At 39.0% G+C, this 72,089-nt stretch overlaps 3 pseudogenes across 1 annotated transcript; all 3 read left to right on the top strand.

Moving 5' to 3' along the window:
* Positions 1-12,825: 12,825 nt before the first annotated feature.
* LOC145486285 (uncharacterized) lies at positions 12,826-17,710 on the top strand (annotated as a pseudogene). The gene is made up of 2 exons (XR_014049262.1): positions 12,826-14,455; positions 16,835-17,710. The product of XR_014049262.1 is annotated as an uncharacterized LOC145486285 (transcript).
* Positions 17,711-20,742: 3,032 nt separating this feature from the next.
* Positions 20,743-56,723, top strand: LOC145486796 (uncharacterized; annotated as a pseudogene).
* Positions 56,724-60,751: 4,028 nt separating this feature from the next.
* Positions 60,752-63,175, top strand: LOC145486287 (uncharacterized; annotated as a pseudogene).
* The last annotated feature ends 8,914 nt before the right edge of the window (positions 63,176-72,089 follow it).

Here is a 72,089-nt window from a genome sequence, read left to right as displayed (position 1 = left end):
AACAATGGAACAATAGGAGGATCGAAATGCACCAATCACAGCCGACCTTTGTGATATAAATGATACCGTGCAATCCGTCGACCTTATCGCCTAGATGCCGGTCTAGATGGGAAAATCTAGACCGCGGTCAATATCGATTTCAGCCAATCAAATTCGTGAATTCGGTAGTTCCCAGTCCTTGTGAGACACAGCCATATAAAAAATTTTATTATTGCATCTACCACGATGAATAACAACACCCTTTTCTTCGACAAATTTATTACAAGTTCTCGCGTCACTGAATAACTGATTGTTATTGATTAACAGAGGTGAAACTGAAATCAAGTAATTGGCCGTAAAATATCATTATACATAACCTTGAGTTTTTTGCATCATTTGTTGAATAAAGCGAATAAAGCAACTGACTTGTGTGAAGCACCTCGTATTACTTCGCTGCGTACGCTGTACGCGGTAAGCTTGTGAAAAAACCAGTAGAAATGACGTTACTGTCAGTATGGCACACGCTACCACCAGGAACCATGGATGAGTGGTTTCATTGCAAAGTTTTGGATATTTTATGGAAAATGTGATTCATTTGCTTTTAATACTAACAACGAACATTTCACCAATGAGTTAGTGGCGAAATCAGCGCAAAATTGCGAGTGCGCACGCGACAGCACGTAGATAGCTTTTCTGCTTGAAGCCCATGTTTACGTCGGAAATTTCGCCCAGATGTCTTAATCCTTTTTTCGCAACTCACAGGCTTCAGTTTATCGAAAAAGTTGTGACAGTTTCTCATGTTACCTCCAAAGGTTGTCTTACGTTGTACTACTGGTTATGTCATTTTTATCGTCTATACTCTCGTCAGCCATAGCTCTCGACTAATGAGGGCGCGTGGATTGTCATAGTTATTGCTGCCGCAGTGAGTAAACGTGAAGCGAACGAACGAGCCAGCAGATCTAATTGATGTTTATAGCGAAAATTAAACACTTTTCTAGCAAAACGCAAGAAACTGTGGTCGGTGGTAAGATCGAAGACCAAAGGAATTGTGGTTATGCGCGAATGAAAATATTAACATGCGTTATTTTCCATGTGCTCTCTCGCGATGAAGCCGAAGCAAAAGAGGAGAAAAACAACAGCCCGACCACCCCTAACGGCCAATTTTCTATAATGTACACCTCACTATAACTATCACACACTTCCTTAAGTATCATTTTAAATTTTTTAACCGTTTTATCTATATCTACTTAGCTTCAGTGTAGCCCCTGAAGAAGGTTAGTCCTGTCTAGCCGAATAATGGGCATTAAATTTACCCTTTTCAGCAGTCCGGTCAGCCTTTCGATTGGTTTTTTTGCTTTACAATTTTTCGTACCAACAGTAAACCGACCTATTACTTTTACTCTTATTGAAATCCACACCTCCAACGGCCGCCTTTGTAGAACGGCTAGAGTGGTCGTTGTAGAGGTTCATCTCTATAGACTCAAATGCACTTGTAAAAAGTCACATTTCTACAAAATTGCCTTGCACGTCTAATCATTTAATTAGACTGAGGGAATTTCCTCTAACCGGACAAGGGCTTTAAATCGACGGATGCTTTTCACCTTGAACATATACTCATGTAGGCACAACTCATCGCAGAGAACGACCCCACCCACTGCAGGGTTGTTAATTTGCAGGGTTTAATAACTCCTTTAATTAAACTGTTCAAGTTTATTTTTATCATGAAGCCACCTCCAGTGAAAACGGATGGCTATTTTCCTGACCCATATTTTTGGAATACCAACGCTAAGGGTCAAAAAATTATAACACTGCTGCATGCACGAGTAAAACTGAAGGAAACACCCGTTTGCTTGTGGCGTCATGTTACTACAACTACCAGGACTCGCTAAAATTTTAGTCCAACTGAGAGTTTCAGGACAATTTAACAATTTTTAACACTTTTAATTCATTGGAAAATCTTAAACACATAAAAGGAACTATTAAAATTATGGAAAACTACAGCTTGTGAGACTGATAAATTATATCAGTTGCTTACACAGAGTTGTTAAACTTAGTTTTGAAGTGTATTCTATGTTGTGTTATGAGCCACACTATAGGAACAGGAACGGTGAACGTCTGTGAGATATACACGCGAGCCTTCGCACTTTGATTAAATTTTGCTGAACTCACGGTATGACTAAAAGAACATAACATGAATTTGGAAGGGTGCAATAGCTTGTTTAGCATTTCTTTTTGCTTCCTTTCATGTTATGTTCCAAAATTTCATCTTTATTATCCATTGTTAATGTCATAATGAATTAATAAAAAATGTACGGCACAATATCTTTGTCTTTCCTGATTTTATCAATTTCTATCTCCTTATTAAAGCCAGTTTCATTTATGCTGAATGTAACTGACTTATAACCCATGCCCTACACACTTCCAAATGTCAGAGTTGTGAACCCAAAGGGAGTACTCCTTATGATCAACTACGTATGAAGCTGCAGTACCTTTTTCAAGCCAGACGTAAGGAGGAAAGTGGAGAATTCGCGACTTCTGGTATATGAAAAGGTTCTGACGTAACAAAATCGTAGCAAAAACTGCCATATTTAAACTGAACGAGCACATACGTACAACTTCCCTAAGGCCCGGACACAGCGAAACTTTATGCGCAACATAATTTGTGCGCAGCAAGTTGCAGCGTGTCCAACTTTGCAATGTTTTGGGCAATGGTGCAGAGAACATATATGTTATGCACTCGACAATACTTTGCAATTAAACTAAGACTCCGATACTCTTTTTGTGCAATTGTGATTATTCACTCTCCATGCAGTAACCACCATCCAGTTGAGGGCTTTCGTTTTTCTATGAAAATTACGCTATCATGCGGCCTACTGGGACAAATGATTTACGTCGCGCGCGCTAAAATACATTTAGCAGAAACGGTTTTGTTATTTAAAATAGCTCATAAATGCGATTAAGCAAATTGTCGTATCGCACATATTCAGGATTTATTCTGTGTTCAGCTCTATCGTTCTCGTAGAATTCCTGAAAGTCGTGCTTGTCTTGGTTTTCTCTATTAGCCTAGCTTCATTTTATTTACTATTGTTGTACTCATTTTATCTTTGGTTGTTATTTTAGTCTTTGTCAAACTCGCATTCTTGCAATCATAAATAAGATCCTACGATGTTTGGGATACTGAGCCAGCTTGACTTCTACTCCATGACTACTATGGCAACCTGGCAGTAACACTATCCTTTTGAAAAAATAAAATTTGTAAGACTGATATGTCAGTTGCTAACAGATGGCCTCAACTATTTAGGTTTGTACTGTGCATTACACAAAGTTCTTTTAATATTAAAATCTTTGTTTTCTAGTGTATTCCATGATGGGTCAACAGCCACATTATAGCAACAGGAATGATCATCTTAAAAAAGATAAAAAGGGGAGCCTTTACAACTGCGATTAACTGTCACTGAAGTCACGGGATAGTTAAGGCAACAAAACATTAACACTTTTCAGAAACCATCGTTAAGTTGTCAGCGGTACCAGCAAACATTGATTGCACGCGCGAGCTTTTAGCAGGCATAGGCTTGAAATGGGGGAGTGGTAATGTAGGGGTCTTACTGATGTTTTAGAATATACTTTCATCAGATAAGTCTAACAGGTTGAGCAAAACTAATTATACTCATGTCAAAGCAACAAAAAGCAAAACCCAAAGAGGGGGAAAAAAATACTACAGCTCAACCACACCTAACGGCCATGCCACCTCTCTGTAGCCGCCAACTCACTAAAATGAACAGGAATTTTCGTTACCACCGTAAAATGACCCATTATTTTCCCCCTTCATTGAAACCTACCTTCAACGGCTAACTCATACAACAGCTACAGTGGCCGTTGTAGAGAGATTTAACTGTAAAAACTCAAATGCATTTGTCAAATTCACATTTCTGAAAAATGCTTTGCACGTGTAGTCAAGTTTAATTAGGTTGAAGGAATTTATTCCAACCAGACAGTTACTTGTAGCTAGTCAGGCTGTAGACAAGCCACAAGTGCTCGCAAAGGACTTCCCAACAACAACAACAACAACAACAACAACAACAACAACAATAATAACAAGACACTAAATTTACTTGCACCTAATGTAGGGTTGTTTAATTTTCAGGGTTTAATAACTCTTTTAATTCAAATTTCTACAAAATTGCCTTGCACGTCTAATCATCTTAATTAGGCTGAAGGAATTTCCTCTAACCGGACAAGGGCTTTGAATCGACGGGTCCTTTTCACCTTGAATATCCACTCACGCAGGCACAACTCATCGCGGAAAACGACCCCACCCACTGCTGGGTTGTTTAATTTGCAGGGTTTAATCAAAGCTTATTTTTATCACGAAGCCACCTCCAGTGAAAACGGATGTGTTATTTTCTTGAGCCATATTTTTGGAATACCAACGCTAAGAGTCAAAAAATTATAACACTGCCGTATGCACGAGTGAAACTGAAAGAAACGTCCGTCTGTTTTTGGCGTCATTTTACTACAACTACCAGGACTCGATAAAATTTTAGTCCCAGTGAGAGTTTCAGGACAATTTTTCAATTTGAATAGACCCAGAAACCAGAGAGGGATGCCGTACTCTGTGTTAGAATGTTAACACCACGATTGTTTGCTAAAGCGAGGTTTTGACATTCAGCGCTAGAAACGCCGATTTTTAGAAGGTAAAAACTAAAGTCTACGTTCCAACCTAGTCGCCCATCAGGCCAGTGCTTGTCTCCGGTTTCCGTTAACCTGCGATCATACCCTCCCTCCCTAAAAAAAACGTCTGATCGCGGGTTAGCTTCCTTAAGCGAGTAAGGAGTTCTTCTGGCCCCTCCCCCACGATCCCGCTTTGTACCGTTATCCCACAAGATGTAGGAAGCGTTGCCTGGTATGTACGCTATTTCACGGAAAATGTAATAACAAACCTGGCATAACTGGCTCTAGCATCAAGAGCTTCAACGCCAATTATTACGGCAATTACCATGACAAAGAGATATGATATCGATTAATATTTACACCAAAAATTATTTAATTCTGAATTGTTTAAATAGGTATCCCCTAGCGCTGGAATTCTAGCAAAATGTAATGAGTTGTGGCACTATTGTAACCTGCCTTGGCCGTTAAATGGGATCTGATAAAACGCCCGTTAAAATAAAAACCTTGCAAGCTAGAGGAGTAAAACGCGGCCAAAACAATGCTAGATGACTGGTTTATTATATGCTCTATTTTGGTAGTCATAGCTTAAATTACAAAGACGCAGGCAACTTCGCAAGTTGATAATTCAGTTGCATTTGAGGCCTAAAACTAAAACGCCAAACTTTAACTTCGGATAAATTTCATACGACTTTACTCGATCTTTTCGGAAGTTTGATAAAATGGCATCTAAAAGTTGAAGGGTAAGTGAGTGAACCTACCAGCGTTTGTTTGACATCCATCTATTTATTGATCGCCGACAAAATGGGAGTTTACCCTTTTAAATTTGCTCTTACCCTCGAAGTGTGCCACAAAGGTTCATTTTGGTCTTTAAAATACTATGAATTCACGAGGAAGTTGTTGATTGAACCAGTATTCGCAAGGACCGTTTAACAGGCTGCAAATGACTGATCTATAGCTTACTGACTACCGACAAAACGAGGGAACAATAACCGACTAGCAACTAAAAAATTAGCTGGGATTTACCGACAACCGACAAAGTAATGAAATTTTAACCGACAACCGACATGTGGACCCCCATTCAGACCCTCTAAATTTGTTTGTGATATTTTTATTTTTATTATTATTATTATTATTTTTTTTTTAATTGGACGGGCATACCCATATCACTAAGGGTTTGGGTATCCCCTCACTTTTTTGCCGATCTAACGCGATTTCGGCGAGTTATCGCTGCCTGAGAAGCTAGCAAACAACAAAGAAAAGCAACAGGGTAAGTAGATTTTATTCACAAAATATAAAAATAATTGAATTTTAAAGCAAAACCGTCGCGTTCCCATGCAAACCCTTATAAATCGAATTATAACACAACACTGTGATACGGGTTATAAGAAAGAGTTACGTCCAAGGTAATCCGATAGAGACCTCGCGCTGCCTGTGGTTTCGTATATCGTTTTAAATGCGGACTCGGATCAGACAGTCTGTTATAAATTGCGACTATTTTCAGAGACGTGATGTGTTTATATCAAGCAAAAGAACGCTTTAATTTATTGAGACAAAGCTCCAAAAGAATACAAACGGTTTTGAGTAGATTAACTTGCCCCAGTTTTACGCTTTCAGTGTTTTGGGTATCCCCAGGTATCCCAAATGGGGATATACCCAAAACACAGGGAGACCCAAATCACAGTAAGTAGCGACACGGGGCCTAAACGCCAGACGTAATCAATGGATGAAACCGATAATCAATTGCAATCGATGGAAATTAATGAATTGCATCGGAAATCGATAAAAATCAATAAAGGGATACGTTGTGAGTAATCAATAATTTTTTTAATTAATGATATCGATTTTATCGAACTTATCGATTTTATCAGCAAAACGTCTCCACTTTAATATTATAGGGCAGCGAAACATTACAAAATAAACAGAGTTTATACTACGGGTAGGTTCCTTCAGGATTGTCCGAGATCACTGACTCGGATCATAGTGAATCAGGGGAACTGATGAATCCTTGTCCAGAGTGTATAAAATAAACTCTTCAAACTCATTTGCTTAATTCTGATGATCTTGTTATTTGCGCTAACTTACTCCGGGCTATGAGCGGGATAGGAGGTCTTAAAGACGGATGTATGACCAGGTTGTAAGGGTAACTCAATATGTCCCAACAGGCTTAACACTGAAGTACATGACAAAGCGAAGAAAAATAGATGATAGGTTGAACGTTGGCAAAAATCGAGGCAAAACACAGCTAGTTTTTGAAACGGTTCCTCTGAAGAAGTAGATTTTTGGATTTACTAGTGTCAAAAATACATGGTCCTTGCTGAGGGCGATAAAATCGACAAATCGATAAATTCGATATCATAAAAAACAGCGACGGTTGTGAGTATCGGTTTCTATCGATTGATCGTTAAAATCGATATCGTTTAAATGAGAGTTATCGATCGTTGTCGATTTATCGAACGGTTTTCCGATATCGATTTTTATCGATTGAACACTAATCACTGAAAATATGTGATGTGAAACATGAAACAAGATAAACAAATACAGATTACCTGGTTTATAAAAATTCCGTCAGGTTTCAATTTCATGCTATGGCGAGTGAGGCTACAACTGAGGGGCTGATGTAAAATCTCTGAGTGACTTAGAACGCATGTGTCTGACATGTGAACAGCATCAGTTACCTTCGAACAATAAAACCTTAGTGATAGTGTTATTTTTGGCAGCTTGTGTTTACAATAAATAAGTGTATAAATCCTAAAAATTACAATTTCCTCGATTGTGATTGATTTAAAAAATTCCTATTTTCCACTAATTCACTTGCCAAGTTGTTATCGGACAGTTTGTTATTGGACTGTTTGTTATCGGACAGTTCAATGAGCCAATCACATTCAAAGTTGTAGTTACGAGCGTGCCTGCGTGCGCTTTTGTGTTTTTGGCGCCTAGGGTGCCTATAGGAGGCGCGGTGGCCTTAGAATGTTTACATCTCCTTACTAGGTATTTCAATCAATCAATCAATCAATCAATCAATCAATCAATCAATCAATCAATTAATTTTTAATGCAAATTTTCCCTTTCCTCCATAACTTGGCTACCCTTCTTTTCTCGGAAATTATAATTTTTATGATTAATTGGCAATAAGACTTCGTGTCGTCCAATCCAGTCTGTAATCATACTCGCGATGAGCAAATCGGACTCCCGCTGCGCGGTCGTCCGATTTTGTATGATAACAGACCGAATTGACACTTATGATAACAAACCGAATTGGACTCCACCCAGTCTATTTCCATGACAATCGCTGTCATTGTTTCTTTTATAGTGAATGATTTGAACCCAGGAGTATCCGTAGTTCGTATGGTGTGATCGTCCGGGTGAGTGTAGTTCTGAAAAGAACTGTTGTTGATGACTGACGTTTCGACAATCTGAGCGGAAGTCATCTTCAGAGTCAAGTGAATAGTGTTTCTCAGTCGATGATGTTATAAGTCTGGTCCGTTGAAAGTGATTGGTCAATATAGCCATGATGGTATTGGCTGAAAGACTCGTGTAAAGTTTGTCGTCAGTCATTGGTGGGTTTCGATCCGTCTATTGTTAGTCAAATAGGTCGACCAAGTCTACTGTATCTAGTGTTGAGGCGGTTCTGCCTCGTCAGCGAGACTTATCACAGTTATCAGAATCTCCCAAGGATAACATCAGCAGCAGAATTGCTTCCACGGTACAATCAGCCTCTATACCTGACAATAACTTGACAAAAAACGAACAACAAGCACTGAAACGACTGCAAGACGACAACAACATTGTTATACTACCAGCCGACAAAGGACGTGTCACTGTTGTCACTGTTGTTATGGACAAGACTGACTACTATGACAAAATGGACGCACTTGTTAACGACAAACAAACTTACGAAGAACTTAAACGCGACCCGACGCCAGCACTTCAACGTAAACTTAACAGCAAAATCCTTACGCTTAAAAAGACTGACGCTATTGACACTCAACGCTACTATCGACTGAGGTGCTCAGCACCACAACCACCGAAACTTTACGGACTACCGAAACTGCACAAACCTGGTATACCGATGCGACCTATAGTGTCATTCTGTGGATCCCCTACGTATCAACTGTCTAAGTACTTGACGACCATACTGCAACCCCTTACTGACAAATCAAGACGCAAACTACAATCTACGAGAACTTTATTGACGCTATTTATTTAATTTAAGACAGTACAGATACCTGACGACTACAAACTTGTGTCTTTTGATGTGAAATCACTGTTCACCAGTATTCCACTTCAAATGGCATTACAGTGTACCGAGACCGCTATACCACAATCTACTGTTAAACTACCGTTACCGACAGAAGACATCATGGACTTACTGAACCTTTGCCTTACATCGACTTACTTTCAGTACAACGGTAAACACTAGAAACGATTGCATGGAACAGCCATGGGGTCGCCTGTTTCTGTTGTTGTCGCAGAAATTGTGATGCAACACGTGGAGGAACGCGTCCTTGCAACTTGCCGGCAAACGATACGGCTTTGGTTACGCTGCGTTGACGACACCTTTACTGCCGTTCACAAAGACGAAATTGACGATTTTCACGACCACCTAAACGAACGGAACGCCGACATCCAGTTTACTAAAGAAATCGAAGAAAATGGAAAACTTCCTTTCCTAGACTGTTTGGTAAGCCGCGACAACAACGAACCACGAACGACAGTGTACAGAAAACCGACGCATACCGACAGATTACTTGACGAATCATCCTACAAGCCGACTTCACACAAAACCACGACTATAAAGACTTTGACCAGACGAGCGCAACTAGTTTATGACACACCGGACAGCTTACGTGACGAAAACAGATACCTTGAACGTGTTTTTCACAAAAACAACTACAACGCTGACTTTATTAGACGAAACATTTACCGACCTACTGAAGCTGACGCTACGAACAGGAACCCTACACCTGTTACTACAGTGACTATACCTTACGTTAAGGGCACTTCTGAGACCATCTCACGGATCCTACGGCCCTACAACATTCGTGTAGCCCACAAACCTACAACTACGCTACGACACTTACTGACCAACGTGAAAGACAGAGACGAACCTAACAAAAGACAGGGAGCACTTTGCAAGATCAAATGCTCCGACTGCCAGGCTTCCTATATTGGTGAGACTGGCAGAAACCTTAACACGAGACTGACTGAACACAAACGAGCCACAAGAAATGGTGATGCCAACAATTACATTGCTGTACATCATCAACTGACAAACCACAACTTTGAGTGGGACTCTGCTCAGTGCTTAACCTACAGTACAAACTATTTTCAACGACTGTCTCTGGAAAGCTGGTACACTAACCTAGAACAAACGCCTCTAAACAGATGTCAACAACTACCGGCGCCTTACAAAAGACTCATCCATGACGGAAACGAAACCGACAAACGGACTTCTAACAGACCGACTTAACAATACACGGACCAAAAATCGACCTGTTTGACTAACAATAGGCGGATCAAAACCCACCAATGACTGATGACAAACTTTACACGAGTCTTTCAGCCAATACCATCATGGCTATATTGACCAATCACTTTCAACGGACCAGACTTATAACATTATCGACTGACAAACACTATTCACTTGATTCTGAAGATGACTTCCGCTCAGGTTGTCGAAACGTCAGTCACCAACAATAGTTCTTTTCGGAACTACACTCACCCGGACGATCACACTATACGAACTATTGTTTGTTTTGGCGATAATCAAAAGCTCTGTGAACTTTGACCTCTGAAAAGCTGTGAAACGTGTCACTTCTCAGTAAATACGTGAAGGAACCCAAGGAATGAAAACATTCATTACTGAACTATGAGTGAACAGTTTGTGTTTATTTGTAACTTCTTTCATATCGTGGATAAACACAAATTGTCTAGTCATCATTAAAGATCTGGACGCCAAAAATGAGCAGGTTTTAAAAGATCTGGATACATTTTTTGATGTTTTGTTAGATGCGCAATTCAAATCTTGTAGCTTCGTTTATTTCAGTTATGATTTATGTTGTCACGAGAGCAAATCCATGCATGGCGCGCTACAAAAGTGCAACTGATATTATTGGCATGTTGTCAATTTCAGCTATCTTGATCTCTAGAATTTAAAACAAAAAACGAGGGACAGAACAGAAACAACACGAAACGTCGGAGTATGGAATTCGTTGGTATCTTGCTATCTTCTTCAGAGAGGTGTTCTCATTAAAGAGAGCACAGGCACAGAGAAACAACTGAAATTCAGCTGGGACCAGCAAGACAGCCGTGTCAGCCTTAGAGATGTGTCTGCATTACAGCGATGTCCGATTAGAGAGGTGACATTTCCCTATCATCATATTTCCTGTTTATTGACTCAAACAGTGATACCCAACGCCCCCCTGTCAATCATCACTTGAACACAGATTGGTCTTTGCGACATGTGACGAACGCGGTGCAAAGAAGAGAACTGGACAGGACTGAACTGCACAAAATGTGGACTGCATTCAACGCTATCCAATCAAACTGGAAGGCATGGACAAGAATCCATTTTAACTTTAATACTAATGTTGAAAACGAATTTTGAAAAATGTCAAAACATCAGATAAAACCTCGTGCAATAAGATAGTGGTTGTAAGATAAACTCATTAGTAGATTACTGATGACTTTAGGCTGTCCAAATAATTGTTAAGAGCAGGATGTTTTGTACCAGAATGCAATGAAATAATCTTTCGCTTCTATAAATATAATGACTGTGCTGTGAGGCTACCCAACGCATAGCTTTCTAATAAAAAAAAGAGACGTACAATCAAACATTCGTTATGTCGTTAAAAAGCCAATGTCATGCGGTACAGTGTGGGGCCCAGTTCTCGTTCTCGGCCACTTTTTGTTCAGCGTTTATTTTTCGCGCCACAAATGAATCTGAATAAAAAGCAATTGTTTCCAAAGGTAGCTTGATTCCTTGTCTTCCGTTCTGCCAAGTTTTGTTTCGTCCTGCCGACTTTTTCTGTGAGCACGTCGAGGTGACGCGAAGGTAGGTGAATTTGGTTTCCCAGAAAACGTGTTTGTTTACGGCTACTCGAATTACATGGTTTAATTCAAGTTTATATTTTGTCCGTCTAGAAAGCCCAAATCAGCCAATTCTTGGCATAAAGAATGTAGAGTGATAAAGCTATCTGTTAAATATAAACTTTTCCTGGCGTGTTTAATTCTTTGACCTAAATTCACTCCTCAATATTTCCTTAGTACTTTTGCGTATTTGCCTATTCTCGGCCACCCTGCTCGCCTTCAACACTAAAAGCGCTCATATTTTTGTGTGGAGTATTCGTGTCAAGTCAGTTGTAAAAATAAAGCTGTAATGGGGTGGCATGCTGAAAACTATGAGCTCTGACTTAATCCCGTTTTAAATACCCAACTCTTTTTAGCCTCGCTTGACTGCACTTAAGAGAAAAACTAGGTGTGCAAAAAAACTTCCTTTTCTAACATGACTGACAGTGCTCTTTAAGGATAATTTGTGATCGAAATATCAAAACACAAGCCTTATAAGTGATTTAACAACAAAAAAATGGTAATAAAGCGTTCTTTATTCTGAGGAATCGCATGCACTCTTTTGTGGCCGAGAACTGGGCCCGCTGGTCGATAACTGGGCCCACGAACGAAGCCTCCATTTTCGTTATTATTCGGGAGAAAACAGCGTTGAGCAGTCGATAGCTCTACATGTGTAGACGGAATGCTGAAGCTAGTTATCCGTGAAATTTTAAGTCCTTACAGCTATTCCAAGGTAAGAAATACAAGTTTACGTTTTTTGTGGCCGAGAACTGGGCCCCATACTGTAGAGTTAAAATGGAATAAAAATGTTTGAAATTTCTATTCTAACTTCTCTTAACTGGCTTTTACTGGACTGTTGCTTTCGATGAATATTAGGATTTTTTAAACAAGCAAACAAACAAATAAACAAACAAGCCATGAGCTCTTCAGTCCACATTATGTGGAGTCCAGTCTGTATCGAGTACAGTAGATATTTTATTTCCCGGCACCGATGCTGACCCGCAGTTTTTGGAATCATATTTGCTAATAATTGCGACGCGACGTCATAACAAGATCATTTTTACTGAAAACGCAACAGTTTCTGAGATCTTTACTTCAAACTTTAACATGTCTTCGATCGTTACAGCGGTATTCAAGGCCACTGTTGGTTTGCTTGTAAATAAAGGCAGAGATAAGGCAGCGGAGAAACTGAAAGATGGCGATATAACGGATCAAAAATTTCGTGGATTGATCGTCCGTGAAATCGACGATATCAAGTCTAAGTTGGATGGATTATCAAGAAAAGATTTGGGAGCAAGTATTAGCTCCTTTAAAGAAGGAATTGTGCTACTCTATGAAGTGTTTAATAAGGCAAGAATCAGGAACGAAGACAGGGCGGCAACTGCACAAGCAGCTTGTGCTGAAGCATTTACTCTCGCTGAAGAGATGACAATGTTGAAGCTTACTGGCTTAGATGAATCAGCTAAAAGAAAGCTCTCCAGTGCAAAGAAAAGATTCGAACACGCCCGAGAAAAAGCATCAGAAGCCTTTAACAATGAAGCTCTTGAAATACCAGATCGCATTCTAGCAATGCAGTATCGAGTTATGGCGACAATACTAGAGACAATAGACAACCCCGAGGACGCACTAGCACCATGTAGAGTGTGCGTTGAAGAACTAAACTCTTTGTCAGCAGTTCAGAATAGTTTTGATGTTCAGCTCAAGAAAGGCATTCAGGCAGTATGGGGTTTGGTTGGTAAAGATGAACGCGGAAAGATCATTTCCAGTGTCTGTCACGTGAATCGTGTCATCTACGATGTAACGCAAACAGTCGGGAAAGACATATCTCTCTGGATGTGCCCTGCTGTTGATATCGGAGAAGGCAAAGTTGATCCATTGCGTGACAGACGATTAGCTAAAGTTCTGCGTAAACAAGACATGGAGCACTGTTATGTACCATGGTCATTTGGTCAGGAGGGGGAAAAGGAGCACAAGCTGAAGCGCCCGCTTGGAATCGCTACAAACTCCAGCGGACAATTCATTGTTGGAGAGTGTGGCTATAATGAGGTAAAGATGTTTGACCCTAGTGGTCAGTTCATAAAACATTTCAGCGTCCCTAATGATGACGCTGAAACAAAGTTATATATTCATGATGTGGCCACAGACAACCAGGACAACATCTATGTACTGGTCAGATACGTGAAGAGGACTGGATCTGAGGGATTGGTTGTTTATGTATTTAGCAACACCGCTGACCTGCATCACAAGTTTCCCGTGAGGGGAGAGTACTGGGACAGACTGACAGTCACCAACAGTCAAGTACTGGTACTGAGCGACTATCGTGTGTCTGTGTACGATACTGATGGCTTGTTTGTTCGTTCTTTTGGAGAAGGAACATTGAAGGGTGCATGGGATATCACTGCTGCTAATGATGGCCGTGTTATGGTAGTGGAGCAGGGTGATTCCTGTGTTCACATATTCAGTGAAGACGGCGTCCATTTGAACAAGTTTAAACTCCAAGGACGTTATTGGTATCCAGGAATTGCATTTCACCGGGGGAGTGAACATTGTCGTCATCGCTGGTAAGGAAGGAGTGCTACTCGCCCCTGGTCTCCTCCATGTGGAAATATTCAACAAAGATGGCGACTTTGTGCGCAGCACTCAAATCCGTGAAGGAATTCGCTCCATTGGAGGAATGACAGTGACCATGGATAGACGAATTACTGTACTTCTGAAAGATCTCGATGACAAACACAAGGTACTTGTTATATAGAACATTAAAAGTAATATGATGTTATGAGGCTGTAACTGAACATTTCCTTGTGTATTAAAAGAAAGGAAATTAGCTACAGAACGCAGGGCCACTTTGGACCACCTCGTTTACACGTGTCAGAAAGAAGCATAATACAATAGGCACTTTTATGATTCAATGAGATGTAAATAAGTGGCCCTGTATTTTGTAGTTTCCCTAAATTGGATCTAAAATATAACCATTAGCTAGGGAAAGTGATCCTAATGAATTTTAGCAGCAGTTCAATTTACTTTAGAGGCATCACAACCAGCGTTTTTCTGTCATGCAATTAAAACTGAAGTAAATTTATAGATTAACAATCGATCATTCAATTACAGCAGTGTCTATCTTCCTCCTGGGCAATAGCCAGGCATTCTGCTCGTGTCTTAATCCTAGTCATTCAAAGTTTTATCTAAATCCTCTTCACAGACACATAAAAAAATGTAAAAAAGCACCCGCCAGTTTGTTAACAACCTTACACTGCTAGGCTACTCACTATCTACAACAGACAGATTTACACCAAAACTCAATAAAAACACAGAAAACATCTTTTCTATTTCTTATGGAAAATTCTGTGACAAAAAAAGAAAACAACTTGTCTACTTTGATCATCAAAATGTAAATTTTCTTTGCTTGCGATATCATTCTGTCAACAGCTTGTGCTAGTTCTGTCTCTATAGAGTTCCAGAAACACAGTGTTAAGGTGGCTGAACACAGTTTTTGATACCTATGTTTCATTCACCTTTTCTCTAAAACCCTTGATCCCTCGGTCGTCAAAAATGGCAGCAAGCTAGTTAACAACACAAACTTAATTGGTTTTTTGATGGTTAAGCTGACGTATGTGCCATTGCCATGGCAACATGAATAAATATAAACAGACCTTTAAAATCGGTTTTGTTTATTTGCAGAAAATCTAGTCATTAGATTTTCTTTATAATTTGCATGCAACAAGTTTGTAATGATTCTCACAAGTTAACCCCATTTTGCTAATAATTTAACAGAGAGATCTTTAATAATTATTATCCCTTGTTGATTGTTCACTGGAATATCTAGAATTTCCTTTGTTAAAGTTCAGTTATTTTCAATACTCCAGTTACTTATTTCCTAAAGTATTTTCCTGCCAAATTTCATGAAATTCTAATGAGTGGTTCTCGAGAAATAGGGGTATTTCCGAGAGTGCAATTTTCATTCAATCGCAATTTTTTGACTTATTACACATGCACTGCATTTAACTGGGTTCTTTTGGTAAGAAAGAAAAAGCTGAAAATTGCTGGGTTCTTTGCATCGTTACCTTTTCTAACATATCTTTGTAATGAAAGACTAAAGCCATCAATACATTGCGTTCAATTATAGAGAAAAATAGCACAGATACTGCGGGTGTTGAGTAAATAAAATGATCGCTCTATTGATGGCATGTTTGTTTTTTGCAATCCTTGTGCGTGCGCTGAATGGCATCAGCAAAAGCGCAAGTGAAAACTGTGTTCAACCACCTTAAACCAATCAGTGTGTGTACTTTCTTTGTGCTATTTTCTAACTAAAAAAAAACAAACAAACAAACCCAAATCTTCTCACCCAATGTTCTGACCAGTGGAAGAATAAACACACATGTGAACAGAACCGTTTGATATGATTTATCAAATTTTGAGCAGTGTTATTTTCCAGATGAGCCTGGGTGCAGGGTATTTACCTTTGTTCTTGCTCTCCCCCTTATCCTAGGACATTTGACCCACTTATTAATTGTCCCCAACCTGGAGAATTTGCCTTTTTTTAATTTTTTTTTCTTTTTTGCAAATAATACCACTAGTGGAATTGACTGATGCATAAGAAAAGTTATGTTATAACACAATTATGCCAGTATGATTTATGTTATATACTGTGCAACTTAAAGGGCACCTAACCCCAAAAATGGCTATTTGCTTAAATGAAACTACTTGTCATTCGAAGCATTTCTGCAAAAAGCATTTTGCATTGGGTTGAATCATGGAACTGCTGTGCCTTTTGGAAATCATGCTTGAATTGTTACATGACGGCATGTAGGAAGTCTGGGGTGGGGTATACTGATGAGCTATATCCAGGAACCAAACAGGATAGCACCTCAGTCAATCCTCTGACTATTTGCTTAGGAAAATGGAAAACAAATTAGGCATTCCAACATATTTAGGGACTAAACGTCCAAAGTTTGTTGCAAAAAAAAAATGTTTTTTTGTTGTTGGAGTCAGGGTTATTTTTTGATTGGGAAGACTCTTAACTTTCGTCAATCATGACAAGCTTCTTTTATAGCAATTTAAAAGGCTTTGAGAGCAATTTGCAATGCTTCAAGCAACGATGGGAAAGACTTCTTTGCAGATGAGCTGTGAATCAGGAATGGAGAGCTAGATGTGAGGTGGAGGTACAGGCAAACTAAAAGTTGTAAAGAAAACTCAAGGGCTGCATTGATCTTGTGGCATATATATATATATTTTTTGGAGTGGCGCTTTGTTCTAAAATTTGACCCTTTTGTAGAAGTGAGCTTTTAGGTAGCATTTAGTTTATCAAATCAAGGGATATATGGCTAATGTTATGATTATAACAAGCTCAACCAAAAGACTGGTCTTGATCGATTGAAATTCGTATTGTTTGGACCTGTACTTTTTAAGCCGCATGAAGCAACTGGGGGCTAGGTGCACTTTAAACTTCGTCTAAACTGTAGAGTGTATGAAGTACTTTCCTGGATTGGTTTCTAAAGACCCATTTGAAAGGTTTCAACATTTGCCTCAACACGCAGTCAACACTTTGTTGAACCAAATGTCGGGCGCGTTTGAACAGGCCGTCCAACATTGTTGAAAGCATAAAAAATGTTGAAAGCTTGTCAGAAGCGTTTTGAATCAAACTTAAAGCGATTTAAACTTTTATTCAACATCGACTCAACTTTTTCTTTGTTCTCGAAAATGTTGAATGATGTTGAAGCGGTTTGAACATTCCATTCAACAATTGTAGAGCACATGCATGCTGACATCAGGCCACAAAAGTTTTGTTTAATCTGGAAGAGAAAGTCTGGTTTCTAGTCCTTAGTTCCTCACAATCGAATTTCTCAAAGTGTTGGTTCCTTTGTTGGCGCAATGTTGACATTGTAGAACGGCCTCCAAATGATTTTGTTTTTGCATCCAACATTAGCCCAACATCTGTTCAACTTTTGTTGAATGAATGTTGGTTAAATGTTGAAACCGTTTGAAGGGGCGTGAATAATACCCTTTTAGACACTCTTACGATTCTTACCTTTACCATAAACAAAGTAACAATTGGCCAGTCACTTGTCTTGTGTGCCTTCCTGATATCCTGTGATATTAATTATCCAGGTGTCCAGGAACTCAGAATAGATGCTATTTTTTTATTATTATTATTCCATAAAATTTGAAAACCAAAGAACACTGTTTTTTGGTCTTAACTGTAACTGGTTCAAAGTTAAGAAACTTTTTGCTCATTTATTAAGTCAAATGTCTGCCAGTAATGGTTAAACACAGGAAGAACAACAGTGTTGAACATGTCATGCTATTATGCCACCTTATAACTTATAAAAACTCACTTCCCTGTAGAAGGGTCACTTGTTTTAACAGGGTATGATGAGGACATAATCATGACTAAAGGAAATATGCAGTGCACAGATAATCAGCGTCTGTAGAGCAGGGCTAACATTTGAATGAGAGCTTTTCTCTCAAATTGCAGAATGGTGAGAGTTGTCAGACAATTAACGGGTGTGTGAATTGCTGTTTAGCAGAATACAGCCAAGAGTTGTGTCAGTATGCATTACACACATGCAGAAAACTGCTCATTTAACTTCTTGTCAAGCTTATGGTTTGCAAAACCTCCTAAATTTAGAGTGTGCCACCTGTTTTATAAGTACAGTATATTTGTAAATATGATATGTTTCTGTGAGACTTCATTTTCTCATTGTATTAAAAGAACAGTTCAATTATTCATGTAGTGCAGCTGACTTGTAAGCACTCATAAATTACATTCCTGAGATTCTGTCTAATTTAGCTAACTACATCATGTAAAGAAATGAGATTTTTTTGAGATATACTGTAACCTGAAGATAGGCATTACTCATTTTTACTGGAACGAATATTTTTATATACTATAGATAATCATATTACCAGTAATTAGTAAAGAGACTGCGTAAAACAAGGTACTGAATTATCTAGAATACATGTATGTAGTTTAGTTATCCAATCAGAGAACACTTAATATTATAATATAATGCTTGTATAATGCTAGAGGGTGTACAATATAACACACACTGTGACTGGATAATAGTTGGGGCCAGATTTTCTTATTAGGCTAAGGGCATTATGAGCAATGTTCGCTAATGCCCTGCCACCTGCCAAAAAATAAACTGCAAATATTATCATGAGCCATATTGTTTCTCACTCTCTGAGGATTTTACTTGGAAAATATGGCCCTTGTGCAGCCCAGAAATAGACTATGAGCAATCAGTCCTTCGCTTAGTCCCTGGTGTGTGATGTGAAAAAAAACCTTCAGGAAAGAATTGATGCACAAAATTGTGGGGGCGAGAAGTTTGTGAAAGGAGCACATCTCTCTGTCAGGATTTTGCGCGGCCACTTTTTCCTCAAGGGTTTTGTTACAGTCACGCATGATGGACTAAGTGAAAGAGAGAATGCCCGTAGTCTAGTCCAGAAAGGCCTCCAGTAATTTTCTCCCAATAATGCCCTTGTGCTTGGAGGAGTAATTATTAACTAGTAATGTGCATAGCAAGTCAATGACAGTAAGCCATTGTAGATCTAGGAGAGGGGGCCTGGGCTCCCCTTTGCATCATCCTCAGAATCGGAGCAAGGATTGACCTATCCTAATTCTGTTTGTGCCCCTGCCTCCCCTCCCCCATCTTTTGAGCTCCTCAAGATTTTCCAATGACAAGTATAGGGAACTGTGAGATTGTGTGATTACAGTTCCCCTATTTTGTTAATCAGTTTGACCATCAATTGTAAATATTTCATTTGTATTGTTGTGTATCATGCAAGTTTCTTGTATTTTTGTTGCTGCAATAAAATGTAATGTTTAGTTATCCCCTAAGTTTCAAGTCTTCACTATTGTTATAAATTATTTTATCATAGCTACAGTATAATAAAGCTCATAGCTACCCCCCCCCCCCCACCCCCTTAACTCCCTTCTGTCCTCTGCATGGGCAAGTGATTCACACATCCTTCATTCAGGACTCATTTTGGCTCATAGTAGCTAGCTGTGCTTTTACCTGATTGAGATTTTCATTGCTGGAAGGAATTGAAAGAGTAGACAGCTTTGTCTGATATATGAACGCAAGTGTGTTTGAGTTTTAAAATTAATGTGTAAATTCACTCCTGGGGGTGGAGGTAACACAATCCTGTGGGTTTTTTTTTCACCAATGTTTTTGAACCTCTTTAAAGAAGATGGAAAACTGATACTGCAAAGCTTTAGAAGTGAGGCCATCCCCACAAAATGTTTTGTTTTCCGTCTCATTTCCTTTTGTTAAAGTGGGTTGGTCGGTTGGGCAAAAAATAAAAAAATAAAAAAAAGGAAAACAAAATTGGTCAAGGGAGCCTGAGTCAGTGACACAATGCTATTAAATAAAACCTTTGTTTCCAAGTATGCAATGCTGAGAGATATATGGAACGACGTTCACAAACATTTCCGATTTAATGTACAGGCAGAGCAAATTAGTTATAAAAGATTCCTATTCAAAATAAAGTCTTGAACACATGTTTTTTTTGTATTCAAAACAGAGAATGTAAATTAAGTTAAAAGTAAAATTATGCTTGTCACACATTGTATCTGGAATATGTTTTCTTTCACTTTTGCAAAAAAATGGGTCAGATGGACGACGGGAAAGGAAACATTTTATGGGGAAGGCCTGATCCCGAAATCGGACCTGAAATGATCCCCAGTCCCGAATTGATCCCCAAATTTGCTCAGCCTGAACCCAAAACAATTTTCAGAACATCTTGGAATCAGTTCAGAGCACTGAAAATAAAAGAGGGTACTTAAATTTTTTAACAATTTTTCCAACAAATAATCTTTTTTTACTTTGCCCCGCAAATGTCCTATCCTAGGGGCAGGGGGGGGGGGGGGGGGCATTGTTAAAGGTAATGTTAAAGGCAATGTTATCTTTCAGTTTTTATGAAACATTCATCTTTCCATGACTATTTTAAATTTCCTAATTGCGTTTAACACAAAACGTATGAACAATGAGTTGATAAAACTCGTTTGAGTTCTGTACTTTCCAAATGAATCCACTCTCACCACCACATTTGGAAGGTTGCTTCCTCGTGCGAAACAAGGATGGCGGAAAGAGGCCTAGACAGCTTTTTGGAGCAGGACGTCCAATTTGTAAGCGCTTGGTTACTGTTGTTATTCAATGGAAATGTTTAATAGAGATCGGATTCAAAGGTGACTTATAGCTTATCACTGGTAGTGAAACATAAAAATACGGGTATAAAGTCAGAAATACGGGTGTGAAGTCCCGCGGGCATAAAATCCCGCGACGAGACGGAATGTCAATTGTTGCATTATTGGCCAAATTTTTGTCAATTTCGAGGAGAACAGTGTGTTGTTGCCTTCAAAAACCATGACAATGGTTACGAGTATGTTTTAATTAACGAGTGACAACGGCTCTTGTCGCCCTAAACTCTAAATGGGGAAAATGGGCTTCGAGAAAACCTAACTGGCTGGAAACTACTGTGTTTGACCCTAGGAAGTGAGGGAGGACAGGGGGGTCAGAACCTCCCCATCCCGTTCCTCTATCTCCCGACTCCCGGCCTCGTCCGCCTTGCGTCCGTCCCCTGTAGATAAGGAGACTCACAACACATCCTAGTCATTTAGCTGCGCAATCCTTAGGGGTTTTCTTTTCCTTTTTTCCTTTGTTTTCAGCCTTGCTCCTCTTACTCACGTCTTTTGACAGCTTAAGCAACAACATTTCATGACCTATGACGTAACCACTGTAAAAGGGTTTCCAATTTTACCGGAAGTAGGCCTCAGTTGTTTTAGCCCAAGGGCCCATTCTCGTTTTTCCGTCGGCCCAGAAGTCTCAAAATAGGTTAAATGTAAGTGAAATAACATTTTGAGCTCTTGTTTTTTTAAAGTATTTTTAAACTTAATAAATGATTCCCGCCTTCTTTGAACTCCCACTTCCCGCCCCTTTCTCTCGTTTCCGGCCCCATCCTCTCCCGCCTCCGCCCCCTATTCTCCCGGGTTTCCACCCCCTGGCCCCCATCCAACTAAGAAATTAACTGGACTCGGGAATCAGCCCGAGCAACCCCACGCGCTTGCTGCTAGAGAGGGACTTGTCACGGGTTCCAAAGTACCGTCGAATCTGCTCCAAATGGAAATAAAGACACTTAGAGAACTTGGACTTCACAAGTTTATTCTTCGTAACTTCAACTTCGATTTAAATCGAACTACACTGAAGAGTACTTTACTTACAGTAGCGAGGAACAAGATTGGATCAACTTAGGCACAATTGACTGGAGGCTGAATAAAGCTAGCTTGAAACCTGAAAGTAGCCTGATTAAATTCAGCTGCATATTGAGTAGAGCCAGCTTGAAGCCTAAATAAATTCAGCTGACGAATGGCGATCTCAACAAAACTAGTTTCTAATATACATCTGCAGAATGTATGTGCAGCCTAGATAGCTGTGTAAAGTCAGTTGAGCTTTTTTCGCTGAATCAGCGGCAAATACATTCATTCTATTCAACCCGCATACAAATTGTTATTTATGCAGGTGTAAGATCTAAAGTTTGCAGAAAGTACATTATTTAATGCACTATTTGTAAAGGTTTCCAGGCAAAAGATAACTTCCAGAACATCAAAAATCCTCTTCCTCGCGCAGAGTAATTTCATCAGGTTCACAAAGACATTTTTCCTCGTAGTCTTGCAAATTTCGGTGATTTACATACATACATACTTTACTGGAACTCCCTTTAAATATATTTTGTAACGTTTCGCTAATTACACTGGAGTATGTTCATTATGTATGGTTCGTGTTAACTGTAGAAGTATTCTAGGCCTGAATCCCTAAGGGGCTAGTAGGCTATTTAAGAATTTGTAAGTTATGCAAGAGCCACTCGGAGGCATCTCTTTCAACTTTGCTTTTGCTGTTATATCGTGGGATATTGAACGAGCGAGCGTTCCCGCTTCGATCGCGCAATCCTTCACTGAGGGAGATCCTTTTCATGAGACTGCTTCACGAACATTGTTTCCTCGTCTTTTGGACGTTAAGTTTGATCAGAAGTTCTCTGCATTCAAACGCGATCTCGACGAGAAACAAGCTGCCACTCAGTCTGAATTGTAGAGGCTAAAAACGGTATCCAAGGCTTCGAGTTCTTTTAACTCTAAAGTACAATACGAGTTCAGCAACTCTCTGCTGGATGCAACAGACGGGACCAGCAAGACCATCTCAAAAGGAAACCTTTCAGAAGCCAAGTTATTTCGTTCCGCGGACAAGAACCCCGCTGTTTGGGCAGCAGTGCAAGTACGAATCGACGAACTCGCCGAAGATTCAGAGGAAGAGAAAAAGCTCTGATCAGCCGAAATACGAACGTCAGCTAAGATCCGGGAGAAAAAGCGGAAAAATGCGTCTAGCTGGCCAACTCTACAGCTACCCGCTCTACATCCAGTGAAGCTCCATCCACTCATGGCCTGTCCACTGGCAATTATTTTTCTTCTAATCAGCCTTTTTGTTTTTTTCGCATGCAGTCCTTTCGTGGACGTCAGCCTCAACTAGCAGACAAGTGTTTCAGATGCGGCCAAAGAAGCGACTGAGCAAATCCATCTTCCTGCCCAAGCCGTTTTAGAGGAGCCGCTGCAGCCCCTCCAAGCAGTAAAAATACATACTTATGGCAAATACCAAGCTGCATTGAAGAGAATGGGATAAGCTGAGTATATAATTTTTTCAATTTAATCAAATGATTGGGAGACTTTGACCCAGTTGAACTTATTGATAATTTTGTTGAACCATGTGATTCAAGGTTTTTTGGAAGTCTTGAAAAGACAATTTACTCTAAGGGGCTGAAAAATTTCCGTAGCTGTTCATTCATCGTTCGCGTAAATTTTGGTTATGTAAATTGTGCCCATTACTTTTGACTTTGTCATGGCAACCGCAAACTTCGTATAGGTTTGGACAAAAATCAACTTTTTCGACATACTTCTGTATTTTTTTCCAGCTTTGTTCATCATTTTGCTGAATTTCACTAAATTGTACATTTCATAAGCATTCTGGCTTCATAAGCATTCTAGATTATTTTTTGACTTTTTAAGAAAATAGTAATATCCAAGATGGTGGGTCAAATGACGTCATGCGACGTCACAGCCAAAAACTATGTCATTATTTTATAGAACAAGCTCAGGGCTTCTTGTACCTTAATAGAACGAAAACCCAAGGAGGGGGTTTCATCCCCCTTGTGCCACGATGGGAGTGTTAGTCCGAGGGTTAACAGTTGTACTAACCCTGATGACTGAATGAATGAATGAATAAAAGACTGATTATCAGGACAGAACGCATTATATTTAAGTTAAAGGCAACCTTATGGTTAATGTAGATTTTTTAAATCATATAGGCGCTTCTTGCTTTATTCGCGATACTATTTTTGATGGGTATTAGATTCTCTTTATTTACATTCCACCCTCAGCTCAGTTTTGTAATACTGAATCACTCAGCCATCCAGTCCAGTATAGTGATTTGTCGAGCAGGCTATTTCTGATCTTCTGACCACAGGTTCAGTGGTCGAGTGTGCGTGTGCTCCTGCTGTTGTTAACCCGTTGTCAGTTTCCATACAGTTGGAGTTCTGGAAGAATAATGTTTCGTATCTCAATTCCAGTGTTTTGCAGACGTTGCTCGCAAACTATCTTGTATTGTATGCTCGGATGTTAGCGCTATTGGATTGGCTGCTTTTATTGCCATTGGTAACATTGCCTGTTTTCGCACAAAAACTGAGATCCTATGTAGACGAATACCAGATCGAGTACCACGTGGAGAGAACTCCTCTGTGTTTGTTTTGCTTTGAAAAGTTTGCACATCTTCTTTCAGGGTGCTCTGTTAAGTGGTTTACTGACAACCAATCTGTACCTTTGATCGTCGATTCTGGTAGTATGAAACTGTGTTCGCTTCAACTCGCCGGTGGTATATTTCATACCGCCAAAGAAAGTAATACCAAAATCGAGGCCGAGTTGATACCTCGTTCATTTAACGAGAAAGCTGATTACTTATGCAAGATCGTCGATTGATGACTGGTCAGTTAAAGATAGCTATTTTCATGAAGTAACCTCTCATCGGGGTCCCTGTTCAATTGATTACTTTCCCAGTTAAAAAAAAAAAAAATTCAAGTTTTTCCCAGTTTCTATTCGAAGATTCTCTAGCATTTAGTTGCGTAGGAGAAACCTGTTGGCTGGTGCCACCTGTTTCGTTAGTTAAAAATGTCATCCGCCACATATGTTTTTGTCAATAGAACTGGTTACTCTTTATTGGCCTTTCAGCTCCCTTTTGGCCTTTTTGGTGGATCGTAGGTGGAGTTTCAGATCTTTTGTTATTGATTTTCTCTTCGTTGAGAACGGTAAAGATGTTTATCTCCATGGGGCAAATAACAGTTCCCTTTTGACTCGGAGAATTTTAGTTGCTTGTCGGCGCTGTACAGTCCAGTATCCAGTAGAACCTGTCTAGGGAGAAGTCATGCCGCGCGGTCACGATTACGCTGTTTTAGGCCGTTGGGCCATGTCACCTTTGTGCGGGACTGCCCGTTTATCATGTGTTGATCTTAGGTGATTGCACTGTTTTAGGCCATTGGGCCATGTCATCTTTGTGCGGGACTGCCCGTTTATCATGTGTTGATCTTAGGTGATTGCACTGTTTTAGGCCATTGGGCCATGTCATTTTTGTGCGGGACTGCCCGTTTATCATGTGTTGATCTTAGGTGATTGCACTGTTTTAGGCCGTTGGACCATGTCATCTTTGTGCGGGATTGCCCGTTTATCATGTGTTGATCTTAGGTGATTACACTGTTTTAGACCGTTAGGCCATGTCATTTTTGTGCGGGACTACCCGTTTATCACATGTTGATCTTAGGTGATTACACTGTTTTAGGCCGTTGAGCCATGCCATTTTTGTGCAGGACTGCCAGTATATAGTGTGCTGAATGCAAGATTTAGGCCTCTGGGCCTTCCTTATGTTCTGATCTGCGTGTTGTTGCATTTTTTTTCTAATTGTTCTCACATTTCTTTTGTTATCTTTCAAGTATACAAAGTGGCTGTGTGTTTACTTCAAAGGTTGCCCACTCAAGAGATCCAGACGACTTCGCAAGTCAGCGGAAGGTCTTCCCTTGCGTGCCTGTAAAGCAAAGGCCCCTTCAACAACAGAGCGTTATTCAAGTGACTTTCAAACATTTAGAGAATGGTCTTCGCGCTTTGAGGAAGTCGCTTGTTTGTCGTCTGATGAGACGTCTTTTGCTCCTTATTTGGAGTATTTTGCTGCAGCAGAGTTCCCTCTACTCCACACTTGGTTCTGCCTGTTATGGCATAAATTGGGCACACCATCGGTATGGCTTTCCGACTTGTGATTTGACTTGTGATAGAAGTGTTCTCGAGGCGGCTAAAATTGAACTTGCAAAACCTGTTTCCATAAAAAGGGGGGCGCTGTTACTCCCGAGATGATCTTGAGGATATATAATAGGTTTGCGGGCGTCAAGGCTAATCCTGCTAATCTTCGCTTAGCTGCAATTTGCGTGACTGCCTAGTCGGCTTTTCTCCGCGGCAACGAGTTAGCTTGCCTTCGTTGCTGTAACGTTAGTTTTTGCGATGCATTTGTCAAGATTTATATATGCATGTAAGAGCAAAACAGATGTTTATTATATGAAATTTTTAGTTTTAATTTTATGAATTTATTTTCTCCGGAGATGTAGCATATTTTGCTGTCAAAAAATTCGTATTGAAATAAAGTTTTAGACTTGGCATGCGTTTGCGGAACTAGGATATCTTATACACTTGTTTAATCTACATAGCTTAAGAACAGGGGCCGCTAAGGAGCAGGCATCAGCAATCTACACTTTTTATGTCACGGCAGATAGAAGACTGATCGAGCCAAGGACGGCTAGCCACGGCTATATTACGATAGGTTAGAATCTTTACTTTCAGTGTCTAGAAGTTTGCACACTTAGATTCCTTTGTTCTCTTTCTTTATTTTCGAAAGCGGGCATCAATAAACGAGATGCCCGCCCCTGATGCTGTATTTGTGTTTCTTAAGATTAGTTACAAAATATTTTATAATCGTTTCAGGGTGATTAGAGTATAAATATATTTTGTAACATTTCGCTAATTACACTGGAGTATGTTCATTATGTATGGTTCGTGTTAACTGTAGAAGTATTTTAGGCCTGAATCCCTAAGGGGCTAGTAGGCTATTTAAGAATTTGTAAGTTATGCAAGAGCCACTCGGAGGCATCTCTTTCAACTTTGCTTTTTAATTTTCTCTTTATTTACTGCTGTATTTTCTTTATGATGATGTAACGCTCACTGTACCCTGCATCAATAAACGAGATGCCCGCCCCTGATGCTGTATTTGTGTTTCTTAAGATTAGTTACAAAATATTTTATAATCGTTTCAGGGTGATTAGAGTATAACAAGGCTTTTCAGTCACAATGAACTAACTATTAAAAAATACTAGAAATTAAAAAACTTATTTACAATAATAATTTAAATGATTTGAGCGATTTGCAGACGCTTACCACGTTCAATGAACCGAAAAAAAAAAAAAAACATGTTACACAGAGAAAAAGATATCATGCATACACGCGTCCTGAGAAAAACATTTCCTAGTGCATGTTAGGGTTAAACAAATTCAAAAGTCAAATAGTTCACCGCTAAGTGGCTGTGATAAAACCTGAAAAAAAAAAAAAAAACAACAACAACAAAGCAAACAAACAAAAAAAGAAAGGAACAAAACAAATCAGGCCTGAACGGTTTGTTTGTTTCTTCGAAGTCTTTATGACGTAGATCAAATGTATGAATTTCATGTATTCCATTTCATGGAATGTTTAGTTGTCCATTGAGGATCACAACGGATATCATTAAGTTATACGATTCCTGTTATCCAGTCTTATTTAGCTCAATTTCGTCATTTATGAATACAATTAATGCAAATTCTATTTCATGGAATGTTTATTTGTCCATTGAGGATCTCAAAGGATATCATTAAGTCACATTCCTGTTATCCAGTCTTACTTAGCTCAATTTCCTCATTTATGAATACAATTAATGCAAATTCTATTTCATGGAATGTTTATTTGTCCATTGAGGATGTCAACGGATATCATTAAGTCACATTCCTGTTATCCAGTCTTATTTAGCTCAATTTCCTCATTTATGAATACAATTAATGCAAATTCTATTTCATGGAATGTTTATTTGTCCATTGAGGATGTCAACGGATATCATTAAGTCACATTCCTGTTATCAAGTCTTACTTAGCTCAATTTCCTCATTTATGAATACAATTAATGCAAATTCTGGTTGAGTTGTTTGCTTTCAGAGTAAGGCTGAAGGGTCAGGAACATGAATTCTTTAAGTTTCTGTGAAAACAAATATTACACCAATACAGCGAATAGCATCCGATTCTTAGAAAAGTGTTCACAGTTTCCCGGAATCTACAATACTACGCGAGGAAAAGGTCGCGGGCAGCAAACGCATAAATCAAGTAGTCTGTCTGACAACTGTTCGTGATTTCCGGCCATATATATGCAGTTGACCGTCTATAGTTCAACATATCAGGTCATTCAAGTGAAGTTATTTTTATGGCAATTTTGCAGTGCGAGCTAATTTAAGAAGGTTTCCCATGATAGGGAACACATCCTTTGCTGGCGATACGCTCAGCAGACAAACTGACTTGTCATGTGATTTTTACGTCACCCGAGTGAATGAGGGGAATCCCCGTGTCAAATGAGCTCAAGTAATTCAATGGCGCCTTTTGAAATGTAAATTTCTGGTGTTAGAGGAACGTGTCGCGTGAACTCTATGTGACACAGGCCTCATGTGAGGCAATGAGTCGTTCAAGATAATTAATCTAAACACGGCAGACCTGGATTTGTGAAGGACTATTACGTGCACTGCTCTGCCAACATGTCAGTCACCCTTTTTGTATTTCATGTTTTCATGCAAACCTTAAATATATTTAAACTTTTGTTCTAGTGGAGTTATTCTGGAAGTGAAGCGCCAATTGCAAGATTAACAAGTGTAGCCTGATCTCTGTTATTATAAGGGCCGGGAGAAAGGTAGCTGCGGAGGGGTTATGGCGAGCACATATTTGGTCGTTAATGTTGTAGTTTTGATCACTCAACCGATGCGCCTTTTTGAGAAATAATTGTCAATGCGCTGAGAAGAAACTAATGAGGACAAACTTGAACCAGTTAAAAAGTTACACTGAACCCTGCTGAATGAAAGCTTCACGGCTTCAACAAATTGAGGCTACATTACTGGAAATGCAGTCTTGGCTGAAAATCTGATTAAAAAAAAAATAGATAAGTAAGGACTAAGTGGAGTCCAATTCGGTCTGTTATCATAAGAGTGATACCGTAAATCCTCGAATCGGCGCCCCCCTCGAATAAGCGCCCTCTTCGAATAAGTGCCCCTCCTGTCGGCCAAAATTTAAAATATGTGCCCCTGACGAGTACTGAGACAGCAAAGGACGTATAGTTTTCGTCGTGTAGTATTAGATTTGTACATTGTTTCAGTTTGTGAACACGTTCAACACGTTAAGTACTAACGGTGCCGCGATTTTAACTTAGGGATCAGCTTTTTACATCGATAAACAGCTTATGTTGTTGTTTACGTGCAGAGGATGTATTAAAAAAAAAATGGTCATGTCAGGCCACAATTTGGGAAAAATTAAATAAGCGCCCCCCCCTGGATTAAGCGCCCCCATCGAATAAGCGCTCCCCATGTTCTCCTAAATATGAAATAAGCATTTACATTAACAAAATCGGACGACTGCGCAGCAGGAGTCCGATTTGTTCATCACGAGTATGATTACAGACCGAATTGGACGACACGAAGTCTTACCAATTACCAATTAATCATAAAAATTACAATTTCTGAGAAAAGAAGAACAGCCAAGTTATGAAAGAAAGGGAAAATTTGCATTAAAATACCTACAAAGGAGATGTAAACATTCTAAAGCCACCGCACCTCCTACCGGCAATTAGACGCGAAAAACACAAAAGCAAGCGCGCACGCGCAAGCACGTAACTACAACTTTGAATGCGATTGGTTTATTTAAAATACAACTTTGAATGTGATTGGCTTATTGAAGTGTCCGACAACACACTGTCCAATAACAAACTGTCCAATGACAAACTGTCCGATAACAACTGGTAATTTTTATGATTAAGCATTAAATTGTTTACCATTGATAGGTGTAGATACAACATCACCAATTGACATTTTATCTCGCGTCTCAATGTATGCTAGTTATGTTTACTTTAGCTAGTTTAATCGCATACGGGAAGTTTTGTTAATAACCCGCTATCAATAAAACACACTTTTCGCGACAGTCCTTTTCACGCTCGCTGAATAAGAGACGGAGATATGTGACCGTGCTTGAGTGAGTAGGAAGTGCAAAAGGATTGGGTAAGGGAGGGAGGGAGGGGTAAAACAGAAGTGTGGCGGCGTAAGGAGACAAACGGAGAGATAACATGTCAAGACTGCCAGCAGCTGAAGGATTCTAACGCGAACTGAACGGAAATTAGATACGAAGTTCTTATTTATACTCACAGTGCAAGGGACTGGTGCGAATAGCATACTATTCGCGACAGTTCCTTTCACCCTCGCTGAATAAGAGATAGAGATATGCGACCTCACCAGGAGGTAAGAGGCTTTATATGTCCATTTGACAAAACTTAAAACCAGGCCCTTAAACGTAAAGTAGCAAAAACTCCCGATACTCCAACACTTAAGGTGAAGAGCTTGCGGGGAAAACGACTGTAAAGTTGGTCCGACTATATTGGCGGGGGTACACATGAAAATTCTGTAAAAGATCCAATTTTTGTTTTTGCCGGAATTTGAATCTTAAGGTATTAAAGTTTGTCGGATTTTGAGAAATATTTCTGTCACTGTAAGTTCAAAGCTCGTTTTCTCAAAACAAGGAAAGATATCTTTTTAATTGAGCTGAAATTTCAGAATTTATTGTTCTAAGTAGCTAGGTTTTGTGTTTTAAGCATAAAACTTTTCCATCCAGTGCATTTTGTCGAAGGTATGCATTGAAATGTATGCTGGTCTATGCCGGATTTTCTGTATCAGATTTGACTGGTCGTTGTTTCATGTGCCTTCAACTATTCAAAAATTTCTATGCTCAAACCAGTAAGCTATTTGTCTTCTTTTCAAGAATGTAAAAATCATTCATTTTGATCAATTTTTGTGCGAGTTATGTTTTCTCAAGTAAGCCCTAGCATTCTTCAGCAGGTGGCAGGTTTACTCAGCCGGTGTCAGGGTGCAATACAGTTGTAGGGTACAAAATATAAGTTTTAATGATCTTTGGTCCTTAATCTTTCTATAAATGTATACCTTGCCACGGTTTGGAATTAAATCGTAGCCATGGAAAAAGTTTGAAAAAATGGTGTGTTTTCATGTGTAACCCCACCTTAAAGTCAGAATAAAACGCAACAAGGGTCGTGGCAGAAGAGACATTGCGAAACAGCAATCCGGAAGGACCTCCAGGACGAAGGACCTGCACAACCTTTAAGTAGTGGGATGCTGTAGGAGCGTGACGACAACCAGTATGTTCCATGATGTCTGACAGCTGGCTACCAGAAAGGGCAAGAGTGATGGCAACCCCGGCTCTAAAACTGTGCATTCTTTCACCGTCGTAAATCTTAGCCTCTTGCAACCAGTGGCGGAGGCGGGACCGCAACATAGAGTTGGCACCACCAAGTGTAACACTAAATTGTAAAGAACAAGAGTCTTTCACAACCGCCTTTTTAAAATCGGAAAAGCCCAGCAGACTAGCTTATCAAAAACTGGTGGAAGTAAAATGTAACTATAAAATTTCTAGTCAGGAGAAATGGAACAAGGTTTTCCCAGAAGCTCGTGATTTAATCTGGCATAACGCATACACGACTGCTATTAAATGTACCAAAAGCACCAAACTGGTTGAATTTCAATTCAGATTCCTTCAAACTTTGGCAGCAAACGTATCTTTAGTCAAAATGGGATACAAAGATGACATTAGGTGTACATTTTGCCACGAGGAAGCTGGAAATTTCACGCATCTTCTCTGGTTCTGCAGCAAAATAGAACTTTTTTGGAAACACCTTATTGCTTCTCTAAAGAATCGTAACTTTTTATCCAACGACTATCCTCTAAACAATCTTGTCGTCTTGGGTCTGAAGCCTGATACTTCCAAAAACAAAGCTGCAAATAACTTTGTTCTGTTACTTGCGAGATTCTACATTTGGCTTTGTAGAAGCAAAGGAAATATTCCAACCATTAAAAATTTTAAGCCTTTTTTAGAACAATATAAGAAAGAAATTGAACCTTTCTCTCTTTAGTAACCTTTTACCAGTTTGAAGTCTCTCGCTCTTTTTACACTTTCCTTCCTACCAGACATTCCCTTCCTATTTTCCTCGCTTCAATATTCAAAGTATATAAAGCTAAATTTCAGTGAATCAGCAGGGAAAATATCTTTAATCGTTTTTCTCCTTTGAGTTAGAAGTACAGTTAACTAAAATTTACCATACATCCCCGCCCCCTTTTATTTTCCGGATTTTGTAACGTATTTAATCCGTATTGTAGGTAACGCAAGTAGCTGTATGTTTTTTTTCTAATTAAGTAAAGCCTAGAGTATAGCATTGTTAGTAGCTTAAGTATCTCACATTGTAAGTAAGTACTGTTTTGTAAGTAGAGTATAGTATTAAAGTGAAGAATGATCATCGCAGTAAATTTTCCAATTTAAGCAATTGGAAAGAAGAAGCCTGCAAAAAATCAGGGCTTCAACGGGATTCGAACCCGTGACCTCCGCGATACCGGTGCGATGCTCTACCAACTGAGCTATGAAGCCACACATTGGAAGCGAGGCCACTTAATTGAGTTCACATCTTCCCGTGAGGAGTGAAATGATGTGAAGTTTATATGAAATAATTCATATATGAACTGCGGTTGTAGATGAAAGTGAAGAATGATCATGGCAGTAAATTTTCCAATTTAAGCAATTGGAAAGAAGAAGCCTGAAAAAAATCAGGGCTTCAATTTACTGCGATGATCATTCTTCACTTTCATCTACAACCGCAGTTCATATATGAATTATTTCATATAAACTTCACATCATTTCACTCCTCACGGGAAGATGTGAACTCAATTAAGTGGCCTCGCTTCCAATGTGTGGCTTCATAGCTCAGTTGGTAGAGCATCGCACCGGTATCGCGGAGGTCACGGGTTCGAATCCCGTTGAAGCCCTGATTTTTTTTTCAGGCTTCTTCTTTCCAATTGCTTAAATTGGAAAATTTACTGCGATGAGAGTTGGCAATCTGCCTATTTATGATCGTCCTGGCAAAGCTGAGGGGAAGGAACAAGTAACCGGCAGACAGGTCCGCAGAAAGGACGGAGAATAATAATAATAATAATAATAATAATAATAATAATAATAATAATAAAGACTTTATTTAAGGAGGGTTAAACACTAATAAACTTGTGGCCCTAAGAAAATAAAACTATGAACACAAATATATAATATAATAAAAGTTAAAAACTGAAAATTATAACAGACGCGAGTAGATTAATTGCAATAAGATTTAAAACTTAAATTTAAAAAGTTAAATCCTAGAATGGTCCAAATATTGCTGCGCTGCGAAGATCGTTTGAACTAAATTAGTTTTTAAGGACTTAACGGAGCCTAATTTTCTGGTATTTAGAGGCACATTATTACTAAGTCTTACTGCTGATACAGCAAAAGAACGGCCTTCTTCAGTCTCACGCTTATAATAAGGGCAGATAGAATTATAGCTGGCATACCGCGTGCTTGGAGTTAACATTTTTTCCTGAATGTAAAGGGACAGATGAAAGCGCTTAGAAAGGAAGAGCGGTGTTGCTTGGTTAGGGTTGACTGAAGCCTCTAGCTGCTCGGACGTAAATGTCTTGAGATAGGACTTAACTTCAGACGAAGCTGCAGGATTTCCCAAAACAAGAGCGGTGTTCCAGTCGCCCTCTCTTCCCGCGTCTTTGAAAACTACCCGCAGTTTTCCAATGTAGGAGACCACGGTAGCATAAGAGAAGCGAGTAAGGCAACCACAGGCATGAACTTTATGCCTCCTCAAGTGAGGACAAGAGGTTACATGAACTTGCGTCTTTCTACGGGAGTGTTTCCAGGCCAGGAAGCGACAGACATCTTTAGGCGTGGCAGAGAACAACGTCTTATCTCACGGCAGCCGAAGAGAGGAAGGCGGAGAATTCTTTCTTTCTTGTAGCCGCCTCCGGCAATCATTAGATAGATGAGAATCCTTTAGGGAGAGAGGCCATGAAGGTCGATCGGCAATATTTAGTACAGATGGAGCATGGAATAGGCGAAGGCTACAGTTAGAGGCCATTAAAGCTTCAAAAATGGTTTTCAGGGCGTCCGAGAAGGCATGGGACCCATTGGCTTGGTTGTTGCAGGCATGAAGTAACGCAGAACTGTCGACGTAAACGTCGACTCTGGAGTTCTTAATAGTGTCAGCAAAAGACGTTAGCGCATTGGCGAGGGCAACAGCTTCTTTGACAGTAATGTCAGATGACAAGGCTTCGTCAGACCAATAATGAGAAGCTAAAAAACGTACTCAAGACGTTGCCCCAGGCATAAGAAGAGGCATCGTTCTACAGAGAGAGAGAGAGAGAGAGAGAGAGAGAGAGAGAGAGAGATGTATGTATGTCACACCAATCAGATTGGATCTACTATAAACAGCCAATCAAATTTCTTGTTGTAAAGGTAAAAGGTATGTGAGAAGATTTGATCCTGATAGAGTTCAGAACGGCCATATTTATTCTTCTCTAAAAGAGGAGAAAGTATTCATATATTGGGTTTACTTCGACATTTTCTGTGGGTTAGGCTGAGGATTTTCGTTAAATGAACGAGATGAGCCTTGAGGTTTGAAACAGTTCGTGAGTTAGTAGTATGCAAATGCAACGAGATATTTTTATTGTTAGTTACAAAGGTAACTTGATACTTTTGTTTTTCACAAGGGGTAAATTCAATTAGAGGTCACGAATCGTCGCGTCTAGTTCTTAGCACATGTTTTAGAGGGGACGAGACTTTAGATTTGAAACAGTTCTAACGTTTACAATAGTAAGTGCGGGTAACGATTATTTTGCTCTTGTTGCATGCAAATATAACGAGATATTTTTGTTGTTTAGTTACAAAGGGTAATTTGACACTCTTGTTTTTCACAAGGGAGTAAATTCAATTAGAGCGGACTAATCGTCACCACTCTTTCCCACGAGATGTTTGCTATCTTTAGTAACAAATGGTAACTTAACACTTTTGTTTTTTATATGGGAGTAAATTTAATTAGAGCTGACAAGTTATCGGCTATTGTTTCCAGGATATTAAACAGAAAAGAAGCTTTCGTTTCTGGACGGTTTTTGCGTCTCTGCAGTAGCAGTTTAATAGTTTTGTTTGATGACATTCATTTCAGTCCGATATTTTTAAAGGTAAAAAGTATGAAAACTGTTCAAATGTTCTTTGAAGACTGCGTGGCACCAAGTTAAAGTGCAATTTAATTAAATCAGACTTTCAACATGTCAGAGGTTTTTTCTCTTTCTTTCTATTTTCGGTGAAGTTGTGTTGTGTTGTGTAAAAAGGTAAACTTACGACTCGTATAAAATGCAAAAAGGTCTCTAAATTAACTTTAGTATTTTTGAGCAAAAATTCCTCTTGGGGGTTGGAAGGGTTATGTGATCGGTGAGTGAGGGAGTTATGCATGTGCACGTGTCACACCAATCACAGTGCGGGTTGTATCAAAGAACGAATCAAATTGCCTGTTGGAAAATAAGATGGTATCTACATTAATCTGGAGACGTGTGAGATTACTGTAGTTTGTTCAGTCAAACATTTTATGGCTTACTATTTAGCTATCTTACCATGACTGATGTAACATCGCAACCAAAAAAACTTGTCAAATTAACCAAAGCATTACTGTACCATGAATGCTTCTATCTCCAACACTTCTCACAAAAAAATAACTCTTGCACGCCTTGCGTGCCTATGTTTTCTCAGTAGCTAGCTGTGTTTTTACTTGATTGATATTTTCATTGCTGGAAGAAATTGAAAGTGTAGACAGCTTTGTCTGATGTATGAACTCAAGTGTGTTTGAGTTTAAAAATTAATGTGTAAATACACACCTGGTTGGGGGGGGGGGGGGCTGACACAATTTCTTGTTTTGTTTTTTTTCACCAATTTCCTTGAACCTGCTTAAATGGAAAACTGATACTGTGAAGCTCCAGAAGTGCCTCCATCCCCATAAAATCTTTCAATTTTCATCGCCTTCCCTCTCGTTAAAGTGGGTTGGTCAGTCGGGTAAAAAAAAGGGAAAACGAAAATTGGCCAAGAGAGCCTGAGTCAGTGACACAATGCTGTTTAATAAAACCCTTGTTTCCAAGTATGCAATGCTGAGAGATATGACGTCCTCAAACATTTCCGATTGAATATACAGGCTAATGAATTTAGATTTCTATTTAAAATTGTAGATTATTCCTACTATTTACTCGTTAGCATTAAGATATGGGATAGCTCCCACCCCCTAACCCCTCCACCCCTACTAGACGAGCATACCCGTCGGGATAGACTGAGAGCGCTAATAAAGTAAACACGATGGGTGTGGAGGGAGGAGTGGCTTGTCAGTTTTGGACTTGGTGTAAATGACACCCTTGCATAATTAGTCTTGCATAATGCTAATTACGTCATCAGAAGGGATAATGAATATTCAGAATATGAATTGTACATTATCCCTCCTGTTTTCTCATCAGCATTGAGATATGGGACAACCACCCCAGAATCTCTCCAGCCAAGTTAGACTTTGCTTATGAAACTCTTTAATCTCGTTACTCACCAATTCCTTATCACGCCAAACTTTAACCCCAAAACTCACGACCATTGCTCTGCAAATTTAATGCACCATAATGAGATAAAAAAAAAAAAAAACTATATTCAGACAGGTCACAATCACATTAGAAAGACAGAAAGCTTGGATGAAACCGCTGACATCATTATGTTTCTTAAAACAATTCAGCCAGATCGATTGCAATCCCCGCTAGGGTCTCCCGTAAGACCCTCGGCCTTGTCTAAAGGTCACTCCAATTAAATCAAAACTTCGAATGTCTGAACAGCAATTACAGGACATAAGGAAGCTTCTCCTAAACGTTCAATGGTAAAAAGATTTGATATAACATGGAGTGACGCTTAAAATTTTTCCAGAAATTAGCTAGAAATTGGGTGAAGAAAATCATCCCAGGTCTTAGAAAGAATGGTTCCCCTGAGTTGGGAATGTTCTTGCCAACAACCGTTTATCTCGGAACGGATAAATAAGTCTTAACTATATAGAGAGCTGCAGAGTTTCGGTATCTAGAAAGCATAGTGTCATCCGTGGTTCAACCAGCCTAAGAAGAAAAATGACGCGCAACTTTCTACTAAAAAGTACAGATTACCATAAGCCAAACGCCTAGGGCACCGGCAAGACGACTTCTCTTTATAACCAAAGAACAGACAGGCATCCTGGTGAACCACTGTCTCTCTAAAGGGATATTTCTAAACCAGGAAATTCACCACATCATCTGGTGTGGCGGTGAAAATGTCCTTTTACTCTGTGGTCTTCGCCAAAAATGTTAAAAACGCCTGTTTAAAAGAGGGCTTCTGCTTCGCATATGGCGATGATTGCTTAATCCTGAGGACAGCTTGCTTCTCAGTTCCGAATTTCAATTAAAGACAAACCGACTGGAGCGCTAAGGAAATGTGGGGCTCTTCTAGAAGTGCGTTGACATTGATATCCGCAGCGCGGATAAAACTGAGAACCTTGGTCATTTGCATACACACAGCGTGGGCAAGCCACTGAAGCGTGAACGGCCTTGGAACCAAGGGCAAAGGCTGGATGCGAGGGAATATAGTGAAACCAATACTCTCACCGTAATGGTCCTTGGTTTGTCGAAGCGCCGCCTTGCCAATAAAATTTTACCCTGAGCCAGAGCACAGATTAAACGCCACCAAGATGGAAACGGAGATCGTTCAGGCCCTACAATTGTTACAACGTCCCCCTCTGACTGAAGAAAACGAAGTAACGGGGATATCAGGGAGTATTGGAGTCCAACGACATGAGGTTCAAATTATTCCCCTCGACACACTCAAACTCTAATATCACCAGGTCTCCGCATAACGGAGATAACATAGCGTCACATTTAGAGAGACGCCTTTGAGAAACAAACAGCACATCTGGAGTCCGGTGGAAGGGATTCCAAAACCTTACATCAAAACGTTAATAGTCGCCTTCCATTCAGGGATATCAGAATCTCCCAGAAAAATTCCGAAAAAAAAGACAGAAGAAGTCTTTTTTTTTTTCGGTAATTATGGCTCACGTGGCTTGTTAGATCTTTCCAGAAAGAAGCTTGCGGATAAGACCAAGTAATCAGGCCTGGTTTGAAATGGCAGACACACAGTTTGATAAACAGCAGTAGTATGAGAATGTCCGAGTTAACAGAGATACATTTCAATTCATTTGCAATTAGATCGAGGGGAAATAACGCGACTGGATACCACAATGAACCGAGCTGTCAGTGCTCAGCGCCGAAAACTCTGTTAACAGAGGGAAACGTGTCTGGTCCTCTTAGGTCACAATTTTGGGGCAGTTACGTATGCGCACGCGCTAGGCATTGATTTATGACAAAAAGGCCTGGAACTTCACGAGAGAGCGTTTACACGAAGGTAAATCTCGCACGGTGCCTCGATTACCCGTGCCGAGACTACCTCTAAGAGGTTGTCTCGGCACGCTCAAAATTTCAAACATGGTCAGCACCATACCAAAGTACCAAAAATATGCCGTACCGCGCCGAGTTTTTAGCGCGTGCAAATGGAGTTTAGACACCTTGTGATGCCTTCGCAATGGCAGCACCCATGTCCCTGATACAAACTTTGCACTCAGAAAAGCAAGTAAAAACTAAATATGCTTGCACATTAAATTCTGAATCGATCTCAATGACCCCAGACGCAAACAGCTCCAACTTGAACACGTTAACGTTGTTACAGAGAATCTGAGTTAAAATCCTGACGGGGGAGGGGGGGGGGGGGCGAGGGGGTGTTTCCTAACGCTTTATGAAGCGGGAATGTCGTATGATATTCTACACCCTTTGAATGGCTTAGTGCGAGCTCGGGGATTGATCATAGAGCACCCATTTAACCTTCCTTGCCATTCTAAACTCCTCTGTTTTCAAAGGCAAGACATTTTGAAGCTTTCCTTAAAAATTCTTGAGACGCTTTAAAGAGGGTTATGAGAAATGAAATAAAATGGGCATGGATCATATTTCGACATGTGCCGGTGTTTGGCAAATATTTAATCTTTAAGACTAACCTGGCTGAAGAGAATTTTCAGCGAAAATGACCGCACATGGAAGATAACTTGCATCACTTTTGGCGGCCTTTTCTTATTTCATTGCAATTTTAATATAGAGGATCTCACAATCTCTTCTCAATTTTATACCGAGCTGCTTCAATATAATGTGGAATAACAAAGACATTCTACAAAACAGTTTTCGAGTTTGGTTTCCGGCGTGTAACTGATCTTCGATCTGATTTAAAGACTTAAAATATTACGGACCCTATAATATTAATATAACGGAGTGCTATAATATTCCTACAAAAAAAGATGGAAAAATGCAAATATTTTAGTCAGTGGGCAGGTCTCAGACATGCTATACCGTCCCACTTAATTTCAAAATCTAAAACAAATAATCACACCTTTTTGACAATGCCACCATCTGATTATTGGAATCAATGCTTACGAAACCATGTTATACACAATCTACACGCGGCAAATATACGCCGAGCAACTCACTATTCTACATACACACAGCCAGGACTGCTGGTTTTATTCACCGTTAAAAGCTAAATCGCAAATCTTGAGATGACCTCAATATACCCGTTTATCTAACAGGAATAAATCGAATCGAAAGACGTCCTAATTTCATGTTCCCTGTCAGGAACCTAAAGTGTTTACAAGTGGGTGGGTGGGAGGTGGGGTTGGGTGCTTTCAGATTTTAATATAATCCTAGAAGTCTACTTTTAGGACTGTTTTCAGTTTTCATTAACACGGTTTTGATAACTCCTCATACGTAAAAGAGGAAAAAAAGTGACGCAAAATTGCGGGAGCCATGAGGCTTGTAATATTCGCCCCCGTCGTTACAATATATTTATCAATCGTACATTTTTGGTACGCTTCTTCATTGCAGCCGTTGTGTGGAGGAGCGTTGCGTGACGCGTACGACCCAACTAACGGTTGCCAAGGAGACTACTACTACTAAGTAGGATAAAGGCTAACAGGACACCTGGATGTTCTTATTAACAATCAGTTCATTCGCACCAACCTCGTTCCCAGGCTCTCTCTCCTCTACCTCCCTTGCTCGTTGAGCATGGGAACGACGTTGCATTCGCACTCGATTTCCATGAGGAAATAACGAGGCCGAAGGCTGAGACGCAGTCTACACTACGTCAGAGACATTTGAAAGCGCAGTTAGGCCTACCGTCCACAGTAATCTAGAGTAATCGTCCTCTGACAATGGAGCTTTTCGAAAGATCTTTTCAAAATGGAGAAATTTTAAAACGCCGGCCTCGCGTTTTACTGTGGACGGATAACATTTGATTTTGAAACGGAGCTTTTCTAAAACGCGCCGCCCGGATCGCTTCACTTTCCGAATTCTTCACTTTCGCGCTCTTCGGCAGATGACTTCACGATATCATGTGGTTTCCCTGCCCGTCAAACACAAATCCAAAATGGCGGCCGAAATCTCTCCGGCGTAGTGTACACGAGGTCTCAACTATCACCTTTTAGTATAAATCTACTAGCGTTCTATCACAAATGCTGTTCTTTGATTGGAAACGCTAGTCACTATCTATTCTGTGATAGATAGCGAGTAGCGTAGCAGTGTGCCCTTGTTGAAAAAATGACGGCCGCTTCTTGGCGTTTTCGAAGTGTCCGTGAAGAGGATGTTGATGAAGTTTTGAACGACTAGTAGATTTATACTAAAACAATTAGATTATTCGCTCTCGATTTCTATGCCTGAAAGTTGACTCAGGCTGCGCCCTCGTCAGCTATCACGCGATAGAAATCTCGAGCTCATAATCTAATTGCTTACTAGAAATTGGGAGCGAACAATCTAATTGTTTAGTGGGATGATGGCTCTGAGGACGTTTGGATGGTCTAATTAACAATTAGATTATTTGCCATGTAGTGATAGTTGATGGGGTCGAAGGCTGAATCAACTATCACCTTATAGAAATCCGGAGCGAATAATCTAATTATTTTTGTACAATTCCAACTAAAAGTTTTGTCAAACAACGACTTCCAGTTGTTTCTCTGCATTATTAAAAATAACTTCACGCTCTAACAAAATCGCGCGCGGATTGAATTGTTGTTTGAAACTTGGGCTGTTAACACGCGCTCGTGAGTTCACTGCAAGATTTTGACGTTTCAAAGTCGCAAAACTGTCATAAGCATGTGTTTAATAACCATAAGCTGAGCAGAACTGGAGTATCCTGGAGCATGACAAAAGCAAAACGTGCAAAGGCAATAAATACATAACTATTCAGTGAGTATTGAAGAAGAAATGTTTCTTTTTCTAATTAGATAAAAGAGCAGCGTGAATTTTTTCAGTTATGTATTACTGTCGAATCTGTCGTTACGGCCCGGGAGCGGGGGTACTTCTGCAAATTTCGGATAGGGGTGTGCCACGAAGGATCCCTGACCCTATTTAAGGATCAAGGACATGAAAGAAGACACCCCACATTAGGGGAAAAACAAAAACTAACAATAGGGTGGACGGTTCAACTTTATTTCGTTTCTGTAACATCGGAAGTATACGAAAAGTTTCTTTTAACAGATCGTTTAGCTGGACATTTACCCACTGCAATTTTAGCTGATACAATTAAGGTACCCTATCTGGCGATCACATCGGGAACACAAACCCAACAGGAGCAAAAATGATACCCTATCTAAGGATCGAGAACCTCAAAAACCCTACCCTATGGGAGTACCAGCCCCCCGGGCGTTACGGACACCTCTATGATGCCGGGATACTCAGCTCTATCCCTTTGCAGTCCGTGCATAATGTCATGACGATAAATCCGGAATTGTCTGGCCGTAAAATTAAATGCGACTGAGATAACTTGCCTAATGTCACTTATCATTCTCTTGCCGATAACCAATATAACAGAGTCGAGAGAGTGCACGTAAACGGTGGATTGTGTATATCGTCACATTTCCTGTTTATCGACCCAAGTAGCATCTTGTCTATCAGAGGTCAGTCTAATTAACAGAAGACGATCCTAATGTAAATTTAAGATTGAAGAGGACTCTGGACAATTCAGGATTGGAGAGGACTTTAGACTGTAAGTGGACTTCATTTGAAAGCTATATACTGTAATGCAGTAAATCAAAATAAAGGCTATTAAGTCCATCCTATTTCTTAGGTGATGCCGTAAATTTATCAGTACTTTGGCTTCAGATTGGCTATTAAATTTACTGAATATTACAGTAAAACCAATAAAAGAACAGACATCTTACAAAGACGAGATTTTAATTCGCGCGTAGAACGCGCGCAAAACATTCCTTATCCACCCAGCTAATATCTCAAAAATTGATCCGGTGACCCTACTTTTTTAATGCAAAAAAAATATATATCCAACAGCAAAAGCAGAATTGGATGGATGTGCGAAATTGTAAAAAAAATTGTAGAGTGGAATTCTTTCAAATTGGAAATTTTCACTTTTTTAATTTAAGCAAAATCTACTCTACATAATTTTTTTAATTTTCCCTCTTTTTCTTCTGAGGCTAATAAAGAAATTTTTAGAAAAAAAAACATGAGATCACCGGCTTAGTGTTCAAGATAGATGCAATTGATGGTAAAAAGTGGGTCAAGTTAATTTGTTGCTATGCAACACAACAGTAAAACCTTAATTTTTGACTTAAACACAATGAAAGGTACAGTGGAGAGTTATCTTTCTCGTAGGGCTTCATTCTGGGTGACTTTGAAGAAATTCGATTTTCCTCTATTTCAAAGTCTTGTTGATATTTAGGCGAAGCTGCTCTTATGTACCATGATTATCGTAATGATTATTAAATACTATGACTATTATCATTAATATCATCAATGATACTCACGGTACAGTGAGGTGTAATCCTTAGGGATACCATACAATGATACCTTAACCAGAATGAAAGTTTCTCTGGGAGTTAAAGGAAGCTGACTACGTTAGAGAGCAGAGGTCCTGCTGGAAGAGAGTTTTGATATTTGGAATTTGGAACAGGCTGCTGCTCAATTCGCAGATAACTGTCGCTTAAAAGCAATAATGATTAGAGCTCTCGCAACTAAATGAATTGTAAAAACACACATTACTGTGCTGATGACGGGCACCTTCGGGCTTGAGGGGGCGGTGACCTTCTTGCCCGTAAAAACTACACAATGCCCGAATGCATGAGTGTTGAAATCAGGATGCAAACGCACTCAAATTGCATGAAAAGCAAAAATGTTCACAATTCGCACATCTAATGAAACTGCTATAATTCCAAAACTAGTTATATTCAAAGCTAGCATACTGAATGACCTCTATTAACAGTCTCAATCTAGTAAAATCTCAAACTTATTAAAAGAAAACGTTCTAATAAAAGTAACTAACTAGAAACTATATTTACGAGTTTTGAGAATCACGCCAACAGCATTATTTTTTAATGTTTTTTTCACGTGTCGATGCCCGAATCATGAGCGTTTTACCCGGAAAATCACATATCCGTATCTGGCTGGGGGAATTAATGAATTAATCAAAACTATAACAAAATTCTCGTACGTGATTGGCTATCAGCGGCCCGATTTGAGCATTAATTGGACAGTGTACGCGTCATGCTTGTGATTGGACAGGACGCGTCATTTCGCGCGCGCTGTTGCGGTGCACTTTGTTGAGTAAACTTCTTTGTTTTTCAGCATTCATAACTACGTTTAAGTGTCATTGTCTGAGAAAGTGTTCCAGGAGCCAAAAGTTGTGGTCAGCCGATTTGGCTGAAACTTGGCACAGAAGTTGGGTGCAATGAGATATTTCAAAAGCCAATTTGGCTCACTTCTCTGACTTTTAGTTTTGGAGTTTCAGGGGGGTCTCATTTTTTGCCCTTTGAGCACCAAAAACCCAGCCTTCCAGGGGACATTTTGAAAGTTCCATAGAACCCAATTGGTAAACTGTGCTTCCAAATGAATTTGACCATGAACTCTAGTATAATAGAGCTTTCATTTCATACATGTAACTTTGTCCTCGAGGTATTGGACAGAGAGGAGCCTTGGGCTAGAGTTTGGCAAAAATTGATGTCAAAATTACAACCCAAAATTGCAATTTTTCAAAAACTCAGTGTATCTACCTGCCTTCTTGCATAACTTCTGTACCTATACCATTATTTACTTTAGTGACCCAGTTATCAGAATCAGTTGAGAAAAATTTGGCTTATCAAAGTTTGTTGAATTTTTGCCACAAACACTCCATGCCCCTCTAAGGCCATTCAAAATGGAATTTCGAGCATAATTCATGCCATAAACAAACCAAATTGCTGACATGAAACCCTTATTCTGCATTTGGTGAGTGAAAATGAATTGTTAAAACCAAATCAGTTTCATTGTTCAGAAATACTGTGATTCTTACCGTACATTTGCTCTTAAAAGACCAACATTTATCCTACAACAAAATGCCCAAGTTAACAACATACCATGTCTAACGTAAGTAATTTAGGATTGAGGGGTGTAACAAGTTCACTAGCAGGTGTCCCCTCCCCACCCACTACCCCCCCCCCTGTCACACATACGTAGAAAACCAGAAATCTACTTTCTAGGGAAAAGTTTGAGTAAAGAAAGTGTTAGGTGAGATTAGGTGTTAGGTAGATTTTGAGACAATATAGGTAGATTTTGAGACAATATTAGGACTTCATAACGATGCGAAGCAGAGTCCATATGCGGGAAAACATTCTCTAGCATGGTGTCATTATGAAGTCATAATACTGTCTCAAAATCGAATGTATTTTTTATTGCGATTCATCTATTTTTGTAGAAAACAAAAAATGTTTAATCAATTAATCGAGCTTCAGAATACAACGATAAATCTGAGATAGGTTTCAAACTGGGTATAAGATTCCTAAAATTATGCCACCTCCATTTACATACTAAAATAACTAATTATAACATAACTAAAGCAAAGTGCGCGCTCTGATTGGTTTATTTAGCGTCTACTATTTGCCCATGAGTGTACGCTGCTGACGTGTGTGCTAATCTTTACAAAGCGAATCTTTTGACTGACATTGTTTCCAAAGTAATGGCTGACGTTCTTCTGCCAGAAATGCGAAACTGTTTTCACAGTTGTCTGAAGATGAAACTTTATCGAGTTACTGGTGTGCAGTCGGTTGTCATGGATGAATTTTCGCGCGCTTGTTTTCTCTTGTCATGTAAGACTACACGAACATTTTTTTGTGATGTAGCTCAATAAAAGGACTTCTGTTGTTCCAATGTCTCAATGTTATATTATAAAACAAATGGTAAACGCCATAGCGTGCACTATTGATTTATGGATGTTCTTGGGAGGTTTGCTAAGCACTCAAGAAGCTAGAGTCGCACGAGGCGATAGCCGAGTGCGACTCTTACGCTTCTTTCGTGCTTAGCAACCTCCCGCGTGCATCCATAACTCAATAGTGCACGCTATGGCGTTTACCATTTGTTAATTTTAAGGTGGCCGAACACAGTTTTCGCGCGCGCTTTTGCTGATGCAATCCAGCGTGCGCACAAGGATGGCAAAAAACAAACATGCCGTCAATAGAGCGATCATTTTATTTACCCAACACCCGCACTATCTGTGCAATTTTTCTCTATGATTGATGGCTTTGGTTTTCTATTACAAAGATATGTTAGAAAAGGTAACGATGCAAAGAACCCAGCAATTCTCGACTTTTTCTTTGTTACCGAAAGAACCCAGTTAAATGCAGCGCATGCGTAGTAAGTCAAAAGATTGCGATTGAATGAAAAATTGCACTCTCGGAAATACGCCTTTTTCTCGAGAACCACTCATTAGAATTTCACGAAATTTGGCGCGAAAATACTTTAGGAAATAAGTGACTGGAGTATTGAAAATAATTGAACTTTAACAAAGGAAATTCTAGATAAATCGTAAAAACTCTTTTTCCTTGGCCATCGTAGCTTTAGAAGAAACAAAACACAAACCGCGGTGATAAACATGGAACCAAAACGCATGTTAAACAAAGTTAATTTCCTTGACGTTTCGTATGTACAACATACATCTTCAGAAGTGACCGTTAACTAGATTACAATCGAAATTTAAACGCGAAGAAAAAGAAAAAGACTGGTATCTAATAATATGTAACAAGTCTAATAGTTAATAACAAACAGATGAGTCTGCGGGAGAGAAAAAAAAAAATTACCATAATAATAATAACAATACAAAATGCTAGTAAAGAAAAAGTTTTTCACTGCCAACGTTTTCATTCAAGGCTGGCTTTAAATCACGAACTAATAATGTTTCCTTAATTTTACAATGTATATCTGACTTACCAGTTGCTAAGATATCAAAATTGTCCCATTTAATATTATGACCCGTGGAAGTAACGTGATCCACAATGACTGAGGTGTGACCGCTTTTAGCAAGGGCCTTAAAATGTTCAGTTTTTCTATCGTGTAGTCGACGCTTTGTTTTTCCTATATAAAAATCATCACAGTCCCAGCAGCTTGCCTTGTAAACCACCTTAGACATCTGAGAACGGCTGAACCTGTCCTTGTACGGGAAAAAAGATTTAATTCGGCGGGTGTTTCGGAAAATTATTTTAACGTTAAAACAACCATAAAACTTATAGATACAAGATTTAAGTTGCTGGGTAATTACTTTACTTTGGAACCCTAAAAATGGTAAAACAATGAAGATTTCTCTCTTGGGAACTTAAGGCCCTTGCTAAAAGCGGTCACACCTCAGCCATTGCGGATCACGTTACTTCCACGGGTCATAATATTAAATGGGACAATTTTGATATCTTAGCAACTGGTAGGTCAGATATACATTGTAAAATTAAGGAAACATTGTTAGTTCGTGATTTAAAGCCAGCCTTGAATTAAAACGTTGGCAGTGAAAAACTTTTTCTTTACTAGCATTTTGTATTGTTATTATTATTATGGTATTTTTTTTTTCTCTCCCGCAGACTCATCTGTTTGTTATTAACTATTAGTCTTGTTACATATTATTAGATACCAGTCTTTTTCTTTTTCTTCGCGTTTAAATTTCGATTGTAATCTAGTTAACGGTCACTTCTGAAGATGTATGTTGTACATACGAAACGTCAAGGAAATTAACTTTGTTTAACATGCGTTTTGGTTCCATGTTTATCACCGCGGTTTGTGTTTTGTTTCTTTTAAATTCTAGATATTCCAGTTAACCGTCAACAAGGGATAATTAAAGATCTCTCTGTTAAATTATTAGCAAAATGGTGTTAACTTGTGAGAATCGTTACAAGCTTGTTGCATGCAAATTATAAAGAAAATCTAATGACTAGATTTTCTACAAATAAACAAAACCGATTTGGAAGGCCTGTTTATATTTATTCATGTTGTCATGGCAACGGCACATACGTCAGCTTAACCATCAAAAAACCAAAGTTTGTGTTGTTAACTTGCTTGCTGCCATTTTTGACGACCGAAGGATCAAGGGTTTTAGAGAAAAAGGTGAATGAAACACAGGTATCAAAAACTGTGTTCAGCCACCTTTAGTAATTAAAAAATGTATCCAAATAATTTTTGTAACCAAGAATTTTATCCATGAAACAAGGCAATTTCTCGCTTAAAATGTCAACTTCATCGAAAATCTTCGATGCAGCATGTTTGCAAAGATTTTTCTTCGACGAAACCAGTAAATATAGGAAAACGGTAGAGTTTCAAGCTCGAATTGTGATTGCATGATAAGCGTCTGTACAGGTAAAGCCGAATGTAAACAAACAGAGCAAGCAGACGAAAAACAGCCTTCAAGTTATTCTTATCGCTAGCTGTTTTTGGTTCACGAGATTGCTGCGATAAAATAACTGTACTTTTACCTTTCAAAGTTAGGATTTTAGTCAACCCTTTTGCCCTTTCTATGAACAATTTGTTGAATGTTAGTTTCTCTTCGCAAGAACCCAGTAAATTACCTCGGGAAATCCTCGTCACAAACAAACAATTTGAGACGACAAAATCGTAAAATATCGTGGTCTCTGTTCAATAAAAAGAGTCCACTGGATCGCGATAAAAGCCATTTGTGCACGTGTATGATCCCTGACTGATATTTTGAATCACCTGTAGCTTTGGTATGACCAGGTCTTCCTCTTACCCCGGACGCACCTGACCCCTTATACTTTTCCTTCAACCATTCAGTCATGTCTATCTCGCAGGACAACAAAGGAACCATTCCTGTTTCGTGCGCAGCCCATGATGTGGCACCGCATTGATCACTTCCCCCTCCAAAGGAACAAAGTGCCATTGTGAAATTACCCTCGAATTTCTTACATCTGACAAAACATACCCGCGAAACCGAAGAAGAATGGGAACTCGGTCCAGTCCCCACTCCCTCCTATGTCCAAAATGGCGGACCAGTTGATACATCGTCTCAATGCAAGGCCTCGTTTGGTTATTGTATTTGCAACAAAAGCTCTTTGTTTTACTTTCTAGCTCTCCTAATCGTGCATTCCTTCTTGACGAATGGTTTCATTTACTCCGCTCAAAAGGACTCTGAAATAACGGGTCACATCGCCACTATAAACTGCAGCTCGTATGTTTGTAATATATCTTTGTATGCATGGTCATGCTCCTTTACTGGTGGGTATTTACAAGAACTATGCAGGCTGTTAACAGACGTGGATTATATGCTAACGAATGTTTTTGTTAAGCTAACTTTATCTTGTAATCATAAAAAATCAGACCTGAAAAAATATGGAGATTTTCCATGCTTGGAGAAACGGAAAAGAATTATGACTTGAAACTGAATATAAATCAATGAAAAATTCAAGCATCGTTCAAAACGATCGTTATATCTAGGTAAGGCCTTCATCATTTGTGCTGTTTGATGATGGTTTGAAAGAAAACATTAACCCTTGTTTTGCTAAATCAGAGTGTTTGTTGTGCTAATCAAAGGCCTTTTAGGAGCAATTGTAAGGTAAGAATCACAGTATTTCTGAACAATGAAACTGATTTGGCTTTAACAATTCATTTTCACTCACCAAATACAGAATAAGGGTTTCATGTCAGCAATTTGGTTTGTTTATGGCATGAATTATGTTCAAAATTCCATTTTGAATGGCCTTAGAGGGGCATGGAGTGTTTGTGGCAAAAATTCAACAAACTTTGATAAGCCAAATTTTTCTCAACTGATTCTGATAACTGGGTCACTAAAGTAAATAATGGTATAGGTACAGAAGTTATGCAAGAAGGCAGGTGGATACACTGAGTTTTTGAAAAATTGCAATTTTGGGTTGTAATTTTGACATCAATTTTTGCCAAACTCTAGCCCAAGGCTCCTCTCTGTCCAATACCTCGAGGACAAAGTTACATGTATGAAATGAAAGCTCTATTATACTAGAGTTCATGGTCAAATTCATTCGGAAGCACAGTTTACCAGTTGGGTATTATGGCACTTTCAAAATGTCCCCTGGAAGGCTGGGTTTTTGGTGCTCAAAGGGCAAAAAATGAGACCCCCCTGAAACTCCAAAACTAAAAGTCAGAGAAGTGAGCCAAATTGGCTTTTGAAATATCTCATTGCACCCAACTTCTGTGCCAAGTTTCAGCCAAATCGGCTGACCACAACTTTTGGCCCCTGGAACACTTTCTCAGACAATGACACTTGATCGTTCAGCGTTCAATCGATGGTTTGTTCGTTTCTCCAATTTTGTCATAGTTTTGATTAATTGGTAACAGGACATAATGACATGTATTAGTAGTTGCGTTTAGTACTAATATTTGCATTTTTTGTAAGACCCCTGCCTTGGTGGCTGCTATTTAACGAGCTGATGAAGAAAGCTTAGCTTGTCATTATTCGTTAATCGTTACGCAATTTCGTGACCGTTATATACAGGTAAAAGATAATTAAACTCTGGATTCAGGAAATCTAAAGGGTGACCGCGTCGGTTATATACAGGTGACCGCTATATGCAGGTGAACTTAACAGTAAATATAAGGGACGATTTTTGGGAAGTTGTTCAGTGACCGTTATACACAGGATGACCGCTACATACAGGGCCGTTATATACAGGGTGACCGCTATATACAGGGCCGTTATATGCAGGTTTGACTGTAGTAGGTACTTTCCGTACACTTCCGTGCACACTCGTCTGTGCCTTTTGGTAACTTTTAAATTACACAAAATACTTACTTCAAACTTTCTTCCCGAACTGATAATTTGATCAGGTTCAGAAAGACATTTGTCCTCGTAATCTTGCAAATTTCGGTGATTTGAGCGATTTGCAGACGCTTACCACGTTCAGTGAACCAAAAAAAAAATGTTACACAGAGAAAGGTATCATGCATACGCATGTCCTGAGAAAAACATTTCCTAGTGCATGTAAGGGTTAAAAAAAATCAAAAGTCAAGTACATTCTCGTTAACCAGTCTTATTTAGCTCAATTTCTTCATTTATGAATACAATGAATTGAAATATGGTTAGGAGTCAGGTTCATGAATTCCTTGAGCTTCTGTGAAAACACATATTACACCAATACCGCTAATAGCATCCAATTCTTGGAAAAGTGTTCCCAGTTTCCCCGGAGTCTACAATGCTACGCGAGGAAATGGTCGCGGACAGCACACGCATAAATCAACCAGTCTGTTTGACGATTAATCGTGATTTCCGGCCTGATGCAGTTGACCGTCTATAGTTAAACAAATCGGGTCATTCAAGTGAAGTCATTTTTATGGGAATTTTGTAATGCGAGCTTATTAACCGCGCGGCCATGGGCCGAGCGCGGTTCATGGTTTACCCGTGGTTTTTTAACCGCGCGGCCATGGGCCGAGCGCGGTTCATGGTTTACCCGTGGTTTTTTTTTTTTCGACTTCGGTGCGAGCAGACCCAAGCTTCCACTCGGCCAAATTTTGAGTCACGCAACCTGTGATGTTTACTCGCCAAAAGCTGTTGAAACAATAAATCTCATCTTTCGCGGGAATAAATTAAAAACCCAGCGCTCGTCAAAAATTATATTTTTTCACCAGAAATTTAGTTCGGAACATATACATATTTATATTTGTTTGAATCGTCGATGAAATGACCTTTTCCGGATATTTTTTCCTTCGGGGTCAACCGAAACCTCAGATTACAAAATCACGCCGAACCCACATGTTGCAAAAAAATCTCTTCAAAACCCTGACTTCGAAGCGATATAACACTTCAGCGTTAATAGCTACCACACATCGGCAGGCGATAAATCTATTCCTTAACAATCCAGCTTTATCGTGTTAAAATTTCAGCGAAATCGAACAAAACCAGAATTAATTAGAATTTTTTTGTGACCTCACTCTCCAGACTTGTCCTAACAAAGGAAGCAACGGTCGCCCATAGCAACCGAAAAACACGAACATAACAAAGCCGACGTTTCGGCCAAAACACTCCACAATTATCGCCTGAGAGTTTAAACTTGAATGGGAACATCTTTTTCGAACCTTTTTCAACTGATTTAGACGAAAGACTGGCCTCGGCGGGCTACAAAAACGACAGAGAGAAAAAACAGAACAAGACAGCAGAACAAGCCGATAATATTTCATCGCGTGGCTTTCGACACGAAAACGAAAATACAGCTTACTTCTGGATAAATTCAGCCTTAGAAGCCAGCAACCGGTCCCAAATTACTTTCTGTATCCTTACAAATGTCCTGATTTCCATCTCCGAAAGATTTTGCCCCAATTTTGAGCAAATAAACATTTCGCGGGCGGCGACCGCCATTACGGTGGCTTGCATACTAAATTAGCTAACTTAACAAAATTCTCCCGAGAGGGGGGGGTATACGACAAATTTGGTGAGAATCAAAAGTAACGCCAATTTTCTGTCACGTTTTCAATCTGTGGTCACTGGAGTGACCAAAATCGATACATCGGTCGGGATAGGGTTTTTTTATGACTTGTGTGACTACTTTGCTAGCCCTTTACTCGTGGAAAACACCAATTAAATTTAATCATGACTTTTAAGAAAGAAAGCTGTTGTTAATAGTGTTATTATTGTGTCGTTGATATCGTTCATGCCCATACATATCCCGAAGAAAGTTCTAGATTAAGACCATTAAGTCATCGGAGATTTGTCAAAGGCTACCACTGATGGTGCAATAATACAGTTTGTGTTGATCAAGTGATGTGATGTCTACAGTAAGAAAAGAATCATCAATGACTGCTTTGGAATGTGCACTGCGTTCCGACGGTAGTGCTAAGCGAACAGTTAAATTTTAAAAGCGCGGTTATAAGGTCTAACAGATCTTCTTGTTTAAGAGGGTTTCCCACGATAGGGAACACATCCTTCGCTGACACTACAATCAGCAGACAAACTGACCTGTCCTGTGATCTTTACGTCACATGAGTGAATAAGGGGAATCCCCGTGTCAAATGAGCTCAAGTAATTCAACGGCGCCTTTTGAAATGTAAAGTTTTGGTCCTAGAGGAACGTGCTGCGTGCGCTCTGTGTGACGCAGGCCTCACGTGAGACAATGAGACGTTCAAAATAAATAATCTAAAAACGGCAGACCTTGATTTGTGAAATAAGTAGTCTGTCGGTTAAACGGAAGAACCATTAAATCAATTGCTCTGCCACCATGTCAGTCACCCTTTTTGTGTTGTTATTTAATTTGGCTGTTTTCGTCCAAACCTTCGTCCGAACTCTGCTGAAGGAAACTTTCACGGTTTCGCGAAAATGAGGCCACATTACTAGAAATACAGTCTTCATTGAAAATCTGATAAATGGTCTATAGGTGTAGATATAACATCACCAATTCTGTATTCATATCTTATCTCGCGTCACAATTTATGCTAGTTATGTTTACATTAGCCAATTTACTCGGACACCGGAAGTTATGTTAACAACCTGCTAGCAGGTGGTCGGTCTTTCCAGTGGGCAGCACCACCCCTGTGCAATGTGTTCCCACATAATATTCGATGCATTGTTCACAAGATTTTTAGATTGCCCTCATTTTAAATACTGTTGTTTTTAACATTATCCATACATTGTAATTTAGCAGTTATTTATCTTTGTAGACTTTTTTACCTCCTCCCTGTAAACAATTATTGCTATTATTATTATATCTGTTGTAAAGCGCTACTGATCTTAATTTTTCAATTTTTTTGAAGGTGTAAGACTACCTTAACCAGAAAACCGGAATACATTTGAGGTCGAAAATGGTTTCTAAACGCACCCATACTACGGTTCTGTGAATCCCGGTGTATAAATGGGTACTGGCGAATTTCAGTACCTGCGATGGACTAGCATCTCACTCAGGGGGGTGAAGGAATACAAGAAATATAACCTCCCCACGCTAGTCCCTCCATGCGATTGAAACCGAAGATTAGCGCCCGCCTGGGAGGCCACTAGGCTCGAACGCATACTTACATTCATTACTGAGTTAATATTCTTTGTTAACTTTTTCGGAGTTGGTATATGATAGGAAGACTCGGAAATTTGTACGGTCTTGTTCAGTGAAAAAATATGTACGCCGATAAAACGCAGCAGTGTTTTGAGGGGGTCTCATACCTTCAGATACGAATTTTTCTCTAAACAACCTTTTTTTACGAAACATGAAGATTCGACATGTCTGACCATTTACAATCAATTTGCAATCAATCAAAACGTAGTTTGAAACGATTTTGCTCTAATACTCCTTGATTTACGTTCAAATTAAGAAATCTGCACATCGGTAGCTATATTTTAACATAGCCGAACGCCTATAGCAACGGCTGTTTACAATCCAAAAGTATGAATTCAGTACATTTTAATTATACTTGACAGGAGAGCTTTATAGATGTGTACTTATGCATCATGGCCCTGAACATTGTTTTCTGTATCATCGTATGCGTCCCTTATGCTTGGTTAACATTCCTATGACCGGTGCGTATTCGGGTATGGAACATTTACGTAAAACCTTTCGATATACGCCTCCCCCCTGTCTCTTCCCCTCCCTCCCCCCCCCCCCCACACCCCGTTCAAGGGGCTAATTTGGGCTTTCGGAAACCCAAGTAAAACTTAAAGTCTCATTTCTCAAAACGACCAAATAGACAGATCACCAATATTTCAAACAGGATATCTCCACTGGGTATCAACCGAATGTTGTCAAATTTTCAAGAATGGTAAAGGACACAATCTTCTAGGTCGTAAACCTCTAAAATTTCAAATGTATGAAATGCTCTTCCGGTTATTCTGTTAATAAAGTTAATATTAGTCAATACTAGTAAACTTTTTCCCATTTTCACGAGGAAAATAACCTCGAAACACTGTTTTCGCAGGTTTGTCCCCTGGACAACTTCCTAATGGAAAGGATGAACTTAATTCCATGCTTCTCGAACCCTTTATCAGTACGTTATTATGTTTGTAATTAACACACGTCACTTTTTAACACTTAGGAGTTAGTTATTCATTAACTTACGTGCCATGTGACCTGGAGAAGCTCATTTTTGAAGTCAGAGTGCCAAGTCCTTTAACGTGGCACCAAAACTGTCCGACAGAGTTGTTTTACAAAAGGAAATATTATAAAGATTCTATTTGTAGATTTCCAAGGCTAGTAGGATTCTGAGAGGAAGGGAAAACATGGTGAGGATCTTGTCATTACTTATGCATTGAAGTCATTCGATATCTTAAATAGACCGATCCAATCAATATCTATCGCTGATTCCTATCGATATCGATGCATGACAATCGAACTCACAGAAAAATGTTTTATCGATTGCTCTTGATTGAGAAAAATCGCTAACAATCGATAATTCCTGTCTTCAGGAATATTGATTGTTATCGATTGAAAAAATCGACAATAACCGTTTAATCATATATAAATTTTTTCAGACTATTCAAAGATGGCTTTATTATTGTGTAAAATATTACCTGGATTATATTTTCTTTCTGGCTTACTCCGAGATCTATTCTTACGTTTGTTTCTTAATGCAAATAATTGAAATCACTAGAACAATGACTCTGTTGTTTATTTTGCTTCATACAAATGCCATTGCTACAATGAGACTAGAGGGTTTTACACTGCTACTCTGGCTTGAGCTTCCGGTGTTGTAGACTAGCAAAGAAACACGTAAAGCCTAAAATGTTTCTGTTAGTTGTTTTTGTTAGAGTTATTTTGTTGATGATTGTAAAAGATACGCAAGCTATGAAGATAAAATAACTCAACAAAACCATTACAGACAACTTTTGTCAATTATTTTATCAGCGTAACTTGTAAAATTACACAAATAAATTACGAGAGCAATCGATACCAATCGATGAATCAATCGTCACCGATAACTATCGGCAATCGATAATAACCGAACTCACAACTTTTTTCTTCATCGATTGCTATCGACAATCGATATCAATCTTCGATTGTTACTATCGATTGATATTGTAAAAGGAAACCCCAAATGTCTGTAATGACCTAACGGAGGCCATCCCTGTAACAATTTCTTTTCTTAATTCTTTCAGCGATATCGTACGCCCCACCATCCGCCTCACCTCCAAACGAATCCCGTAATAACACGAGACGTCGTTTTCTTCCAAGGCGCTCAACACCTCCTCCACGACTCGCGAGATCTCCACGTGGCCTGCCCAGGGCTCCAAACAGAAGAGCCGCATCGTTTGAAAGAAAACGTTCAGATTCACCACAAATGCGCTCGGCATCACCACACAAACGTTCAAGGTCTTCAAAAGAACAGTCGTACCGTTTACGAAGGAGATCGAAATCTCCACGGAGAACCTCGAAGACTCCACAAAGGAGATCGAAGTCTCCTCGAAGAAGCTCGAGGTCTCTACAAAGAGAAAATAGAAGTCTCCTCGAAGGCCATCGAGGTCTCCTCGAAGACGCGTACGCTCCATGTCTCCTGAAACAAGCAATGGCGTACAGGCCCAGGTGGACCAAGAATTGTTACAAGGAACATTTTGTGATGGTGAAAGACACGACAGTTTAACGACAACCAAAACGCTATGGGAACGAAATAGAAGCGAAAGTAGTGACAAAGACAACGAGCCGACACCCAGAACAATACGAGCCTTTGAAGAGAAACCAAGGAAAGGAGATAAAAAGACTTCCTCTGTTGATTATCAACTACGAGCTAGAAAACCGAGTGATCCAAAGCCATCTAACAATAACGTTGACAGAAATACGATAAACCAGAAGCGAGGTAAATATCAGTCGACTAATAGCAGTGATAGTGAAGGACAGGAAGAGAATGAAAAAATTATTCGCTTTGAGAGAAAAAGAAGCAACTTTGAAGAAGAAGTGAGCACAATGACGAGATTGCAGTCGAACGGCGCTGATCGGAATTCACGGAGTATAACTCGTGAGGATGAAGAAGATAATAAAAAATGCAGGTCTTTAACTGAAGAGGAGAGAATACGTCATACAGGTAGATCAAACGACTTGGATAAACTTGCTGAAAAGCACAGAGAATATGCTGAGAGTGGCAAAGATTTCAATCCACGCAACAGGCATTACCTTAAAGAAGATAAATCAGATACAAACATTCATAGTCCCGACAGCGATGGTGGGCAAGAGGTGTGGCGTAGTGCCCAAGAGGGGCAGGGTGGGGTAAAACGTCAGGGTACCCATGTTAGTAATACTGACCGTTTTCACCGCAGCCACAGTAGGAGTGCTGAGAGTGGCAGGAACTCTTCTAATAAGAAGAACCGGAAGTCGTGTCATTATCATCATCACCATCGTCATCATCGGCATCATCATCAGAAGCTGTACTCCATCAGAAAACGGGGCTGAGAAACAGAGAAACCGCGATAGCACGAGCTGAAGGAGCGGACTGTTAATATTTGTAATAATACCCTAATAAATATATCATTGTAAAACATTCGCTGAAATGCAAAGCAGACTTATTTTAGGACATGATGCTGAAGTGTACTTGAACAATAGGCTAAAAAATTACTTTTCATTTGATAATGTGTAGCTTTATTTTAAGAGTGGGCCTCCTGCGAAGTAGCTTTTTAGCTAAGCGAAGTTGGCACTACAAGTAAAGAATTGAATTTTTTATTACATTACTTTCTCAAGAAACACAAGAGAGCAAACAGGTAAATAGTAACTGATAAGGAACTTAAACGATTTGGAATAACTGACTGTGTCAAATGTGTTCTGTGCGGTGAAAATGACTCTATTGAACATGCATTCTTTGATTGTCAATCTCTCTTGAAATTATGTGAAGGGTCTCTTCAATGGTTCAGTAGTTTACACCAAATTAACATCAGCCAAAAATCGCTACAATGCTTTCTCAATTTACCAACACCAAACACCAATCTTTCTGATAAACGGACAAAGGATTTGCGTCTTCTTCTGTTATATGAGTGCAAAGTAGTACCACTATGCTTGCAAAACAATGCAAAAGAAACAAGATACTTCTGAATTCATATCCAAATTTATTATCCAGCTTGAAATAGACAAATGACTTGACGTGACTATGTTGCCCTTTCCCCCAGCTATATACACTTGTGCAAAGCCAGAGAGACATATTGTTTGTAATGTTTATTATCGTAAACATTATCTACAGTTTTTCATTAAGAATATTATCAGTTGTAACACCCCTCTATTTTTTGCACTACTTTTGTAATTTGTTGCAATATTGTAATATGAAAGTGAAGAATGATCATCGCAGTAAATTTTCCAATTTAAGCAATTGGAAAGAAGAAGCCTGAAAAAATCAGGGCTTCAACGGGATTTGAAATGATGTGAAGTTTATATGAAATAATTCATATATGAACTGCGGTTGTAGATGAAAGTAAAAGAATGATCATCGCTGCGGCAGTAAATTTTCCAATTTAAGCAATTGGAAAGAAAAAGCCTGAGAAAATCAGGGCTTCAACGGGATTCGAACCAACTGAGCTATGAAGCCGCAGTTCATATATGAATTATTTCATATAAACTTCACATCATTTCACTCCTCACGGGAAGATATGAACACAATAAATTGACCTCGCTCCCAATGTGTGGCTTCATAGCTCAGTTGGTAGAGCATCGCACCGGTATCGCGGAGGTCACGGGTTCGAATCCCGTTGAAGCCCTGATTTTTTCAGGCTTCTTCTTTCCAATTGCTTAAATTGGAAAATTTACTGCGATGATCATTCTTCACTTTCATCTACAACCGCAGTTCATATATGAATTATTTCATATAAACTTCACAATATTGTAATATGTTTGTATCAATAAAATAAACTATAAATAATAATAATAAAAAAGGTGAATACTATTGTTAATCTGATCATTATTGGCTGAAATGACAGAGCACTTGATCACCAGAACATGTTACGTAGCGTTTTTAGAATAGGATACTTGAAAACCAAAAGTTCAATGAACATTTGGCGTTACAAGATGATAGTGAAACTATCACTGATTTTTTGCTGATGACAGTGACTTCGCTTGATACCCTTTGGCATTTTCGAGCTTAAACTGGTAGATCTTTGACAATTACTGTTAGAAGAGCAGGGAAACGGAAAAGATAATCACCTAAAGTTGAAGGAAAAAATGCCAATAAATCCCAGTGGCGGATCTGGGCCTTCTTGTTTTGGGTAAAAAAAGAAGAAATAAGAGCAGGAAGAAAAGCCGGCAGGGCAAGCAAAACAACACCCCCCTCCCCTTACGAAAAAGGTCTGGATCCGCCACTGAATCCTAAATTAGAGTCAATTTCTGAAGTAAAGCGCGCTATGGCATAGCATTCCCCCAAAGATGTTGTTTATGTTAATGCTGTGGTTGGTTAAAATGTCTAAAACGTTTGAAGTTTTTTAAAGCAGCCCGCGTTTCATCACGTGACAATCAAGCAGCAGAATTTGCGTTTTTCGGTCTTGTTCAGTTACCTTGGAAACTGACTGATCAGAACGAAATCCCGAAGACATGACTTGTTTGAGTTTAAAGATGTAAACTGAAAGCTTTTTTTCGACAATTCGGATGGATCCATAAAACTCCAATTATAAGCCCTTACCACCCGCCTCGTTAATAAGTGCCCCGGCTTATTGGCTCATCTACACGACAATCAAATCAACTATTTCCTGTATAACCCCCCCCCCCCGTTTTTATGCGACCCCTTGTTGTTTCTTCAATGTTACTCCTGACAACTCTCAGCGGAACAAGTAGAGTGTACAACAAGAGTTATTTTTATCGTTAATCATGTCGAATACCATAAGGAAACTATTTAGTGTTTTAAGTATAAGTGTGCAACAGTTGCTATAATCTGACTTAGAAAGCAACTCATAAACAGGCTTCAGCTTAAGCTTTATTTGTTTCCCTCCGGCATTCGTAATTTCGTTTTATTGTTTGCAGTTGACAACGGCTGCGTGAGACAAATAGTTTAAAAATATACTCAATCTTGTTTGAAAACAAACTTAAGACAATTAACGCAATACCTGGTAAGGGTCAACAGTCTCTTCAGTCTGGGTCACTAATGGATTTCTTTTGAATAAAATGTTTGAATGCCGCACACAGGACGCGTCGGGATTTTGTTCAAAAACTGGTAATGTTTGGTGAGCTCATATCAGGCTATGGTACTCAAAAAGGTAGAAACATCCTCAGCCCTGCAGAGGTCCTACAGAAACCCTTTTGTAACAAGTTTCCATGATCGTTTGTTGGTGTTTCAACTGATTCATCGCCTTCGGCAAAGTACGATTATTCAATGCTCTGAATAAATGAGGAAAAATGCATCCCTCAATCTAGATCATGATCAACTAATGAGTTTTATACCTTAATTACACATGTCCAGGAAGGAAAGTTATGAAATACTGTTCTTTGATCTGAGGACATGAAATTCGGGTAAAAACTCATAAGAAAGTCACTTTTATGCAGCAGTACATGCAGTGTCACATGAAAAGCACTTTCATTGATATGAAGGCGCGGTCTTTGAGTCTGGACGGCTTGGAGTGTGACTGACATAATATGATCGAGCAGCCCACTTCAAACAATAACAACTTGAATCTCTGCCATGCATCATTAGTCTCATTACTTCGTTCAAAAACACTTGCGCTCTCAGTGCCACAACACGGCTTTTCTTACGACTGGGATTTGTCTCCAAGGTGGATTACTTTCTCTCAACTCTTTTAGAACAAAACGTTTTAATGAATTACGGTTATTTACCATTTCCCAAAACTTTCGATTTCCCGCACATTTTGCACTGCTGCCTTTCACGTGTCGCCTGATTATTGCTTCATATTTGGCCCATTAATGTATGTGAAGGATTAAACAAAACTAAGGAACTCGTTCAACGATTTCTTTGATTTTTTTTTGGTAAGATTTTGGTGAAAAACGAATAGGAAAAAGTGTTAACTTACAAATGAAAAGGGAACAGGACGACAGCTTCAACTTTCAAGAATTTGTTTATTATCTGAGCCTGAGGCAAAATTGCTTTACTCTCTTAGTTTCAAGTGTTTATCCGCAGTGTTTGACATCTATTCAGTCGCTCGGGAGGATCTTTTCACTGTTTCATGAAATTTCAATGTCTGTTACTTTCTGGAATAAATGAAAAGATAAATGTTAAAACATGATTAAATATGATCCATAAATAAACCTTTTTACAGCCAATCTTTCGGTCCCTCAGACAAAGTTGCGCTCCTGTTTTTCATAGCTTCATAAGGCTGAGTGAACATTGCTTCAGTAAAATTCATTCCTTAGTCTTTTGTGAGGCACTGGACTAGAACTTTTTTTAATAACTCTTTGTTTCGATATTCTTATAGATAGACACACCTTTTGGTTTGTTCATTTCCGTATACAACGCCACTGCAGAGCACAGCTTCGTCACTGAGCAGAGAAACAGAACAAAACGATTTTAAAATTCGTCACTTGACGATTATGTCTTCGATTGCGACCGCGGTATTTAAAGTCACTATCGGTTTGCTTGTGAATAAGGGCAGAGATAAGGCAGCGGAGAAGCTGAAAGATGGCGATATAACAGATCAGAAATTTCGTGGATTGATCGTTCGTGAAATCGACGATATCAAGTCTAAGTTGTATGGATTATCAAGAAAAGATTTGCTAGCAAGTATCAGCTTCTTTGAGGAAGGAATCGAGTTGCTGTATGAAGTGTTTAATAAGGAATGGTCCAGAAGCGAGCACGGCGCAGCAACAGCAAAAGCAGCTTATGATGCAGCATTTTCGCTCGTCAAAGCAATGAAAAAGTTAGACCTTACTGACCTGGATGAATCAGCTACGAGGGCGCTTTCCGATGCGAAAGGAAGATTTAAAGCTGCTCGCAGGGAAGCAACAAGGGCCTTCGCTAATAAAGCTCTAGAAACGGCCGACCGAATTCTAGCAATGCAATATCGAGTTATGGCGACAATACTAGAGAAACTAGACAATCCCGAGGACGCAGTTGCACCATGTAGAAAGTGTATTGAAGAACTTCACCGTATGTCAGCTGTTCAAGAGTGTTTTAACGTCGAGCTAACGAAAGGCTAACGGGCTCGATTTGGAAAAGACGAGCGCAGGAAAATTATTGCCGACGTCTGTCACGTAAATTTTGTCATCTACAGCACCACCCAGATGGCCTGTTTCGGTAATAACGAGCTGTCAAACTGGCCTTGCGTTGGAATTGGAGAAGACAAAGTGGATCCATTGCGTGACGAGAGAGTAGCAAAAGTTCTGCGTAAACAGGGCATGGAACACTGTTGTGTTACACCATGGTCATTTGGTCAGGAAGGTGAAGAGGATCACAAGTTGAACGACCCGAGTAGAGTCGCTACAAACTCCAGCGGACAATTCATTGTTGGAGACTTTAATGACGTAAAGATGTTTGACCCTAGCGGTCAGTTCATAAAACATTTCAGCATCCTTAATGATGACGTGGAAACAGAGTTATATATTTTTGATGTAGCCACAGACAAGAAGGACAACATCTATGTACTGGTCAGATACGAGAAGAAGACTGGATCTGAGAGACTGGTTTATGAATTTAGCAACACCGCTGACCTGCATCACAAGTTTCCTTAGACTACGAGTAGTCCCTCTTTCGCTTAGTCCGTCGTGCGTGACGCGAAAGAAAACCGCGAGAAAAAAATGGCTGCGCGAAATCCCGGGGGCTAGGAGCGCGCGAAAGGAGGGACCCTCCTTTCGCGCGCTCCTCGCCTCCAGGATTTCGCGCGGCCATTTTTTTCTCGCGGTTTTCTTTCGCGTCACGCACGACGGACTAAGCGAAAGAGGGACTACTCGTAGTCTAAAGTTTCCTGTGATGGGAAACTACTGGCGCAGCAGACTGGCAGTCACCAACAGTCGAGTACTGGTACTGAGTGGCTCTAGTCTAGTGTGTCTCTGTACGATACTGATGGATTGTTTGTTCCTTCTTTTGGAGAACGAGCATTGAAGGAAGCGAGGGATATCACTGCTGCTAATGATGGCCGTGTTATGGTAGTGGACAGGAATGATGACTACTGTGTTCACATATAAATTTAATTTTTAATTAATTTTTCTTAATTAAAGTATACTCCTTAAACAGTGGAACTATACTAGGAGTTTAAAATAACATAATAAAAACACGTAATAAATAATTACAGTATGTATATATACAGTAAAAATTATAAGTTAGTAAAAGATGAGATAAAATAGATTAAGTATAATCTCGTCGAGACAAGTTAGGACGTCTGGATATACACTATACAAAAGATTTAATGGCTGCAAGAGCAATAGTCTTAAAATTATTTATATCAACATCTTCATAAATAGGTAAATTGTTCCATGCTACTATTGTCCTTGGATAAAAGGAAAACTTATAGACATCATTTGATACACGGATTTGTTGGAAAGGACAACTGTTCAGTAATCTGGTGGCCCTTGTTATTTCGTGGACTTCAGGAGGAAAGCTAATACCAACATGTCCCATTAAGATCTTGTAAAACATAGTAGTTTGAAAGAGGAGTCGACGATCTTCAAGGGAGTCCCAACCAAGATGTTCGATCATTGGAGTAACATGACTAAGACATATTCAGTGAAGACGGCGTCCATCTGAGCAAGTTTGAACTCCAAGGGCGTTATTGGTTTCTAACAATTGCATTTCACCACGCAAGTGAACATGTCGTCATCGCTGGTATGGAAAAGCCATGCATCCCTGGTCTCCTGCGTGTGGAAATATTCACCAAAGATGGCGACTTTGTGCGCAGCTCTCAGATCCATGAAAAACAAATTGACTTCATTTTCTTGATTACAGGAGTGACAGTGACCATGGATGGACGAATTGTTGTGGGGCGTCTGCTAGGTGACGAATTTAAGGTACTTGTTATATAAAACATTAAAAGTAATATGATGTTATGAGACCGTAACTGAACATTTTCTCGTGTATTAAAAGAAAGGAGATTAGCTACAGAATGCAGGGCCACTTTGGACCACCTCGTTTACATGTGTCAAAACTTTTAGAGAAAGAAGTATTATACAATTGGCACTTTTGTGATTCAATGAGATGTAAATAAGTGGCCCGTATAATTTCTGTAGTTTAGCTAATTTTGTGCTAAAATATAACTGTTAGCTAGGGAAAGTAATCTTCATAAATTTTAGCAGCAGTTCAATTTACTTCAGAGGCATCACTGCATCACTGCCGGTGTTTTTCTGTCATACAATTACTGTACATACATATAAAACTGAAGTAAATTTATAGATTTACAATGCATCAGTCAATTACAGCAGTGCCTATCCCCCTCCTGGGCAATAGCCAAGCATTCTGCTCATGTCTTAATCCTAGTTGTTGACAACTTTATCTAAATCCTCTTCACAGACACTTCAAAAATGCAAAAAAAGCGGCTGCCAGTTTGTTAACAACCACACAATGTTAGGTTACTCACTATATCTATTTTTTGTTTGTGTTTAATTTCGATACTGCACTTTATGTACAATTTTACAAAAACTAAAATGATTACATAACTATGACTACTTACAAATTACAAATTACAAAACTAATCAACATTGCGTACAACACTAATAATATACATGAAAAAAATACTCGATTCGGATTGGCTGAGAGCAGTGCAGTTGAAGTGTAACATCAGTGCAAAAAGTGTGACGCCAGTGCAAATTACACATCGTATTTCTAGGTTATGATTGGCTGAAAGAAAATAGGAAATTTTCTAAGCCAATGATATCACATAAAATGATGACGAAAATTTAGTGCAGAGACTTTGAAAAAAGTTTTCTCGAATGAGAAAAAACGGCTTCAAGAAAGGTCTTCCGGCATTTCCTCCACGCAAATATTTTTTCATGTTTATATTTTTAATAAGTAATCATATGGTTTTTCTTGTTCAATTTGGAATTAATTAGCACTTGTGAGTTTTTAAAAAAACTGAAATTGCAACCGCTAAAGTGACTCGTGCAATTTCAGCTTTTTGAAAAACTCACTCGTGCAAATTAATTCCAAATTGAACTCGAAACCGTATGAGTACCTATACTAACAATATAACAACCTTTTTAGCAGGAGTTAATTTTAAACAACAATGATATTATTAATAGGGACAAACAAAAAATAAACCAACTAACAGATACAATACTACTACTGCTACTAATACACTATTCTAACAACTGATGAAAGTAAATATGAATGAAAAAAAATGTAAGGCCACGAAATACCAAATTAAAGCTGTTGAAATGAAAAGGAGAACCTAAATGTCATTCAATTAAATTGCCTGTTTAAAAAAAAGTTCAAAGTTGAGATTAGGAGTTATAATGACGGGAGTACTTTGTGCCACTTCTGTTGGAATGCGTTTTGTGTTCCAGTAATGATTGATGGAACATGTTTTTCTATTTTTAAATTGCATCTAACTCAATTAACGTATTCTATTGAGGATAGTCGAAAATTTTTGTAATTGCAAGGGTAAATGTAGAATCATACCAAGTAGTAAACATTGACTGAATAACAAGGTGCTTTTCTCTCCTTTGAGACCAAAACATTGGCATTAATTGTGAGGCTGGTATTAAATCAGCAGAGATGAAAAATTGTTGAATGCTATTCCAAAAGGCTTCTGTGGTCAGGCGTTCCCAGAAAAGATGAAGCAACGTTTCTTGTGCTGTTTTACAAAAGCAACAAAGATTTGATTCCGAAAGTTTGATTTTAAACAGAAAAGAGTTTGTAGCTGTTCTCCTGTGGACAAATTTGAACTGGAAGTTCCTTGATTTTGTGCATAATGTACATATCCTAGGTAGTAGATAAATTGACTCCCAGTCCAAATTTTCCACTTCAAGTATTTCAGAGTCTCTAATCCATTTCTTTTGGCTTTTTTCTGGGCAAGTACACTTTTTGGTGATGAGGATTTTGTAAGCTGCTTGACTTCGTTTGTTGGACAAGTTTAACTTGGCAATACATTTTCTAGCATTTTTGCACCTGGCAATGTCAATTTCAGAGATCTCATAACACTCCTGATAGCCGAAGTTACTCCACAAAATTCGAGGAACGAAACTGGGAAACAAAACTTATCTTTGAAACAACTGTAAGATATTATTCTTGAATCAATTGTCATCAGATCATTAATTTTCATCACCCCTGCATTAGCCCAGTGCTTGTAAAATATAGTCTTGCCTGCGATTCTGATCATTGAGTTATTCCAAATATGTCCAGTACTGAAATTAGCTTGAGAGGCAAAGGAATCCCTATAATTTAAGTCCGTCCACAGTTCAATAAGTTCTTGGATGAAATCATCTTTTATTTGGAGTTTTCTGGCATCTTTTGATGCCAAATTACCGAGAAAAACTATAATTTCCCGCCTACCTAAGATAAATGAAAATTAAAAAAGCACTTCCATTCAGATTTGCAGTCATTTGATATATACTTGAGTATCCATGAAACTTTCAAGGCTTTATTAAATTCTATTATGTCTAGCATCTTTTGTCCTCCATCTTGGCAATCTGCTATCATTTTAGTCCACTTAATTTTAACGCCCTTGTTATCCCAAACGAAAGTAAAAAGAAGATTGTTTGTTTCTTTCAGCGATTTAATGAACACGACATGACAGAACATAAACACATTGTGATGGAGCTAGAGCCTTAATAACTGCGATTTTTACTGCGATTTTTCTCCAGTTATTTAAGATATCCTCTGCCTTATGAACCGCCTCTTCATAATTCTTCTTCTTACTTTCTTCGTAATCAATGCAGAACCAAACACCTAAGTCCTTAACTTTGCCATCTGCCTATTTAGGATTTTTATTAGAGCATATTATCTTGCTTGATCCTTTCTTGGAGCCAATCCAAAGAACTTCAGTTTTTTCACAATTTACTCGCAAGCCCAAAACGTCACTGAATTTTTTCCAGTATAGCAAAGGAGTGCTCAGGCGATTTTGAGTGCCGTCTAAAATCAGAGTGTTGCCATTTGCATATTGACTGAGCTTACATTCGGTGCTGCCTGCTGTGATTCCATTAACCTCATTATATTGTTTTTCACCTCTGTGCACAAGATAAAAATGTAAGGTGCTAGCAGACACCCCAGCCTTACACCTCAACTTAATACGAAGAAACCCACTCACCTATCGTTATTTATAACACAGCTTTGGGTATCACGGTAAAACAACTTGATCCACTAATAGAGAAGAGCCAAGACCAAATCGATGGAGGTTTTTCTCAACGAATGCCCATTCAATAGTATCGAAGGCTTTCTCAAAGTCAACAAAGGGAAGACTAACCAGGGAATATTCATTGATTCTGTGTATGAGATGACATTGTTAATCAAGCAAATGTTTTCTGCAATAGAACATCCTTTCAAGAAACCCGTTTGGTCGTTGTCTACTAAATTTGGCAAAACAGTCTTGAGACATGAAGCAATCACCTTGGATGCAATTTTGTAGTCACAGTTTAATAAAGTTATGTGTCTCCTTTTTTTCAGTTCTTGTAGTGCCTTGTCCTTCTTGGGAATCAATGAAATAATGCTTCTTCTTTGGGTTAAAGCAAGCTTACCCTCCTGATGGCTTTTGTTAAGACAACATATAAGAAAAGGAGAGATACATGTATCCTTCCAAAAAACTTTATAAAATTTGGCAGGAAGGCCATCACTATATCCACAACAAAATAGATAGTGAGAAGTGAAGCTAATCTGAGAACGGTATTTGTGATAGAATGTCCGTAGATTTACACTAAAGCACAATAACAACATGAAGAACTGTTTTCTATTTCTTGTGGTAAATTCCTTTACAAGAAAAAGAAAACAACCTGTCTACTTTGATCATCTAAAAAGTAACTTTTTTTGCTCACACTATCATCACGTCAACAGCTTGTGCTAGTTCTGTTTCTACTGAGTTTTAAAAACACTGTTTAACAAATCAGCATGTGTACTTTCTTTGCACTATTTTCTTAATTAAAAAAAAAATGTTTTTACCTGATGTTGTGACCAGTGGAAGAATAAACACACATATGAACAGAACCTTTTCGTATGATTTATCAAATTTTGAGCAGTATTATTTTCCAGCTGAGCCTGGGTGCAGGGTATTTGCCTTCTTCCTTGCTCTCCCCCTTATCCCACGGCATTTGATCCACTCATTTCATTGTCCCCAACCTGTAGAATTTGCTTTTTTTTTTTTTTTTTTGCAAAAATGCAAATACCACTACTGGAATTGACTGATGCATAAGAAGAGTAATGTTATAACACAATTACACCAGTATGGTTTATTTTATATACTATACAACTTAAAGTGCACCTGACCCCAAAAATGGCTATTGTTGTAAATGAAACTACTTGTCATTGAAAGCATTTCTGCGAAACAAAGTTTTGCATTTGGTTGGATCCTGGATTTGCTATGCCTTTTCGAAGTCGTGTTTGAATTGTTACATGACTGCATGTAGGGAGACTGGGGTGGGGGATACTGAGACCTATATCCAGGAAACAAACACAATAGCACCTCAGTCAATCCTCTGACTATTTGCTTAAGACAATGGAAAACAAACTAATTGTTCCAACATATTTAGGGACTAAATGTGCAAAGTTTGTTGCAAAAAATATTTTTTTGTCGCTGGAGTCAGGGTTATTTTTTGATTGGGAAGACTCTTAACTTTCATCAATCATGACAAGCTTCTTTTATAGCAATTTAAAAAGCTTTGCGAGCAAATTGCAATGCTTCAAGCGATGACAGGAAAGACTTCTTTGTGGACTAGCTGCGTATCAGAAAAGAGCTTTTAGGTAGTATTTAGTTTATCAAGGCAAGGGATATAAGGCTAATGTTATGATTAGAGAGAGCTCAACCAAAAAACTGGTTTTGATCGATTGAAATTCGTATTGTTTGGACCTGTACTTTTTAAGCCACATGAAGCAACTGGGAGCTAGGTGTACTTTAGACTACCGCTTAACTATAGGGTGTATTAAGTACTTTCTTGGATTGGTTTTTAATAATACCCTTTGTGGACACTCTTATGATTCTTACATTTACCATAAACAAATTAACAATCAGCCAGTCACATGCCTTGTGTGCCTTCCTGATATCATGTGATATTAATTATCCAGGTGTCCAGGATCTCAGAATAGATGACATGTTATGTTTTTTTTGTTTTTTTATTGCATAAAATTAATGCAATTTGAAAACAAAAGAACACTGTTTTTAGGTCTTCACTGTAACTAGTTCAAAGTTAGGAAACTTTCTGCACATTCATGGAGTCAAATGTCTTCCAATAATGGTCAAACAAAGGGAGAACAACATTGCTGAACATGTCATGCTATTATGCCACCTGATAACTTATAAAAACTCACTTCCCTGTAGAAGGGTCTCTTGTTTTAACAGGGTATGATGAGGACATAATCATGGCTAAAGGAAATATACAGTGCACAGATAATCAGTGTCTGTAGAGCAAGGGTAACATTTGAATGAAAGCTTTTCTCTCAAATTATAGGATAGTGAGAGTTTTCAGATTATTCACGGGTGTGTGAATTGTTGTTTAGCAGAAATTTACAGCTAAGAGTTGTGTCAGTATGCATCATACACATGCAGAAAACTGTTCATTTAACTTCTTGGTAAGCTTACGGTTTGCAAAACCTCTTAATTTTAGTTTGTGCCACCTGTTTATAAGTACAGTATATTTGTAAGTATGATATGTTTCTGTGAGACTACATGTACATTTTCTCATTCTGTAGTTTGTATAGAGTGATCATCCGGGTGAGGGTAGTTCTCTCATTCTGTTAAAAGAACACTGTTCAATTTTTCATGTAGTTTAGTTGACTTGTAAGCACTCATAAATTACATTCCTGAGATTCTGTCTAATTCAGGTAACTGCTCTACTTTATGATCAAAGTAAGGAAATAGGATTTTTTTTGAGGTATACTGCATTCTGAAGATGAGCATTACTCATTTTTACTGGAATGAATATTTTTATATACTATAGATGATCACATTAGTAAATAGACAGCATAAAACAAGCTACTGAATTATGTAGAATACGTGTACAGGTATCTCAAGTTTAATTATCTAATCAGAGAACACTTAATATTTAGCTCTTATTAACCGAGCAGGAGGTCTGCATGGGAGAATCTTGACCGACGTTGTGAGTACAGACCGAACACAGTGAGGTCTGTACACACGACCGAGGTCAAGATTCTCCCATACAGACCGACTTAGCTCAGTTAATAAGATGGTTATTATATGGCAAAGAAGAAAACTTTAATTCGTTTAATGTAACTGGTTTGCTGACAATTTGCTTACAAACGGAGATGAGCTTAACTTAAACCTGCCAAAATTTGCTCGTCCTCTTTACTTTTGTTTTTGTCATCAGGCTTTTTGGCACTTACATAAATGATTGAGCAGAAAATAAAAGAAAATGGTGAACATTTCTGTATCTTAGTTCGCTACTTTTTCAAACCAGTCTAGATGCCGGTCTAGATGGGAAAATCTAGACCGCGGTCAATATCGATTTCAGCCAATCAAACTCGTGAATTCGGTAGTTCCCAGTCCTTGTGAGACACAGTCATATAATACTACAAAATAATGCTTGTATAATGCTAAAGGGGGTACACACAGTGTATAACACACACTGTGATTGGATGACATTTGGGGCCAGATTTTATTGTACTCATGGGCATTATGAGCCATGTTTACATTTTACAGTTAGACGTGACAGACTTAGTGAAAGAGGGGCTACTTGTAGTCTAGTCCAGAAAGGCCTCCAGCAATTTTCTCCCAATAATGCCCTTGTGCTTTGAGGAGTAATTATTAACTAGTAATGTGCATAAGAAGTCAATGACAGCAAGCCATGGTTGATCTAGGGGAGGGGGCCTAGGCTTTCCTTTGCATCGTCCTCATAATTGGAGCAATGATTGACCTATCCTAATTCTGTCTGTGCCCCTGCCTCCCCTCCCCCCATCTTTTGAGCTCCTCTAGATTTTCCAATGGCAAGTATAGGGAACTGTGAGATTGTGTGATTACATTCCCTTATTTTTTCAATCAGTTTGACCATCAAAATTTATTGTAAATATTTCATTTGTAATGGAAGTTGTGTATCATTGAAGCTTCTTTTTGTATTTTTGTTGCTGCAATAAAATGTAATGCTTAGTTATCCACTAAGTTTCATGTCTTCACTACTGTTATAAATTATTTTATCATAGCTACATTATCACCCCGCCCCTCCCTTCTGTCTTCTGCATGGGCAAGTGCTTCACACATCCTTCATTCACGACTCATTTTGGCTCAAGGTAGCTAGCTGTGTTTTTACCTGATTGATATTTTCATTGCTGGAAGAGATTGCAAGTGTAGACAGCTTTGTCTGATGTATGAACTCAAGTACGTTTGAGGTTGAAAATTAATGTGTTAATACACTCCTGGGGGTGGGGGTAACACAATCCCGTGTTTTTTTTTTGTTTTTTTGTTTTGTTTTTGTTTTCACCAATGTTCTTGAACCTGTTTAAAGAAAATGGAAAACTGATACTGCAAAGCTTCAGAAGTGAGGCCATCCCCATAAAATGTTTGGTTTTCCATCTCCTTCTCTTTTGTTAAAGTGGGTTGGTCGGTCGGGCAAAAAATAAAAAGGAAAAAAAAACATTGGTCAAGGGAGCCTGAGTCAGTGACACAATGCTGTTTAATAAAACCTTTGTTTCCAAGTATGCAATGCTGAGAGAGAGATGTAACGACGTCGACAAACATTTCGGATTTAATGTACAGGCTAAGCAAGATTCCTATTCAAAATAAAATCTTGAGCACGTTTTTTTTTTTTTTGTATTTAAACAGAGAGTGTAAATTAAGTTAAAAGTAAAATCATGCTTGTCGCACATTGTATCTTGAATATGTTTTCTTTTACTTTTGCAAAAAAGTGGGTCGGACGGACGATGGGAAAGGTAACATTTCAAGGGGATGGCCTGATCCCTAACTCTGACTTGAAATGATCCACAAACCCGAATTGATCCCCAATTTTGCTCAGCCTGAACCCAAAACAATTTTCAGAACATCTTGGAATCAGTTCAGAACACTGAAAATAAAGGAGGGTACTTAAATTATTGAACAATTTTTCCAACAAGTAATCGTCTTTCTTTTTTTTTTACTTTATTTTATATGTTTATAAATTTTATATACTTAATTTCCCACACCCCATTGGGGCTTTTCAGACCACTGTTAATAAACGATGATAAATACATATCCACGTAAACATAACTAGGTTAAGAATCCCAAATGGCGGAAGGCAGACCAGTTGGCTATTTACAAGCGTAGCCTTGAAGTTGAACTCGGGGCTACCGAGAACAACATCAACCAGCGGTCAGAACGGGATTTGAACCCGGGACCTATGGATTTTAAATTCGGTGCTCTAATCACTCGGCCACGCAAATGTCCTATCCCAGGGTAGGGAGTTTACTATCACAAGTCAGTCGAGGAGGGGGGGGGGGGGGGCATTGTTAAAGGCAGTATTAAAGGCAATGTGATAGGCATTGTTATCTTTCAGTTTTTATGAAACATTCGTCTTTCTATGACTATTTTAAATTTCCTGATTGCGTTTAACACAAAACGTGTGAACAATAAGTTCATAAAATTCGTTTGAGTCCTGTACGTTTTTAAATGAATCCACTCTCACCCTCACATGTGCAAAAATTTGCAAGGTTGGCCCCTCGTGTGAAACGAGGATGGGGGAAAGAAGCCTGGACAGATTTTTAGAGCAAGACGTCCAATTTGTAAGCGCCTGGTTACTCTTGTTATTCAATGAAAATGTTCAATAAAGATCGGATTCTACGAACACGCTGACTGATTACAAAGCTACCCTATTA

The sequence above is a fragment of the Orbicella franksi genome, chromosome 5 (genome assembly GCF_964199315.1).
Source record: "Orbicella franksi chromosome 5, jaOrbFran1.1, whole genome shotgun sequence".
Classification (NCBI taxonomy): domain Eukaryota; kingdom Metazoa; phylum Cnidaria; class Anthozoa; order Scleractinia; family Merulinidae; genus Orbicella; species Orbicella franksi.
This window is presented reverse-complemented; position numbering and strand designations above follow the sequence as displayed.